The 72,089-nt window shown below is 46.1% G+C and overlaps 1 protein-coding gene and 1 pseudogene across 2 annotated transcripts in view; both read left to right on the top strand.

The window, feature by feature from the left end:
* PPP1R16B (protein phosphatase 1, regulatory subunit 16B) overlaps nt 1–22,589 on the top strand; it is an 84,401-nt gene extending 61,812 nt beyond the window's left edge. Inside the window, exons 2-10 of one of the 2 annotated variants that reach the window (XM_006876632.1) lie at nt 4,846–4,916; nt 9,953–10,098; nt 12,051–12,154; nt 13,810–13,934; nt 17,201–17,326; nt 17,834–17,909; nt 18,631–18,760; nt 18,852–19,020; nt 22,036–22,589. In XM_006876632.1, coding sequence (XP_006876694.1) covers nt 4,846–4,916; nt 9,953–10,098; nt 12,051–12,154; nt 13,810–13,934; nt 17,201–17,326; nt 17,834–17,909; nt 18,631–18,760; nt 18,852–19,020; nt 22,036–22,545 — 1,457 coding nt within the window. In that variant the 3' untranslated portion in view covers nt 22,546–22,589. The remainder of the gene's footprint in view (nt 1–4,845; nt 4,917–9,952; nt 10,099–12,050; nt 12,155–13,809; nt 13,935–17,200; nt 17,327–17,833; nt 17,910–18,630; nt 18,761–18,851; nt 19,021–22,035) is intronic. The other variant, XM_006876633.1, reaches the window with a different exon arrangement.
* Nucleotides 22,590–34,883: 12,294 nt separating this feature from the next.
* Nucleotides 34,884–65,494, top strand: LOC102839687 (annotated as a pseudogene).
* The last annotated feature ends 6,595 nt before the right edge of the window (nt 65,495–72,089 follow it).

The following is a 72,089-nucleotide window of genomic DNA, read 5'->3' as shown; positions in this document are numbered from 1 at the left end:
TCTTTATGGCCTGGTCAAAAGTTCTTGAGAGATGCAAGATGCTGTGACTTCATTATTATATCCCAAGCCTCCAGCACAGGATGGGGCCAGGAACTCAGTGAGTTGTTTTTAATTAATAAATGGTAATAATCACTCAAGTAATGTCTTAAACTCAATTCTCACAGCACCCATTTTGCAGATGTGCACATACAGAGTCATTTGCCTTAGGCTACAGTTAAGCAAATGTGCAATAACAGTTGGATCACTTTGACAAACTGATGATCAAGCCTGGGAGTTGGCACTTTGGGGGCAAGGGGTGGGTGTAAGCAAGCAGGGGAAATGGGGGCTCCTAACTGGAGGGAAGAGTGTGCCCTTCCTGGCTTTTTTGGATTAGGTTCTAGTCAGCTCCCTCCACTTTTGAAGGTGATTGGAGAGCAAAAGATGAACCTGGAAAAGTAAGCAAAGCTGCTGGGCACAGCTGAGCAGGCTGTGCACTGCACTCTCTCAGGGGACTTCATGATTCACATAGACCATGAAGACAGTGGTGTCCCCTGGAGTTATGTAAAGTGCTAGTTCTGTAGATGAGACCACATCATGCAGGAACTTGGAGACCAGGGATTGGCAGACCTTTTCTATGGATGTAGACATTCTGAGGGGATTATATGTCTTGGGCTTCCATGTAGCATGGAGAGCATTCAGTCATTACTACGCACAAACGCTGTGTTTGGAAACTGCTGCTTAGTCTTTGTTTCAAAGAGTGTCTCCTGGCCAGGAAGCCTGGTCTACAACCCATCCACAGGGAATTTGAATCCTTCCTCATGTAGGCAGAACTTTCCAGAAACATACTTTGGATGTTTCTGGAAGTAGCTGCTTCTACTGCCCAAAAGGCCACCTGGCGGGCCCAGAGCACCCACACTGGACCTCAGAAAGGATGGGCCTTGGTGATCAGTGATGTTGCTGTAATTAGTTCACATGTCCCAGATTCAGACTTGAGCTGTCCAGGGGTCAACATTGGAGGAGTGGTCCTCTTTGCTTAAAGATAGAGAGTCCTAGATGATACCTTAATTGTCCTTGGAAGGAAAACTTCATGGTGATGATTAAGTCACAGTCTTAGATGAGTTCTTAAGGCCCTCACGGGTGTGTCAGGCCAGGGTATAGAGGCCTAAGTAACAAGTTCTGCCCTCTTGGGGCTTATTCCCAGTGGGTAGACAGAATCAAAGCCCATAATTATCCAAATAGTCATATAGTTATCATTTCAATAAGACTATGAATGAGCTGATTATATCAGGGGTATGCCTTATTCTTGGACGTCCATAAAGACTTCCATGAGGAAAGGATATTTGAGCTGAGGCCTAAAGGATGAAGAATGGGGCAGATGTGCATGTTGAAGATAAATGTATGTGTGTGTTGAAGGTAGATGAGTGGATGAGTATCTGCATGGATGGATAGATGATTGACTCTTGCAGGTAGTGGGAACATGTTACACCTAAGCTGAGAGGCCGTAATACCATGTTTGTGCTTCTGTTCTCCTAGTTCCCTGTCCACAGTGCTTACAAGTGAACACCTAAGGCACGACATTTCGTTTCTATTCATCTGGAGAAACAGGAGAAAGAGAGGACCAGGAAGAGGAAAGTTGACCCTTGGAACAACTTCTTCCTTTGCCCTGAGACCAGATGATAACTGAAGTTTGTGATCAAAGATTCTATGGAAGAATCCTGATCAAAAGAAGGAAAATGCAGAACAGGAGCTCAAAGTCTCATAGAGTTCAGATTTTCTGGAGCCATGGAGGCTAGCTAAATCTCTGATACTTTTACCCTGAGATCATCTTTAAGTCTTAAACCAAAAATAATCCTTGAAGTCTTATTCAATAATAGTATAATTAGAAAGAATGTTTGTCTTGAGCATTGTGCCCTTTTAAGGACTATCTATACTGGATCAATTTGACAACACCAACTCGAAGAATTAGATAGGGAGTTTGGGAGGCAGTGAGTTGGTGTTAATGGTGGAGGAGCAATTTGGAAAACGAGGGTTGTGCGATTTGATAGAATGTAATCAGTGTTACGGAATGTAAACAATGTAGAAATTGTTGAGCTGGCGTGTGCTCTGCCCTGTATATTCTCCACAACAACAAGAACAATCTGAGAAACCTTCGGAAGCATGGTGGCTCTATAAGCCGGACAGAGACCACTGGAGGAATGTGTGAGAGTTGAGGAGGTGGGGCAGGCAGGACCACTGTGTGCTACTGAGCAGGATGCCCGTCTCTTCTCAGAGACCCCGATGTGAATGGTGACCCTTATACTGTGGCCTACAGACAGGGGTCACGTCTATCAAGACCTTGAATGCCACAGGAAGGGTTTCGGTTTTGTTCACAGGACAGTAGGGAGCCACGGAAGGGTTTAAGCAGTTATGAGACATTCATAATGTCCCAAAGCACCATTAGTGTGGCACTGTAGGATAAGCACTGGACCACAAGGTTGGTTTGAACTGCAAGGTCAGTGGTTCAAACTCACCAGCCGCTCCTCGGAAACCCAACTCAATGGCATTGAACAACAACAGCCAAACAGCTTTGCCCCATAGGACTTTCTGGGCGATGGGAATGTTTTATTTCTGCATCTTTCAACACAGCAGTCTGTTTTCTTTTCATTTGTTTTAACTTTTTTATTGTGAATTGAGTGAAGGTTAACAGACCAGATGATCAACTTTACCCTCAACCAATCATAGTAATTCCTTCATCTCAATGATTACACTCCCCTCCCTGCAACAACAGTTATCCTGCTTCCTCCCTGTGGCTTCCCTTTTACGTCTTATTTTTCACAAGTCAACAAAGCAAAAATATTTGATGAACACGTACAAAACAAAAAAATCTATATTCATTTAAATGTGCAAAGGGCACATTCTGCAAGCCTGCCTCCTGCCCACAGGCACACAGTCTTTCTCAGTCCATAGCTGCTGTCTCTCCATGCCTATGCCACTGTCTCTGCTGTTGCCGCTCCCCTAGGTAGGATCTCACACTCCACTCATGCTCTTCCTTCTTGATGGTCCTGGGATCCTCTTCAACACAGCAGTCTTATGTGATTACTTAAAATGTGACTAGAGCAACTGATGAAGGGAAGCTTCAGTTTGTATTAATGTATATTTAAATAGCCACTTGTGGCTAACTCAACTCTTCTCACTCCTTTTCCAAATGGTTCTTCATATTTACATAAACTCATTGTATGCAAAGCAGGAACAGCTCCCAAGAATCTGCTCTGATAGCTAACTGAGCCCTACATCAGAGCCTCAGAGCAGCAACACACCTGGGGCCAGTCCCCAGATACGCCCAGTCTGGCTGTGGGGCTGAGTGGAGGCCTCAACCTCTCTTCCAGCTGAAACCTGGGCCTAGTGAGGGTGGAGCTTAGGGATCACCTGAATCCCACTGCACCTGAGACCTTTTGGGTCCCCTTCCAGCAGAGTCATTACCACTGGTACCCCCTGGGGCTGCTGAATACCTGGGCAGCCTGTTCTTCCCATCCCTGGCTCTGGCCTGCACCACAGGGACCTCACATATGCCAGCTTGTGTGTCTATGCCTGTCCACTGGCCCCTGCAAATAGCCAGCCCTGGGGTGTGCCCAGAGTGTGTGGTCCACCCTGGAAGCTGGATGGGGAAGAGGCGTTGCAGGCAGGAAGGTAGGGATGTGGTCTAGAAGGGGAACCACCCCTCCCTAAATGGAGGTGCAGCTGAGGTCAGTCAGCCTGAGATAGTCTCTAAAGCTTGGGCCCCACAGGGATCCCAGGTGACAAGACTAGGAGGGAGCCCCAGGGCTAGGGGACTAGTGCCGCTTTTCCTTCCTCCTTTGCACATGTGTTCAGGGTGAGAACATGGCCTAAATGGAGGGTCACGATGGTATGAGGGATATCATCCTAAGCAGGAGGGATTTGAGGCTGTTTGACCTTACCACCTTGTATGTACACATACACACACCTCAACAAAAATTTAGGGATGGGGTGCGAAAAGCCTCTCCTGCTTCTCCCCACAACCTTACAAAGCATGGGATGGCTACGTTTGGGTTATCCCTATCAATCAGGTTGACCTGATTGCTCATGAAAATCCCAGTTTACCCATGTGCTAGACACTGTGCTGAGCCCCTCACATGACTGACCTTAATTAAGCCTCGCCTTGCTCTCCCCCAAGATTAGGGTAGCATCACCCCCATTTTACAGATGAGAAAACAAAGGCACAGAGAGGGAAAGTGTCTTGATCAAGGTCACACAGCCAATAAGAATGACACCCAAATTTGAACCCAAGCCATCTGACTCCAGCATGTGCTTCTAACAATAAGAATAGACTCTCCTTCCCTCTGGGCAACACAGATGAATCACTTAGCTCAGCGCCTGGCACACAGGAAGCATTCAATGATGTTAAATCCAAACACACTGCCACTGAGTCAACTCACAGTGACCTCATATCATTTCTGAGACTGTACAGGAGCAGACAGCCTTGTCTTTCTTCCAGGGAGTGGCTGGTGGGTTTGAACTACCGACCTTGTGGCTAGCAGTCCAGTGCGTATCCTATAGCACCATCAGGCCTCCTTTCAGTAATGGTAGTTGTCCTTATTATTATTCTATCCACAACAAGACAGGTGATGCCACCCACTTCTTGGAAATCCTGGACCAAAGACCTTTGATCTGTGCCTCAATTTCCTCATCTATAAAATGGGGAAGGTGTTAATTCTTACCTCCCGGGGCTAATGTGAGGAGTGAACAGGCAATTCATGTCAAAAGCTGGGGGAGAGAGGGTCTTACCTGGGCCCCTCCTCCCCCTCAGACACACACACCTGTATAGCCACCATGTGACATGAAGCTCACTCCTGTCCCCTCCTATTGCAGTGCGCTACTTCCTGAAGAATAAGGTCAGCCCTGATCTGAGCAACGAGGATGGACTCACAGCCTTGCACCAGGTAAGGCTGACTGGCTGGGTCCCCACCTGGATCCACTTTTACCAGGCATTGTCCTGCCCAGATGCTCCAGGATGAGGAGAGGGAGGGAAGGAGGGAGACCTCCACAGCTGCCCCATCTAAAAGACTCTTGTCTGCAACAGAGATGTGTGTGTGTCTGTTACAAACACTCCCACAGACACACACACACAAACACACACAGATGGAGGACAGGGAGGGAGTGCTTGTTCACTGCCCAGCAAAGGGCTGACACCATAATGCAAGTTTGTCTGGAACGTGACAGATTACAAAGTGTATTCACACCAACCAGGATAGCCCATCCACTCCCACAGCCAAAGCTGATTGGCAGGGATTGTGTGAGCTGGGGAGGACCTGCTCTGATTGACATCTCTCCCTTGGACTGTACAACAGCCTCCCAGCCCAGCCACTTGGTGACCACAGGACTGCTCAAACCAAAAACCTGCTCATCTCTCTCTCAAAGCCTCCTGGGACTTCCCACCACCCTGTGGGCAAAGAATCAAATCCTTACCACGCCCTATAAGGCCCACATGGCTTGACCTCCACCAAGCCCACAACCTCTGGGATCATGCTTTCTGACCTGATTCAGTGGTAACCCCAGTTCCCTCCTCCACCCGCCTGTTCTCCTCAGCAGCCCCTCCTTTGTAATCAGTAGCCCTCCAGGTGATGGTTTGGGGCTGGTCTCTCCCAGCCAGACTCAGAACTACTCGAGGGCAGAGCCCATGTCTCTCTTCCCTACTGGGGTATCCCAGCACCTTTTCCACGAGGGCACACCACAGGCACTCAGCATGTGCATGCCGAATTAATGAATAAGCATACAAGGCCTCCCTAGGTTTAGTCCTCGGTTTTGAGCAGATGGACTTGAGTGTCACTTGGCAGGGCAGAGGCTGGATGGAGGCTGGTCACTGCTGGGCTAGCCAGGGGCAGGTCCTCAACAGGGCTTTGAACTGTCTTATTCCAATTCAACCTCTTTCTAAGAATTTGCATTTCCACCCCAGATACACTGAATCCAAACCCACCATTTTAACGAGATCCCTAAGTGATTCTTATGTCTACATAAATTCTCAGTAGGAGGCCAAACTGAATGCACCAGTTTGGGCCCTGGTCCTCATACTGGGTCATGTGGTCCCAGTGGTTCTGTGTGTCCTCTTGGTTGGCTTCTTCTCTTGTCCCCAAGACCTCAGGCACCCACACCAGGGTATTGCCTCAATATCTCCTCTGGACTCCTCCCCAACTTCCAGCTTCATGCGCTCAAGGCTGCCTGAGGCTCCCCTGACCCATGTACTTTAGCTTGCCCTAGAATGGAACCCTGAATGGCAATTCCCAAGACCAGGCAGTGACCGCCAGCCATGGCCATGGGAAAACTTGGGCAGTTGTGGGTTGGGTCAGTCTTGAGACCTGACACCCGCCACTCACTATTTGTGTGGCCTTGTGCAAGTCTCTGTGCCTTATTACCTCATTTGTAAAAGAGGAATAACAAGTACTTACCTCACTGGGTTGTTTGAGGATTAAATGAATTTAGATCATTAAAAACCCTTCAAGCATCACTTGATGTTGGATAAATATTACTATTTTACCATTTGTCAAATCAGTTGGATTCCTCTATACCAAAAATGACAGTGTTGAAAAGGACATTAGGAAAGCAATACCATTTACAATAGCCACCCCAAGGATGAAATATCTAGGAATAAATGTAACCAGAGAAACAAAGGACTTATACAAAGAAAACTACAAAACACTACTACAAGAAACCAAAAGAGACATACAAAACTGGAAGACTTAACATTGTGAAAATGTCAGTACTGCCCAAAGCAATTTACACATATAATGCGATACCATTTGTCTTGTGTCCACACCTCTGGAGAGCATATTTCACTTCTATGTTTCATTTGATCCTCAGAACAGCTCTCTGAAATATTATCCCCATTTTACAGATACAGACACTGAGGCTCAGGGACTGTGCTGTGCCACAGAGCTTTCTACCATGATAGGATAGGATGTTCTATATCTGCACTGTCCTGGGTAGTGACCACTAAGCCACCCATAACTACTGACCACTTGAGGTGCCACCAAAGAGGTGAATTTTTCATTTAATGTTAGTGAAATTCAATAAATAATAATTCCCAGATAACACAGGGTCGTTGAGGGAGGTAAAGTCACTTTGCTCAAGAGAGTGGCTGAGTTGGGATTTGAAATAGGATCTCCCCTCAAGCGGCTGTCTTTGTTGCTGAGGTGACTTCTTGTCTGGCTCTCCCTAAAGTTCAAGTTTCCTGTCACCTGTGCCACACCTCACTTCTCCCTTATTGGTCAGCTTGATTCCCCAGGACCAGTTACTCCTGTGGGTTTCTGGGTCACCCAGCCAGGGCCTCATGGTCAGGGTCAGGTCAGAGGGAATTTGTCAGGCTGTGATCCGATGTTCTCTCTCGATCCCCCCACTCACCTTGGCCCCATTTGGGGAGCTTTCTCAGGGATATGTGCTCCTCACTTGCCCCTCTGGCCTGTGGACTCCAATTGGTTCCTCTAACAACATGTTGTACACCTGCTCCATGTCAGGTCCTCTGCTTGGGACAGAACCCCAGAAGTGAGCCAGGCAGGATCTTGGCTCTCTGAGTTCAGAGTGTAGTATGGTCCCAGACTCATAAATAATAGCAGTAGTGAGATAAACAGAGGGCATTGTGGGAGCTCAAAGCAGGTAACTGATGACTCAGAGGCAAACTAAGAAAGGCTTCCAAGAAGGGGCATTGGAGCTGGGTCTTGAAGGATGAGTAGGAGTTTTCCAGGTAGAAAAGTGTAAGAAAGAGCATTCAAGGCAGAGAATGGCATGCACAGAGTCATGAGAAAAGAGCTCAACATCTCAAGTGTCGACTCTGGAGAGTTAAGTAAGGCAGAGTGCATGGGTTTCTTGGGGCAGGAAGTATGACAGAACAACTTTTGGAGCTAAACTGCCTGGATTTGAACCCATCTCTGGAACATACTATATGCGTTCCTATGCATCAGTTCCCCCACCTGTAAAATGGGAGTGATAGAATCCTTGTAGTGCATGGCCAAAGCTTAGCCAGGCCCTCAGGAAGCCCTCCGAAAGCACTCTCTTGGTCATGTGGCTTCATTCACTGGGGCTGCTACAGTGGTAGGTAGCAGTGTCTTTGCTCCTGTTACTGCTGCTTCTGTACAACTTGCCAGGCACAGAGGCTGGATTTTCTTCTTGGCTACAGGGAGCTTCAGAAGTTTGTAGACGAGAGCAGCTTGGTTAGATGAACAAGGACACTCCCCATGGAGGGAATCTAAGACAGCTGAGAGCTCAGTTCAGGGACAGATGATGAGTCTCCACCAGGGTGGTGGGGGTGGGGGTGATTTAAGAGATGAATCCAAGCTGCTCCCTGGGTGGGGACAGGAGGTGGGAGGTTAGGCGGCAGGAGACGTCATCTTCAACTGTCAGGTGCCATTTCCCACCTTCTCCCCTCCTTCTTGCACACCCCTGCACTTAACCCCCACCTCACCCTTAGCTCAACCTGAGGTTCCCCCTTTTGTTTTCTGCAGAGGCTAAGAGTGGACCCATTTGCCCTGTGACCCCAGGAACTTGGTTCCCCCTCCTCCTGTGGTCAGAGGCTCCACAGACACAGGTCCCAGTGACCACCTTTCACTGCTGCCTCACTCCGATGCCTTGGATGCCCTCTGCCGGCCATGTCATGCCACTGCATGGTGTCCAGCTCCTGGGGCAATGGCCTCACAAGGCCCTACAGGGTCATCTTTTCAGTCTCATCTCCCCAGGCCCACCAAAGAGATGGCCTAGACCCAGCCAGTCCCAGACTGGCTGGCACAGAAAGAGAACCTGGGTCTCTGGCACCATCTGTGCAAACGGCTGCTCCCTTCCCACGTGTCCTCCTGGAGCCCAGCCCTGGCTGCGTTGGAGGCAAGGGTGGCGTGGGGGGAGTGTGGGTATGGGTTGTATTGCTGCCCCATCCCACACCCAACTTGGACCACAACTCACACAGGCTCCTTCTGCTGTATCCAGTCACTGTTCCTATCCCTACAGTCCCCTCTGCAGACCAGGTCACACACAAGTACACATACACAATGGGTTCTCCATATGCAATCAGAAGAGGCATTTTAAAAAGAAAGCAAGTCTGTGTCCTAGCACTTTACCTGGATGAACAGCAGAGCCCAAGGTCCCACTGTGCCTCTGCCACTTCTCCCAAAGGCACCTCTAGGGAAGTATCCATTCTGATGTCCTTCTTCCTCATAGTGTGAGGCCCTGTTGTCCCCTGGGGTCTATCACTTCCTGTCCCTGAAGTTTGGGAGACCCCATCACTGTCTGAGCCCTGGGTTCTTTCTGGGGATGGGCTACAGGATCCTGAGCTTCCTTCCTCTCCAGTGCTGGCCCACCAACAGCAGGGAGACAAACACAGAGACAGTTTCAGGTCCCCCCAGATCCCTCTCATGGAGTTGGGCTCTGTGTGTGTATGGGGGGGCGAGGGGTATGCATTGATTACTTGGGGCTTCCCCAAGAACTCAGCTCCTAGGTCAAATGTCCCTAAATCCAAAGTTTCAACCTATGATTTGCCTCCATAGTTTGCAGAGTGATTCTGGGAAGGGGAACCCACCCACCACACATACTTCTATATCAACCCCAACAATCTTACTTGAATCTCTTGTTCATGTATGTTCAGTTTTCATATGAGTCTGTTTGAAGAAATGCTTCTAGAATTTAAAAAAAAAAAAAAAGTTTGAAAACCTCATTCAAAATTTTGTCCCATCTGACTAGCACATGCTTTATAGCTAGCAGAGTGTTGCTTACCTTTGTGTTTTTATCTTGTATATGGTTTACATCACTTTCACTCATGAGACAATAGGGGCTCTGAGAGGTTAAGTGACTTGCCCATGGTCACACAGCACACAAGTGCCGGAGCTGGATGCAAACTCAAGCAGTCTAGCTCCCTCTGGCCTTTTCCAGGGAATACAACGTGTCCCCCCAGAGCCCTGGGACCCTGCCTTGAGCTGACTCTGCCCATGTCCCCTCACAGTGCTGCATCGACAACTTTGAGGAAATTGTTAAGCTGCTTCTTTCCCATGGTGCAAATGTGAATGCCAAGGACAACGAGCTGTGGACACCCCTGCATGCCGCGGCCACCTGCGGCCACATCAATCTGGTGAAGGTCCTCGTTCAGTAGTAGGTGTCCCTCCTTCCCCACCCAGGTCCCAGAATCAACCCCCTTCACCCAACGGGCAGGGCTCTCTCCTCTCCCCTCAGCCCCTCCAGCCTGCTGTCCTGTGGTCTGCCTGTCTCTCTCTCTCTCTGCCCCTCTTTCTCTGTCTTTCTTGATGCCTATTCTCTTTTTGTTCTCCCTGCATCTTCTCTCCTTCTCCATCTCCTGCTCTCTCTCTTTCTACCTTCCTCTTCCCCCCTCAGTGTGTCTTTTCCTCTTTTCCTTGGTCTCTGTCCCTCTTTGACTCTCTGTCCCTCTCCATCTTTTCCACTCATGGTCTCTTTCTCTTCATTCTCCTTCATGGTCTGTCTCCATGAGTCTACCCTCATCTCCTCTACTTTCTTTAAGTTGTTATCATTTTTATTTCCATTACTATAAAAAAGCAAAAACAAAAAAATCCCAGCAAGCATACATCCTTGATCTTGTCCCCCAAATCCTGCCCACATACTTTTTTGGGGCCCAGAACTAGCTTTGAAGGCACCATGCAACTGTCTCCTTTCCAGGGGGTAAAGCCACTTTGCTCCCAGTGCCTTTCCCCACCCTGAAATTCTTTCAGTATGCTCAGGTTCTATAAACACACTTTCAATGACAGGGGTGTTAAATGAATTTCGCCTAGTAACGGGGTCCCTATGCTAACTAGGCCTACACTCGAGCATAGGGCACACAGATGCACAAGTCCTGGTCCGCTGAGGAGACAGTCAGGAAATGAGGTGATGGTAGAACCAGAGCCCACACAGACAGAGACATAGATGGGGTCCAGGAAGTTGAGGGGAGAATTCTAGTGCAGAAGTCAGGATGGATGATCAAGAGGAGGTGAACCTGGCCCATGCTAAGGGCTCCACAGAGCAGCAGGAGCTCTTCAGGTGATTGACAGTTCTACTGCCTCAGCTCAGAAAGGTTGGCTAGCTTGCCCAAGAACACACAGGAGCTCAGAGAGGTCATGGTAACCAAAAGGCTGGATGGAGGCCCATCCCCATGCTTCTGATGATGACCTGGGTATAGGTAAGTTAGCCAGGAGCATGAAGTGGCCACAGTTAGATGAGTGATGGTACCCACAGCAAAGGGGTTGGGATCAGCCTGTCACAATGGGTCCTCACTGCTGATCTGTGTCAGAATTGCCTAGGGCATGGGTTTAAAATGCCTATTTCTAAATTCCAACCCCCAGAGACTTTCTGGGGGTGTGGAGTGAGCCCAAGAAGCTGCATTCCATTTCGGTGGTTCCCAGGTAATTCTTAGGACCATGCTTGGGAATCACTGGCCCAAAGGGTAAAATCTACCAGGGTGCTCCAGGGCTATACTTCCCCTGCCTTGGCCAACATTTGGGTAGGGACTTGGATGAGGTCAAGGGTAACCAAGGCTGGTTCTGCAAGTGGGTGAAGGTTGTCATACAACATGAAGGCATGAAAAAAGCATAGGCGAAACCAGTTTGAGTTTTAACCTACCGCATCCTAGGTTGGTGACCTTGAACAAGTGACCAAACCTCTCTGAGCCTCTGTTTCCTCTTGAGTGAGATGCAGCCAACAGAACCAACCCAGAGAACGATTAGGAGGATTAAATAGGTGGATGCGGGTAAAAGACCTGTATCTGGGCTGGCTCTGAGCAGGTGCCTGGCGGATGGTGCTGCTGCTAGTATTATTTTTATCATTATCACCAGGGAGAACTTTGTCATCTTTTTTCAAGGGCTGGTTCAGTAGAGCAGGACACTGGGGGAGATCTGTGGGGATCGCTCTCCTAGGACCCTTAGGATGCTGGGGCTACTATGCTCGCTCTGGCTTTGTGGTGGGCAGAGCTGAACATCACCATGCTGGGTGTTGGAATGCACCTAGAGATCATGAATAAGAGGCCAGAAGGCAGAGCCAGTTTGGACCAAGGCTAGCCTCACCTACTTGGTCCTCACCCTGTCCCTTCTCTGCAGTGGGGCCGACCTGCTTGCTGTCAACTCGGATGGGAACATGCCGTATGACCTCTGTGAGGATGAGCCCACGCTGGATGTCATCGAGACCTGCATGGCGTACCAGGGTAAGGGGGGGCCAGCATGCTGTAGGGGCTCAGCACAGTGTTGCAGTGAGCCTAACTCACAAGGACACAGGCACACTAGTTAGCTAACTACCTGCCTGCCCATGCTAAGCTCTCAACACATGGGGCAGGTCCCAGCCACTAATGCCTGCATGATCACCAAGAGAACCCTGGCAAAGTGTCCCATGCTCTGCAGAAGGAGGTATTGTTCTCAGCCCTGCCACCCACACATGCAGGCCGCCTCAGCTGGCCTTGTCTCCTCTTCGTCAGCTGTAACAATCTGATTCAGTAAACATTCACAATGAAGATATATTCTCATTTGGGAAAATAATACAAAATCAAGAACATTCGCGCTGCCTGCTCTGTGCCAGGCACCACGCTGACTGCCAGGGCCCAGATAAACAAGCTGTGGGTTGTTCACAGCTCCCAAATGAGAGTCAGAGAGGAAACAGTGTGGTAATCAGAGCAGCCTGCCTGTCCCCTCCACCTCACACCCTCTTCTGGACGCTGCTTCTCTGGGCTGCAGCCCCAATGTACTGGCTGAGCCCCACCCTTGGCTCCTCCCCAGGTCCCTGCAGTAACCACCCAGGTGGTCTCCCTGTTCCTGGCACCCCGACTTGTCCCTTCCCTCTTCTGCACAGGTTCTGAACGATTTTGTGTGTGTGCCAACCTGGCAAATCTGTGGACTCCTTCTCAGAGTAATGTTTGGAAATGCAGTTATAAAACCATAGAGTTAGAAAGGATGCCAAGTATATTCAAAGAGAACTACCAAAATGATTTTGAAATGGGTGATATGGAACTTTATTAATTCAGTAAATAACAAGATCACGTGATATGGGAATATCAGTGGTCTCTATTGGTGGCTGAACCACAGACCTGGCTAATGGAAGGGAATGGTAGATTTCATTTCAAGCTAAGTGAAAATACGTGAGTTTTAACCCCCCTTTGTTCCAGTTTACAGACCTCACCTGAATTCTGTCCAAAGTCCCCCGATTGAATGGGTCACTTCTCAGAGCAGGTTACGCCCCTTATTAAACACCATCAGTCCCTGCCAGTAGCACTTATACTTCTTGACCAGGGATTCAGGACTATCAGATGTCTTTCTGGGTCCCACTTCCTCCATCTACTCAACTCTTCACTTGAAAGTATTGCATTCATTAACCCAGTTGCTCCTGCAACAAAAGTGTATTGAACATGGCACCCAGTGCTGCAAACACACCGTTTTCAAACCTCATGGAGTTGACTCTGGAGTGGAAGCCAGCCAATCAGTCAACAGGAAACATCAGAGTTTGCACAGTGTAAAGGAGATCCTGGTGAGATCAGGTGGTCAGGGAAGGCCTGCTAGGGGCTGACCCCACCCGGGACCCAGAGGATGAGCAGGGCTTGCCATTTGAGCAAATGGATGGCAGGATTTCCAGTATGTCCCAAAATAACTGATATTGCTGTAGCACCCACTGGGTGCCATGCAGAATGGCCCTGTTCTGTGGGCCACATGTGGTGTTCATGTTCAGTGGACCTAGGGACACTGGATATGTCTGTCTGCTCCTTCAACTGGCAGACCCTGGGGACCAGGATCCAAGTCTCCCTCATCTGCCCTCCCTTCCCTACTTGGAACCTAGACCCAGGATGCTAAATAAATCCCCCTTTCTCCATCACAGGCATCACCCAAGAGAAAATCAATGAGATGCGGTCAGCACCTGAGCAACAGATGATTGGGGACATCCGCTGTATGATCGCAGCTGGCCAGGACCTGGACTGGATAGATGCCCAGGGGGCCACACTGGTGAGGAGATGCGTCAAGCTGCTTTAGATTAGGGCATCAGTACCAGAGCCATTTGTTGGGGACCAGACCTACGCGGTTGGAGCCTATCTTTGGCCTCAGACCTCCTCCAGATTCCCTTTAAGGCTGGAGTGGGCCTTGGATCAGGGTGGGTTAGTAAAGTGGAGATCAGTCTCTGTGAGAATCAGGCCACTCTTAGCTGGGGCTGGAATCAAGAACCCTGGGTGAAAAGAGACCTGACTCTTCTGGTTACCTGTTCCTTCTCCAAATTTCTCTTCAGATGCCAGTGAACTCCATTCCTGAGGTCACTACTTCCCTTTCCTCCAATCCAGCACTACAATGCAACCACTCACCCATGCCAGCTTGCTTTGCATTCCCATTTTCCTCACTGTCTTCTCTGCCTCGCTAGCTCACTCTGCCATTGCTTCAGCCTCACCTGACTCCAGAGTCCAGACACTCCTGTCATCCATCCACCCATCAGTCCATCTATCATTACATCGGTTCATCCATTCATTGGTGGGCCTCCTTTCTGGTAAACAAACATTTATTGAACACCCCTCTGTGCCACAAGAAGTCTCTGAAAAGTGGGTGGTTTGAATCTACCCAGAAGCACCTTGGAAGACAGGCCTGATGATCTGCTTTTGATAGGTCACACCTTGAAAACCACAATTCCACTCTGAAACACATGGGGCTGTCCTGACCTGGAATTAACTCAATGGCATCTGGTTTGGTTTTGTGTGTGTGTGCCATATGCTTTACTAGAAGAATGGAGCCACCTTCTCTGTCAAGTCTGCCTGCTTAGCTCTACTCACTGACTCTGGTCCTGTCAGCGACTCCGGAGACATTCCCTGAGCTTTCCTCATGGTTTCTTATAGCTCAATGCAGCCCCCTATTGGTGAGAGTCAGCACTGCAGCCTCTAAACTGAAAATAAGAGTATGGTTGTTGTTAGGTACCATGGAGTCGGTCCTGACTCATAGTGACCCTGCACAGGATTTCCAAGGCTGCAAATCTTTACGGGAGCAGGAAGCCTCATCTTTCTTCCACAGAACAGCTGGTAGTTTTGAACTGCCAACCGTGAGGTTAGCAGCCCGATTCGTAACCACTACACTACCAGAGCTCCTTAAGAGTATGGTAGGCAGGGTAAGTCGGCCCTGTGATGACTGGACCCTGGCCTAGGCTTGGGCTCCATGCTGAGATCATGGGAACTCAGGGTTCACAGTGGGGCTCACCACGAAGGGCTCACCAGGTTCTCCTCACTTTCCCTCAGCCAGCGTTGTTTTCCCATCTCATTCCTAAGCCCCGCCCTCTGCCTCATGCCCACTAACTGGGTCCTGGCTCAGAACACCTGGTAAGCCCAGCCCTCAGGACTGAAGCCAGATGGTGAAAGTCCAGGCCAGACTGTATCAGGGCATCACCCGCCCTGACTGGAACCCCACTGGGTCTATAGCTGGGCCCTCTAGACACAGGGCCTTCGTGTCCTGGACCAAGGTGGCCTCATGTGGCTCCACACACATAGTTCAGACACCTGCCAGGTCTCAGGGATTCTCAGGAAAGTGAAGATAATAACACCTTCTCCTCAGGGATTTGTGAAGATGAAATGAGATCCTCTATAGAGGTGCTTAGCAAAGCTCATAAACTTCCAGCAATGGTGATGGTGGTGAGGGTATGCCACCAAGTTGGTTTTGACTCATAGTGACCCTGTATAGGGTTTCCAAGGCAGTAAATCTTTATGGGATCAGAAAGCCTTGTTTTTTTTTCCCCCTGGAGCAGCTGGTAGATTCAAACTGCTGACCTTGAGGTTCAACGCGTTATCACCGTGCTACCAGGAGCCCTTAAACTTTCAGTGTTGGTGTGAAATGCCATCGAGTTGGTTCAGACTCATAGTGACCCTATATAGGGTTTCCAAGGAGTGACCACTGGTGAACATGAACCATTGACCTTGTGGTTCAAGCCAACCTTGGAATCCAGCACATTAACCCACCTCGCTACCACTATTATTATTATAAATATTCCAGTAATCTCTTTTCATCCTAGCTTAAGTACTGAAGCTGCAAAATTTAATATTGTCTTGCTGGCTGACCAGGTGCTATTTTCCATCAGCCATTTATAAATCAGATAATTACACTAAGTGTTATATGTGCCGATAGCAAATCAAAGTCTGGATTTCATCTGAAAGGGAGAGAGAAAGAAGAAAGAAAGGAACACCTTATAGCCCAGCAACCTTGACCCTGGATGATGTAGCCATGCTCTGAAGCTTCACCTCCTGAGGCCAGGCCTTCTCTGTCCCACTCAGTGTGCTGCCCCAGACCTCTGTCCCACTTGAGTTCTCTGGTCCCCTCACCTCCCAGCCAGTGGCTCTGCTGACCTACTTGGGCTCGCCTCTCTCTCTCCTATCTTACCTGGGCCACTAGTTTCTCTTTGCCGCACTTTTTTCTCCTTCCATCATCCACTCCCATGATGCTAAAGGTTTGACTGGGTTGAAGATAATCCGTTCCCAAGATGGCTAACTTACATGGCTGGCCAGTTGGTGCTGGTTGTTGGCAAAAGGTCTCAGTTTCTTTCCTCTTGAGAACCTCTCCTTTGGCTACTTGAGTGTTTTCACAACATAGTGATTGTCTTCTTACAGAATGAGTGATCCAAGAGCGTATAAGGCAGAAGCAGCAATGCCTTTTTATGACCCAGCCTCAGAAATCATGTCCTACCACTTCCACAATAGCCTATCTGATAGAAATATGCCTCTCAATTCAAGGGGAGAGTAATTAGACTCCATCTTTTAAAGGGAGGTCTATCAAAGAATTTGTAGATCTACTCAATGGCACTTAACAACAACAACAACATTGCACTTCTGGTGTGCAGTGGTGTGCTATGGATCAGCACTGGACTACGAATCACAAGGTCAGCAGTTCAAACCCACCAGCTGTTCCTCGGAAACCCTATACACAGGGCACTATGAGTTAGACCCAATTTGATGGCACTTAACAACAAACAACACAACATTGAATTTCTGAGACCCCTTCCTTCAGGTCTCAGTATATAGTAGGGGTTCAGTAAATGCTGTTGCCTTAACTGTGTGGGTTCTAAGACCAGCCACAAGAGAAAGGAGCTCACCTCCTAGCTCATAGTTTAGACTTAACGATTCTCTGGAATGTGGCTGGTACTGCCACCTCATTCTGCTCTGTTTTGTTGGCCCCAAGAATGTTCAAAGACTTTGGTAGGTGAGAGGGAACCAGCTTCCCCTAGAAACCTCTCCCCTCTCCCTATCCCGCAGCTGCACATAGCTGGGGCCAATGGATACCTGCGGGCAGCCGAGCTCCTCCTGGACCACGGAGTGCGCGTGGATGTGAAGGACTGGGATGGCTGGGAGCCTCTGCACGCAGCTGCCTTCTGGGGACAGGTAGGCTCACCCATAATGCTGTGGGGCAGGCCATGGCAGGATCAGCTTGCTGCCATCAAGTCATTTGGGTTGCCAGTAGGAAAAAACCCAGAAAGTTTGCAAAAACACTGGACAACTTATGTCTTAATCAAAGATGACAATCCAGCTTGTAAAACTAGAAAATCCCAGTGTTTCTGCATCAAGGAATTTCTCCATTTCTTTCCCAGATAATAAAACTCTTGATTGCAGCCTACCCATGTCCTCTTTTGACACCTGACAGATCTAGAGTGTCAGTCGACTCCTTTACCTGCCACTTGACTTGGCCTAAGTTCCCAGAGGAGCTGCCGAGCCCTGTGGCCCTTCCATCTGCTAGGACTCCCACCACAGCTCCAAGCTGCCGAACCTTCCCTGGTGAATGATCCCACCATTCTTTGGGATACTTCCTAAGAGGCCTTGACCACTTTCTCTACCTCCTAGACTCTCTGAGTCCTGAGCATGGGAGAACGTGGGCTTCATCTTGTGTTTCAGATGCAGATGGCAGAGTTATTGGTCTCCCATGGGGCCAGTCTCAGTGCTAGGACATCCATGGATGAGATGCCAATAGGTAAGCCCAGAACAAGACCTGATGCCTTGTCCATTTTTTGATTGCTGAGGAGATAAATGGATGAATAAATGGTGGGATAAATTAGTGGGTTGGTGTGATGAATAAATGAATGAAAGGCAGATGAGAAGATAGGTAGATAATAAATGTAAAGATAATGAATAGTTAAGTAAATAGATGGGTAAGTAGATGATTGGGTGGGTGGGTTGATAGGTATATGTGATGGCAGATGGATGGATGGATGGTGGATGGATGGATGGTGGATGGATGGATGGAAGGAACAAGTATAATCTATGGCTAGAAGACTGGGGTAGTATGTAGTATGAACAAAGAAATTAGGTAGGTTGAGTGGGTGGGAGTTGTGGATTTCTCAGCATCTTCCATTATTATTTACTGGACTTACCAGGGGTACCTTATTTTCTTTATACTTTTCTTATCATTGGGGAATTAATGACTTCTTTTGGAAATAGTCAAAGGTGTGAGAGTCCTTCAGTCATAACTGGGAACCTTAGTTGTGACTATGCATGGAACCTGGGTTTCCCATTCCTATACTCTTCTAAGGATTGAATTGTAACTAAGGCTGACATTGTTTCCTCATCTCCCTGCATAACTTCAGAGATGCTGCAATCATTTGGAAGAGCTTTCAATGGGTTAGGGTGGCAGGTCCTCTGATCTAGAGCACCTATCCTGCCCTCCTCCTCATACTGGCTCCTCTGCCTCTCAGACCTGTGTGAGGAAGAGGAGTTCAAGGTCCTGCTGTTGGAGCTGAAACACAAGCATGATGTCATCATGAAGTCACAGCTGAGACACAAGTCATCCTTAAGCCGGAGGACGTCCAGCGCGGGCAGCCGTGGGTGAGTCAAGGCAGGGAGACCAGGGCCCCCCAGGCTTGCTCTGCCTGTGGTGTCTGGGCGCAGCCATTCAGCATCCCCTCTGCCCTCTCAGGAAGGTGGTGCGTCGAGCTAGCCTGTCGGACAGGACCAACCTGTACAGGAAGGAGTACGAGGGAGAGGCCATACTGTGGCAGCAACGGAGTGCAGCTGAAGATCAGCGAACCTCAACCTACAATGGAGACATCAGGGAGAACAGGACGGACCAGGAAAACAAAGACCCTGTGAGTGGCCTTGAATCCTGCCCCACCACCGTCAGCCACGACCTTGGGAGGAAGACAGGGCCCCAGCCTGGTCTTGGCGCTTCATCTCAGAGCCATCAGAGGGAGATTAGTTGGGCAGTGCCCTTAGTCCACCTGGAACCAGCCTGATGACTGTGATTACCGAACTTCCTGAGGGCATCATAGATGTCAGAACCAAGGGCAAGGAGGAGTGGTCCACAAGTTAGGAGTTCACAACCTGGGGACTTCTTGGAGATTTTCATTGCTCTGTAGAATACCATTGTTTGACTATACTACAACTTAGATGTCCATTTTCCTGCTGATGGATACTTGGGTTGTTCCTAGTTTGGGGCTATTATGAAAACAGTGGCTGTGAAAATTCCTGCACATGTTGTTTGCTGGATATAAGCATTATTTTCTGTTAAGTGTGTCCTCAGGAATGCAATGTGGGTCATGGGGTCGGCATATTATTAGCTTTAGTAGATAGAGCCAAGCAGTTTTCCAAAGTGGTTGTACCATTTCCTTCTCCAATCAACAAGATATGGGAGTTTCTTGCTAACCCTTGCTGTAGTCGGTCCTTTTCACTGGTGCCATCCTGGTGGGGTGGTTGTGGTAGTTCACATTTTAAATTTGTGTTGGACACATTTTCAGGTGCTTATTGGCCATTGCTCTGTTGTGCAGCATCTGTTCGTCTTTTGCTGTTTTTTGTTTTTTTCTTGTTTTTGGTGTGTTCTTTTTCTTCTCCTTATTGGTTTGTGGAGAGTCCAAGATTTAAAGAAATCCTTGTGAGAGCAGCCTTGCCCCCTCCATGCCTGCTTTGTTCCTTGCGTTCGTTCAGATTGCATAGGCCCCAGGACTCTCCTCAAAGTGCTCCTTGATGTGGAGTCTCTTGAATCATGACACTGTAGGCCGTGGGGCCTACTGAAAACCACCCTTCATTAGATCTGATTTTTGCAGTTAATTTCTGGGACTTCCACTTTGGGCTGCAGTTTGTTTGGGGTTTGGTGAAGGCAAACAGATGGATTACTTTGCCTTTGAAGTTGGGTTTCAGGCCTGGGCAAGAGACGAGAGGGTACAGCAATGGCTGAGCTAGAAGCAGGCTGCCCTTCACCCCAGTTACTCAGTGTCCAGTCCTTGGGCACCTGTCAGGCACAGGTGCCCATCCTTGGAGGAAACAAGTTTAAAGGGAATTGCTGCTGAAAGCTCATCCCTTTTTCTCCCCTACCCTTTCCATGGCTTTCAGAGAATGCAACAATGTCATAGTTTATAGGTGGTGGTTGTTTTATGCCATCAAGTCAGTTTCGATTCATAGCCACCCTATATAGGGTTCCGAGGGCAGCTGGTGGGTTTGAACTGCCAACCTTGTGGTCACCAGTCCAGTGATTATCTTATAGCACCACACCAAGACCCAGTTCTCTAAGGTAGTGTGCTTCCCGGACCTGCAGCATCAGCATCACTTGGGCACTTGTTAGACATAAGATTCTCAGGTCCCACCTCAGACCACTGACTCAGAAACCCTGGGGCGGGAGCCCAGCAATATGTGTTTTAACAAGCTCTCCAGGTAATTCTGATGCGTACAAGAATGTGTGAACCACTTATTTACAGGCATGTTTGTTCAGCAGGCTCCCCAGGGCAGGTTTCTTCCAAGGTCTTCTAAGCCCCCAGATCTGGCTGTGGTACACCCTTTTGGCGAGAATTCCCTGGTTCTAGGCACACCAGGGATGAGATCTCATGGTTCTTAAAATTAACCACATAATAAAATGATCAGAGTAGGTCTTTTGTTTCGTTCTAATCCTGATAGCTAGGCTGCATTCTGAGCTGATTAAATCAGACGTTTGTGTTGAAACCCAGGCATCATACATACGAGCATATATTTTTAACTCCCCAGATGATCCCAGTGTGCAGCCAAAGCTTAGATCCTGCTACTCATAGCATTGACCAGACTAGTTTAGGATGCTGAGTCTCTGGCCCCAACCCAGACCTACTGGATCAGGATATGCATTTTAAAAGATCTCCATGAGATGTTTATTAAAGTTTGAAATGTGCTGACTTAAGCCACTAAGAATCTGCCTACCACACGTCATCAGTCTGCCTGCATAGTTCAGAAGGAGCCTTAAAACACACACACAAATAGAAAATGTCGCTCACCTTACCATATTGTAACCTAATTATATAATATTTCTTGGAGCTCTTCCCTTGTCAGCACATGCAGATTACTTGTGGGTTTTTTTTTGTTTTTTTTTTTCCTCCTCACCAGCTACAGAGTATTCCAACACCAGCACTTGCCGGAGTTTACCACGTGTCTAAAGACGATGTAGTTACTTTTAGGCTTTGCTCCCACAAGCAAGTATACCTGTGGAACAAAGTCCTAGAAATGGAGTTGCTGGTGCCCAATATCCATTCTTTCTCCTTCTTCCTATCCTCTCTTCCTCCCTCCCCCACCTTCCGTCTTTTCTTCCATCCTTCATCCCTTCTTCCCTCCTTGTCTCTCTCTTTCCTCCCTCCTTCCATCCTGCATAGATACATTAGTGTAGGTGGTCAGTGTACTGTGCTGCTAACTAAAAGGCTGAATGGTTTGAGTCCACCCAGAGGCACCTTGTGTGATGCTTTGGATTAATGTGCTAGACCGCAAGGTCCGTTTGAGCTGCAAGGTTGGCAGTTCAAGTTCAGCAACCGCTCCTCAGAAACCCTATACAGGGTCACTATGACTTGGAACTGGCTTGATGGCACTTATTAACAACAGAGGCACCTCAGAAGAAAATCTGGCAATCTGCTTCTGACAGAGCAATCACTGAAAACCCTATGGAGTACCGTTTTACTCTGACACACACGGGGTCTCCATGAGTTTAAGTTGGCTCTGTGGCAACTGTTCTGTTTTTTGTTTTTCTTGTTTTTGCTGTTCAGGAAGAGAAAACTGATGGAAACAGGCCCAAACAATAATGTCCTCAGCACAGGTGCAGGTGGGTAGTGGGTTCAGATCCTCTAACCAGCTGCTAACGTTGTTCTTCTCAATCTCAGAACCCCAGGCTGGAGAAACCCGTACTGCTCTCTGAATTTTCTACCAAGATCCCACGGGGTGAACTGGACATGCCTGTTGAGAATGGCCCCCGGGCTCCGGTCAGCACCTACCAGTATGCACTGTCCAACGGGGATGTCTGGAAGGTACATGAGGTACCTGACTACAGTGTGGCCTATGGCAACCCCAGCATGGTCGATGCTACCCCACCATGGAGTGGCTACAAGGAGCAGAGCCCCCAGACGCTTCTGGAGCTGAAGCGGCAGCGGGCTGCAGCCAAGCTGCTGAGCCACCCCTTCCTCAACACCCACCTGGGTGGCAGCATGGCCAGGATGGGTGAAGGCAGCAGCGAAGGCAAGGCCCCCTTGATCGGAGGCAGAACTTCCCCGTACAGCAGCAATGGGACCTCAGTGTACTACACGGTCACCAGCGGCGATCCCCCGCTCTTGAAGTTCAAGGCCCCCATGGAGGAGATGGAGGAGAAGGTGCATGGCTGCTGCCGTATCTCCTAGTCTCTGTGTGTCGGGGAGGAAGTGTACCTGGCAGGGCTTCCTGGCTGGGGAGGCACTGAGGCGGCTGCTGGGAGGTGGGCTCTGCTTTCTAGAGGACCGCTGACCCCACCTCTCAGCCAGCTGCCCATAACCTCACCACGCCCCCTGACCTGCTTCCTACTGCACTGTCTGCCACCCAAGACAAGGCCCACAAGTGGACTCCTGACTCATCCTGTTGTCAGAGTTTGGGAGGGTGGGCTTGCAATGACAGTTCTGTTTTTGGTAAAGACTTCTCTGGATCAGTACTCGCATGTCACGTACCAACACACACACATATACACAGTCAGCTTGTGCAGGAATGACATTCCTGAGCTCATGGGAAGCAGGCAGGGCTGAGTGAATTTGGGGGCTATTCCCAAAAGGATTGAGATTAAGACTCAGAGTCCCAGATCCTGAGGCCTTGTTAGGTTGCTAAGCTGATACCTGCAGTCCTGCTCCAACTTAGCAGTGTCTAGGCCACCATCTCCACCTGGCAGATCCAAGAAGTCCTCTCTGTGTTCTGTATTGGATGAGGTGGGCCTGGGCTTGCCCCACACTGCATTGCTGAGAGCAATCTTCCTGCTCAGGTCAGGAACCCGCTGTGTGACCACCCACCAGCCAAGGTGGAAGTGAAGGCTCTCTCATTACTGGAAGAATCCAAATCATATATTGCTTTTAAATGGAAGCAGCAAAAGGAAGGCCAAAAGGTTATATGATAAAACGAATTATTTTAGTTTGTAAAGCTCCAGGGAGAATACAACAAATGTGCTTTCTATCGGGAATAGTAGCATAGGTATTACTGGTTGGTGGTGAAAAAAATGAAGCTAAGACAAGAGTTTCAGTTGGAAGGATTTCTCCAGGAAGAGGGGTGAGTCCATGTTGTTAATTTCTGAAAACATCTCTAGTCATCTGAACAAAGCCCAGAGCCTGACCCATCCTTGTCAGACTGCTTCCTGCCAGCCTTCCTCAGACTGAGCCATCAGAATTACAGCTAGCTGGGAACTCACTCTTCTCAACTTCCACATCATTCATAGAGTACTTGTTCAGGGGCCTGGGCCCAGCTTTGCTTTTTGTAGAGTACAAGCAGTGGCTGATGTGCTGCCTGGCTCTCACCAGAGTGGCAGGGCCCTAAAGGCCACAATTCCAAGGGGCCCATGGCTGACAGCTGGCCCTGCCTTCAGTGCTGGGCCTGGCCCCACAATCTCATGGCCCCAGTTTCCCTGATGCTGGGAGGGAGGCCCCACAGGGATCCTATAATCTCTCATGAGCCCTTTGGGATTTGTCGCCCTTTAGTTGGGTGCAGTCCATAGGTTCAACTCAAATTTACTGGGGGTAACTTACACACTGCAGGTTGTTCTCTGCTTTGTGCGCCTTCTTTATTTGTCCTAGAACTACCTCCCTAGAACTCTGAGTCCTGGTATAATGCTGCAGGACCACAAGATCGGTTTGAACCCCAAGGTCAGCTGTTCAAATTTACCAGCTGTTCCTCAGAAACCCTATACAGGGTCACTAAGAGTCGTAACGGACTCGAGGGCACTTAACAACAACATGGAGTCCTAGTGTGGTGCTGTGGGATAATGCCCTGGGCCGCAAGGTCGGTTTGAACCACAAGGTCGGCTGTTCAAATTCACCAGCCACCCCTCGGAAACCCTATACAGGGTCACTATGTTGTTAATGGCCCTTAACAACAACAAAGCTCTGAAGGGCTCGAGTTTGGGGGACAAGTCTGGATTCCTTCTTTATGAGTCCAAGGGACTGGAAAGGCCATCCTTGTACCATACCCTTGTATTGGGGTTTGCCATATGCCGATCTCCATGGCCCCATAGCCCTAAGGGACCTGGGCTGTGTAGCCGATGGCTCTGGGGAGTCACTGGTGGCAGTGAGGGTCACAGCACCAGACTCTTGGGGCCTGGGCTGGTTTGGATCCCACCCCCAATTTCAACTCTAGGCCATACCCAGTCCAGAATGGAGAGACAGCTCAGGAGCCCACAGATAAGTGAGGTGTCGCCTTGAATGCCCTTGTGCTCTTGAGTGGACTCCCCATCATCTCAGCCTATGGCTAGAGCAGGGCAGGAATAACCCTAAACACACACACACCTTTAGCTTTAAATCAGTATTCAGCTTAGACTGACGCTGGCTTTGTTCTTGAGCTGCAAAGTGGGGAGTGCAGAGGGAAGCCATAGGAGACCAAGGGCATTTAGCGCCCTTCCTGAACCCTCAGGCCAGTCCTCCTCCCCCACTTGTCTCCTGCCTCCAGGGTTACCCTTCTCCCACCAGGAGGCTGGGAATCCCAGCTAACTCCCCAATAAAAGCCAACTCCAGACAAAGCAACTCTGGGCATCAGCATTTTTCAGTCAGGGAGAAGCCATCTCTCTGAGGACTCTGAGTCCCTGGGGAACTTTCCCTGGGAGTCTTCAGTGCAGCGAGGGACAAGCTGGGAAACATTCTTGGAGGCCTGGGCCATTCATTTACTTGTGTGATTTCTTGAGTAGCTGCGACCTGCCAAGCACTTAGGTTCTGGAGTTAGAGGATGAACAGAGTGAGGAGAACTGTTCTTCACAGTTTCATTCCTTGAGGCTCTCAGCATCGGCAGCCCCTTCAGTGACTGCATCCCACTTTCGGTTTACTGAAAGGCAGTGACTGCATCCCGCTTCAACATCCTTCTGTTTCCCGCTCCTCCAATTCCTTTAACTGGGAAGCATGCCACTAAGTGCAGATGCTGGATCTTGGGCTCCAGGCAGACTTTATCCCAAGTCTGTCTGGAAGATTCAGGGATAACTGCCTTTAGGCCAGCATCTTCAGGAAACCATCTAGTAGGAGTTTAAAGTGATGTCCACCTCAATCAGGAAGCTGGGATTTGCTGCCAGTCGCACCTCAGGTTCTTAAAACCATTGTTCCATTGGAATTACTCAATATATAGCCTTCCTCCCCCACCCCCTTTGAGAGGAATAGAGGTTCACCTTTGAACATGGAAGCCTTTCTTCTGGAGTCGGCCTCTCTCCCTGGCAGGTGTAGATCTGGGAGCTGGGTGAAGGCTTCTGTGCATCCCAGGTCTGGTAGCTGTTTCTAAAGCAGGTGTCACCTGGCTCACCTGGAGTGATTGCCTAGCTCTGGCCCCTGCTCTCACCCTATGCCCCAAGACAACTAAGAATCAGTGGTGGTTACCAGATTGTGAGCTTCTAGCCAGAAAGCAGTTCAGGAGACTAAACCCTTGGCCCAGGTGTACTGAAGACTTTGGATGTAATTCTCCATTGAATATGCATTGCTAATGAAACTGATCTGCCCTGTTGGACTCTTTTCTATGGACTTGAAAACATTAACAAGGCTGTGTCTGCTGTTGTGGCCACCAGAGCTTGCTGGCCTTATAGTAGGGAGATCTTTTGGGTTCTAGGTGTCAGACACCTTTTGATCTTGAGCTCTCTTTTCCTGCCTGCTCTCCCAGAGCAGAGACTGGGGTACTTTCCAGAAAAGCATTCCTTACAAGATGCCCAGATGAATTGTACTTAACTCTTCCTACTTGCAACCTGGAAACAACTTGGAAACAACCTCCCCTCCCCCCAGGGCACATGGTCAGGGATGGTCCTGAGGAAGTGGTCCCCCCTTGTCAGAAGTTGAGCCCTCTCTTTGACAGCAGTCTTCCCTCTCCTCAACAGAGGGTCTGCTTCTCATGGGCACATAAGTCCCACGGCGCAGGGCCGGGTTCTGCACATCCAGGAAATGTCTGCAGACCCCCAGCCCTCCGCGATAATTCACCAGACTAGAAGCCACTGATGTACACAGAACACTTAACAAAAATGTATTTTATGTTGTGGGGAGGGGGAAGAAAACTCTGTATACTGTATCAGCTTTGTGTAAAATGGCAATCAAGAGAGTCTAATATATTTCAAATGTTTTGTTGTTTTTTTTAAATCCTTGCGGATCTTTGATATTGTGTTGAAGTAACTTCCAGAGAGCTCCTTGCCATGCGGCAGTGGTGGACCTTGTGCTCCAGACCAGGTCCAGCCACATCCCAAAGGGGCTTGTCCCAGAGTTGCTTCCAGCTACCAAGGCCTAGGACAGAATTCACTGTTAAGAGTTTTTAATTAAAGATTATTAAATTCCTTTTAATAACACCTTCTGGTGTGGTGTGGTCACTGCTGTGAGCCCACTTGAACTGTGCTGGGACACGGGGTGGGCAAGGGCTCAGGGTTCTGTCCCCACCACCAAGGGATCTTCCAGAGGGAGTTCTAAGGTTCAGGCATGCTAGACTGGGACATGGTGAAACCTGATGAATTCAAGAAAAAGTGGGTGGTTGGAATAATGTTCAAATGTTCTCTTTGAAATATATATATTTGACTCCTGGTGTGGTGCTATAGGATCAGCACTGGACTGTGAGCTATAAGGTCAGCAATTCAAACCCACCAGCTGCTCCTCGGATACCCTATACAGGGTCACTATGAGTTGGAACTGACTCAACAGCAGTTAACAACAGTAACAATATATGCATATATATGAAATAGTATATATACATGGCGCCCTGGTGTGGCGCTATAGGATAAACACTGGATGTGAACCAAAGGTCTGCAGTTCAAACCTGCCAGCTGTTCCTTGGAAACCCTATACAGGATCATTCGACAGCACTAAACAACAGTATGCATATGCTATGGCTTGAACTGTGTCTACCAAGAATACCTGTTGTCAAGCCTGGCCTCTAGGCTTGTGGTTATAATCCCATTTGGGAATGGGTTGTCTTTGTTAATGAGACAGGATTAGTGTATGTTTTGAATAAGTCTTTTTTTGTTGCTGTTAAGTACCATTGAGTAGGTTCTGATTCATAGCAATCCTAGGTACAACAGAAAGAAACACAGCCTGGTCTGGCACCATCCTCGGAGCCTTTGCTAGGTGAGTGTATTGTTGCAGCCACTATATGAATCCATTTTATTGAGGGGCCTTCCTCTTTTTTGATGACCTGCTTTACTTGCCATGATGTCCCGCTCCTTTTCAGATATAAAGGAAATTAAACGAACAGGTTCAGAAGCAGAGGTGGGGAAGGTTGGCGCCATGCCACCTGGAGATCTCCAAGGAACCAGGATAAAGCTGAAGAGACCAGGACCTTTCCCCAGGGCTGACAGAGAAAGGTTTTCACTAGAGCTGGTGCTGTGAATTCAGACTTCTAGTCTCCTGGTAAATGCTGTCAAGTCGGTTCAAACCCATAGTTACTCTGTATAGGGTTTTTGACGAGTAGCTAGTGAGCTTGAACCACCGACCTTGCAGTTCAAACCAACTTTGTAGTCTAGCGCATTAACACAGCACCACACCAGGAGTCCTCTAGTCTCTTCAACTGAGAAGATAAATGCCTGTTTATTAAAGTTATCCACTGGTAGTGTTTCTGTTATAGCAGTCCTAGAGAACTAAGACTACACACACACACACACACAAGGGTAAGTCAAAACATATTGCTACTAGGGTTCTAGTTCATATATACCTAAATTTATTCCAGATAACATATGTCTAAACATGTCCCTGTGATCAGTGGGTGGCTGCAGACAAGTCCTCTCAGTAAGATGCTTAGTTTCATTCCACCAAACCAAGCTTTCCGGCATCAAGTCAATCCAACCCATAGTGACCTTATCTAGCCTCATCTTTCTCCCATGAACCACTGCCTAATGCCTAATCTTAGTCTCTTTGTTGTTGTATGCCGTCAAGTTGGTTCCTGCATAGGGTTTTCGAGGAACGGCTGGTGAGTTTGAGCCACCGACCTTGCAGTTAAAACTCACCTTGAGGTAGAGTGTTTACCCTATGGTACCATACCAGGACTTCCTTAATCTCTTTGGTGGTGGTGGTGGTGGTGGTTATGTGCCTTGGAGTTGGTTCTGACTCAAAACAACCCTAAACATGGTTTCCAAGGCTGTAAGTTTTTACTGGAGCAGAAAGCCTCATCTTTCTCCCATGGAAAGGCTGATAGTTTTGAACTGCTGACCCTGAGATTAGCAGCCCAACTCATAACCACTACACTACCAGAACTCCTTTAGTCTCTTCTGTGGTCGTGGTTGTGATGTGCTCCTGAGTTGGTTGTGATGTGCTCCTGAGTTGGTTCTGACTCCTAGCAACCTTGTACAGGGTTTCCAAGGATGTAATTCTTTACAGGAGGAGAAAGCCTCATCTCGCTCCTGTGGAACAGCTGGTAGTTTCGAACTGCTGACCTTGAGGTTCACAGCCTGATTCATAGCCACTACACTACCAGAGCTTTTAGTCTCTTTGTTGTTGTTGTGAAGTGCCATCGAGTCGGTTCCGGCCCATAGCGACCCTATACAGGGTTTCTGAGGAGTGATTAGAGAGCTTAAACCACCGACCTTGCAGTTCAAATAGCTTTGCAGTCTGGCGCATTAATCCACAGCTCCACACCAGGACTCCTTAGTCTCTTTGGTGGTGGCTGTGTGCCGTGGAGTCGGTTCCTATTCATAGCTACCCTGTACAGGGTTTCCAAGGCTGTAAATCTTTACGCGAGCAGATCGCCTCATCTTTCTACCGCGGAACAACTGGTTCTGGGACCATCCCCTGAAACTGCTTGGTCGGGTATTCTTTGTTGTTGTTGGCGGAGCTCTCTGCTATACGTCCACCCAGTCCGCCATCTTGTTTGTTCTCCCCCAAAGGGGTAATCTTGATAGAGATTCTGGTCCTAGTGTGGCACTGTGGGTAATATGCTGGAATACAAAGTTGTTTGAGCCACAACGTCGGTGGTTAACAACAACAACAATCTTCATAGAAGAAGCACCGTGGTTCTGTACAATAAACAACGACTGCAAACCACAAGGTTGGCAGTTGGAGCCCACCAGCCACTCCGTGGGAGAAAGATGAGGCTTCTGCTTCTGCACAGATGCACTGCCTCTGAGACCCCATAGGGTTTCTATGAGTTGGGTTCCTATGAGTTTGAATCAACTCAGTGGCACTTAACAACAATCTTGATAGATTTCCTCAAAGGACATAGGAGATCATGGAGGCTTCTTATGAAGGTTTTTAAGAATTGAAAGTCACATTGGTGAGAGGTGGTGTCAAGGATTTTTCCCATTACAGCAATGCACCGACTCACTCTTCAAAGGTAGCAAGGACTGTCCTTCAAGAATTTCATTAGGAAACCTTACCACATGCACCCTCCAGCCCTGATCTTGCCCTTTCAGACTTCTTTATGTTCCCCAAGTTAAAAAACGTTAGATTTGAGTTCCTTGAGGATACCAATGTGGTATATGTCAAAGAGTTCAGAACTCTTCAGGGAAGGGTTACAGAGCTGAAAACAGTACCTTCAGAAGTGTATAGACATAGATGGAGGATATATTAAAAAGTACTAGCTTTACGTTTTGATATTTTTATTTAATAAAGACTTTGATGATTTTGTAGCAATACCTTTTTTTTAAATATGTTTTATTGTGAATTACATGATAGTTTACATAGGAGAACATCAGCTTCACATTCATCCCATCGTATATCGTTTCATTGCCATGGTTACAATCCCCTCCATGAATCATCAACCAACCAAAGGGTATATATACCCTGCAAGCCTGCTCCCCAGTCGTCAGCACACAGCCCCTCTCCCTCTCTGGGTCTAGAGTCCCCAGCCGCTCCATCTCTGGTGTCACTGCTTCTCTGGGTAGGATTCCGCATTCCGCTCTTCTCCCTTGATGGTCCCGGGGGCCTCCGCTTTTGGACTGCAAAGTCAACCACTCCTCTCCTTTTAGTACAAAACATCTATTATTACGTCTCCAACCCTCACAGTCAGTCCTGATAGCAATTATTCACTATTGTGTCACATGAGTGCTATCCCTATCTCATTTCATCAGCCCCACCCAGACAGATTGGATACTACTCACTAGAGATTCTACCTTTCTCTGCACCCTCTGGATCTAGGCTCCCTCTTGAAAACTTGTAAGCCAGTCAGTCACTTCTTGCCTTTGTAGCCCCCCATTTTAGGTAGCCAATGTCCAAGTTGCCCATCCCTGTCTACCCTGTGTATGGAGGGGGTGGGAATGATCCTTGTTGTAAAGATTTGTTCCCACTTTTGAGCTACTGCATCCATACGTGTAGGTCAAGTTCATCAAATTGTATCAGATTACTCTTTTTTTCCTCTTCTTTCTTCTTCTAGTTGAGCTCTGATCCTCCAGTCATTGAAGCCAGGTCAAGTGGGTGTTATCTGCAACTGTGGATGTTCTTGTGCATATGCCCTCTCTTCTTATCAGCTGGACACTTCACTCTCCACTCTAGTCCTCTGTGGCTATGTCACTGACTCTGGGCCCAGGAGTTCCCAGGTCTTGCCATACTGCTAACCAACCAGTGTAGCAATACCTTTTGACTTAGCCATATAAAACACCAACTACCCATACATATGAAGTTCCGGTGTGGTGCTGTGGGTTAATGTGCTGGACTGCAAAGTTGGTTTGAACTGCAAGGTCAGTAGTTCAAGCTCACCGTCTGCTCCTCAGACACCCTATACAGGATTACTATGGGTTGGAACTGACTCAAAGGTAATTAACAACAACTACAATATATACATATATGTTGTTGTTGTTAAGTGCTGTCGAGTCGATTCCGACCCATAGCAACCCTGAACAGGGTTTCTGAGGCAGTAAATCTTTACGGGAGCAGGAAGCCTCATCGTTCTCCCGCGGAGCAGCTGGTAGTTTTGAGCTGCTGATCTTGAGGTCATATACATATATATATCCCACATAATTCAAAGATTTCTCTAGTGAGATACCTAAAGGATGCTGCTCACCCCTATTCTACTTTTGTAGTGTACTTGTCCTGTCCCCTTCCCCCATGCCTCTCCAGTCCTCTTCATATAATTTATACTGGTGAGGTAAAATACTATATGTTGTTAAGTGTCAACTCATAGCGACCCTGCACAGGGTTTCTGAGGCTGTAAGTTTTTACGGGAGCAGAAAGCCTCTTATTTTTCTCCCTGGAACCGCTGGTAGTTTGGAACTGCTGACCTTGCAGTTCACAGCCCGATTCGTAACCACTACACCACCAGAGCTCCTAAAATACTATATAGCTCTTCTTATTAAAACAGTTAAACAGGTAAGACCCTGGTTATTTTCATTTTTTATCTCAGGCAATAGAGGCACTGATAAGCAACATGGCTGCAAGTCCCCATACCACAGGCCTGTCTTTGTCATATACAAACAAATGTTTATTGGTGTTACAAAGAGGGCTGAAAGGGGGCTCTCTTCCACTCTTCTGGTCACTAGATTCCAGAGCAGGGACTCACAGAAGGCCCACACATGGGCCTAAAGAAATTCACAACCAGGTTGAGGGTGAGGAGAAACTGGAAAGAGAAGAAAATATGTCTTAGCCACCGCTGACATTCATTCATTGAAAAAGTTGATTGGCTCCTACTTAATGATGTTGGTTGTTGTTGGTGGTGGTGTGCCGTGAAGTTGGTTCCAACTCATAGTGACCCTGTATAGGGTTTCTGTGGCTGTAAGTCTTTATGAGAGCAGAAAGCCTCATCTTTCTCTTGCAAAATGGCTGGTAATTTCGAACTGTTGACCTTGAGGTTAGCAACCTGACTTGTAACCACTATGCTACCAGAGCTCCTTGATGATTGTTGTTGTTGTTAAGTACCGTGGTGGAGTCAGTTCTGACTCATAGTGACCCTGCACAGGGTTTCTGAAGCTGTAAATTTTTACGGGAGCAGAATGCCTCATCTTTCTTCAGTGGAACTGCTGGTAGTCTCAAACTGCCGACCTGGAGGTTAGCAGCCCAATTCATAACCACTGCGCTACCAGAGCTCCTTGATGGATGTTGTTTAGAGCTGTAAATTCGTTTTTGCTTCTTACGGCCCAGTATAGGATTTCTGAGGCTGTAAATCTTTGTGGGAGCATAAAACCTCATCTTTCTCCCACGGAGCATCTGGTGGGCTCGAACCACCAACCTTATGGTTTGAGTGCTTATCCCATAGACCCACCAGTTAATAATGAAAACCTCTCACATAAATGTGAAAACCACTTTCTAGGTTGACATATGCACTCATTTACACAAAGATGCTGTCCACAATTTGACTATTGGGTTGAGCAAGATCATTGTTGATGGTGACAACAGGTTTTGGTATAGAGTAGTAGGGAAAACAACTAACAACAATACAGGGACACAGACCAACTAGATTCAAATGAGGTAGAGGAGGAGAATTTTTGTTATTAAATGCTTTCAAGTCCGTTCTGACTCATAGTGACCCAGTATAGGGTTTCCAAGTAAATCTTTGCAGATACAGAAAACCCTATCTTTCTCCTGTGGAATGGCTGGTGGGCTCGAACTGCCAACCCTGTGTTTGCTGTCCAGTGCTTATTCTACAGATCCACCATACTTCCAAGGAGGAAAATGGGAGACTTCAAATATAGCCAACTCTTATAAGGCTTTCTGCCAAGAAGTGGGGAGGTAGCTGTAGGGGGATAAAGATTTAAGAGAGAGAATTATTTTAAGAGGAAAAATACTTGAGCTTATTTGTATGCTGATAGGAACGGCCCCATAAAGATGGGGAAAAGATCCAAGAGAGGAGAATTGCTGGAAGGAGATGAATGAGAAGTTGATGGGCTGGGAGCTAGTGTCCGGATGGAAAGGGTGGCCTTGGGCCCATGGGCCCATGGGCCATCATAGTAACAGGAAAGAAAGCATATTACGTGGACAGATATGCAGACAAGCAGTTAGATGTGGTGCGAGAGCATTTTCTTCTGACTGGTTCTATTTTCACAGTGAAACAGGAAGCAAGTGCTCATCTGAGAGTGAAAGGAGTGAAGAAAAGGTAGCGCTAGCGATAAAGAACTCTCAGGCTTGAAATAATCAAATCATGAATATAAAGAAGAACCAACATGGGAGCATGTTTTACTCCAGCCACACATGGCTGCCAGGGTGTGGATGGAAAGTAGTTGTTGTAGCGACATTATGCACAACAGACAAAACACTGCCTGGTCCTATGCCAACCTCACAATCGTTGCTATATTTGAGCCCATTGCTGCTATCAATGTGCCAACCCATCTCGTTGGGGAGTCTTCCTCTTTTTTGCTGACCCTCCACTTTACCAAGCATGATGTCCTTCTCTAGGGACTGGTTCCTCCTCATAATATGTCCAAAGTATGAGAGACGAAGTCTGGCCATTTTGCCTTCTAAGGAGCCTTCTGGATGTACTTCTCTCACACAGATTTGCTTGTTCATTTCGCAGTCTATGGTACTTTTAATATTCTCCTCCAACACCGTAACTCAAATGCATCAATTCTTCTGCAGTCTTCCTATTCATTGTCCAACTATTACATACAAATGAGGCTACTGAAAATACCACGGTTTGGGTCTGGCGCACCTTAGTCCTCAAACTGACATTTTTGCTCTTGAACACTTTAAAGAGGTCTTGTGCAGCAGATTTGCCTAAAGTAATATGTCGTTTGATTTCTTGACTGCTACTTCCATGAGTCTTTAATTTAACTAACCAGGGTTGGGAATTTTACAGGCAAAACAATAAAGTTAGAGAATAGCAAGGGAGCAGCACGGTCAACCCGCCAGTGGGAAGCAAGTGTCATAGTTCTTCTCTAGGCCTGACTGCCCCAAGCCTGGTAGAAACGCTCTGAGAGACGACCGGCAGGGGGCGCACTAGGATGGCAAGGGAACCTGCACTCCCGCCAAAGATTGGGTTCCTAGCGCCGCGCTGTGTCTAGTAAGAGTTGGTGACTGGTGAAAAGCCGTATGGCTTTTCAGGCCCATCACTCCAACAGTAACACAAAGTTCGGCTCCCCGCAGGGACTGCACAACAAACCCAAACAAACCCAAACCATTGATTCCAAGTTGATTCTGATTCACAGTGACCTTATAGGAAAGAGAACTAACCCATAGGGTTTGCAAGACTGTAAATCTTTAAGAAAACAGACTACCACATCTTTCTTCCGGGTTCCAACACTTCTTTCTCCTGTGCTTGTGGGTTACAACCTCAGATCTTCCCGGGTAGCTTAACTGCATCACCAAGGCTCCAAGGACACAGAACAAAGTAAAATCCAAACCCATTACCATCAAGTCGATTCCGACTCGTAGCGACTGTAAATCGTTACGGTCTTCCTCCGACTGAGCTACTGGTGGGTTTGAACCCCATTCTTTACGGTAGGCAGACCAACATCTAACCCACCAGTTTAAATCACCGGCAGCAACCCCTACAGCAAGAGTTTAGGCGTGGCAGCTACTGGTAGCCAAATCAAAATCGGATCGGGGGCGGATCTTCAGTGGCCAAGTCTGTCCCGACTTGGCGGTAGGGTGAGGAGAGGGGCGGGCCCTGAACACAGCCAATAGGAGAGTGGGGCGGGGCGGCGTGGCCAATGGCGCGCGCCTGTTTGATTCAAAGACGCTTATAAAGAAGCCGTACGCCTGGCACTCGCCGGAGCGTGGGCCTTTCAGACTCCAGATATGGCTGTGCTGTTCGAGGGCATGGATGAGTTGCCCGCTGCTTGCCTGTCGCCGTGCGGGCCGCCCAACCCGGCCGAGTTGTACAGCGAGGCGCATCGCCTGGCGCTCGAGGAGCTGGTGACTGGCGGTCCCGACGCCTTCGCTGCCTTCCTGCGCCGGGAGCGCCTGGGACACTTCCTGAACCCAGACGAGGTGCGCGCCATCCTGCGCGCCGCGGAGCGGCCCGGCGCGGAGGGCGCGGCGGCAGAGGCCGAGGACTCCTTTGGCTCTTCCCACGACTGCTCGTCCGGCACCTACTTCCCGGAGCAGTCGGACCTGGAGCCGCCGCTGCTCGAGCTCGGCTGGCCTGCCTTCTACCAGGGAGCCTACCGCGGCGCCACACGCGTCGAGGCGCACTTCCAGCCGCGAGATGTCGGCGCCGGCGGCCCCTACGGCTGCAAGGACGCGCTGCGCCAGCAGCTCCGCTCAGCGCGAGAGGTGAGCGGGCCGCCCCGGCCCCCAGACGGACGGACGGGAGACCCTCCCCAAGGATGGGCAACTGGTCTTCTGGGAGCTTAGTTCGAGGCCTTACGACCGCCACTGAGCCGTAACCCAATCACGGGCCAGGTGCTCCCGGGGTCCTTGACTCACTCTTCTGGTCACTCCGCGGAGCTCCTTGCTCACTCTTTGTGGCTGTAGAGAATGGGGGGAGCCTCGGTCCCCAGGAATGAGAATTGTGCCTGTCATCTGCACCTGCCTTGTGCTCCCTGGGTTCTAACTGCCAACATCCATATCCCCTGAGGGATATGTAAGTTCCAACTTACAAAGATAAAAGCAGACCTGATTGACAACTCCCCTGGCTGTCAGCCTGCACTAGATCTTACTTTCCCGAGTCTCTTACTAGACACTTAAGCAAAGGATTGCATTTCCTAGGGAAAAGTTCTTGAAAAATACACTGAACCAAGAGACAAGTATGGACCTTGTTTTGGGCCATGGTGTTGATGCTGACTCATAATAACCCTGTGTTATTGTTAAGTGCCGTGGAGTCGGTTCTGACTCATAGCCACCCTGTATAGGATTTCCAAGGAGAGGCTAGTGAGCTTGAACTGCTGACCTTGTGGTTCAAACCGACACTTTGGTCCAGTGCTTTATCCCACAGCGCCACACCAGGACTCCAGTAACCCTATAGGACAGAGTTAACTGCCCAGTACGGTTTCCAAGGAACACTGGTAGTGTATTGGGTTCTGCTTTGGGCTGCTAGCAGTTCCAATCCACCAGCTGCTCTGTGGGAGAAAGATAAGGCTTTCTGCTCCTGTAAAGATTTACAGCCTCCTATATAGGAGTCCTGAAGGAGCTCTGGTAGCATAGTGGTTACTAATCGGACTTTTACCTGGATTATCCCACTGAGCCCTCCTAACGCTGGGCAGATGCTACAGTGAAGAAGAGACCAGGCTCAGAGAGGCTAAGTGACTTGCCCAAGGTCAGGCAGTTAGTTATATATAAGGACCAAGCAGGGCTCAAGCCCAAGTCAGCCTGGCTGTGGAGCCCAGCTCTTAGTCACTGCTCCACACTACCTCCCTGCCAGCACTGTGGGCTGGAGGTTTTTAACAGTTTCTTCAGATTCAGTGTTTATATTACCACATTTCATACCCTATAAATAGGACAATGATGGCAACGCTAGCTCTGCCCTTTTCAGGGAGAAGACTGAGCTGGTCACTTTCCAGAGGAGGAGGCATCAACTGGGGGAAGGAAGGACTGTAAAGCCTGGAGGATATCTGGCCCCACCTGGGTTTGGGTTTCATAAATCAGGTTGCATTTTCCCCACCCTAGGAAAGGCACAGCCAGATTTGTTTCTGTGTCTGGATCAGAGGAGGTATGTCAAAATCTTTTGGTAGATAAACAAAGGACTTTTTTTTTATTAGTTGTTGTTAAATGCCATCAAGTCAGTTCCAACTCATAGTGACCCTGCAGAGGGTTTCCAAGGAACGGCTCATGGGTTTGAACCACCGACCTTGTGGTTCACAGTCTGGTGCTGATCCCACATACAGGATCATAAGTCATGAATGGTCCCAGAAGTTAGAGAGAGTCTGGGAGCACAAGTTCAGACCTAGGTGTTCACCAGATGCAGCTTTATTTGCCCTGACTGGAGGGATGTAGGGGAGCGTGGTGGCTCTGTAGAATAAGTACTGGACTGTGAGCCACGAGGTTAGCAGTTCAAGCTCACCAGCTGCTCTGCAGGAGAAAGATGAGACTTTTTGCTTCACAAAGATTTATAACCTCGGAAACATCAAACAGAGTCAGAGTCGCTGTGAGTCAGAAGTGAGTTGATGGCACTTAACAACAATCCTCTAAGGAGCTAAGATAGATAGCACAATGGTTAAGCACTCAGCTGCTAACTAAAATGTTGGTATTCAAACCCTCCCAGTCCCTCTGCTGACACTAGACTGGTCATCTCTTCCTGTAAACACTATGGGCAGTTCTACTCTGCCATATAGGGTTGCTGTGAGTCCAAAATCAACACAGTGGCACCTAAAAATAATAATTTTGGCTTTGCTGTTGTAAGTTGAAATGAATACAATAGTACCTAATAATAATGCTGGCTTTGCAGACCTTGAATGCATGGTTCTTGGGTAGGTTTCATCCAGTGTGTTTGCAGAGAATTTGGTGTCTATCCAGTATAGGTTTGCAGAACCTTTGGTATATAATAGATACTCAACAAATACTGTGGGGTTTTATTGCAGGCACTTCTGCTCTTAGGATTTTGGTTGAAAAGAAGATGAAGTAAGAAGAGAGAAAGAGGGAGAGGTAGGAAGAAGGAAAGACATAAACAAAATAGTTCAGTGATTATGCTTGCCTATTCACTTAGCAAATATCTTCCCAAAGTAGAGGGCAGGCAGCTAAGGAGCCCTAGTGGCACTATGGTTACTCAGCTGCTAATAAAAATGTCAGTGGTTCAAACCCGCCAGCTGTTCCCTGGAGACATGTGACAGTCTGCTTCCAGAAAGACTACAGCCTTGGAAACCCTATGGGGCAGCTCTACGCTGTCCTATAGGATCGCTATGAGTCGACCCAGTGGCAGCGGGTTTGGTTTTGTTTGGAGAGGTGAGCTGGGGGTGTGAATCCACCAGTTCCTCCTTTGGCTCGATTTCTGTATGTCTTTCAAAAGTGTGGGCATTCTGTCACACTGAATGAAAGCCAATGTTTATAAACCACACAAGTCTAGCATAACTTGTGAACAAAATCCTACTGCTTTAGACTTTCTGAGAGCCAGTCTGTTTCCGTTTTAAGGAATTTTTCAAATCATTTTGAACTCTACAGGTTACTTCCGTATACTCAAGAATCTGCCCCTACACCCTTAGATTTGTTGATGACTCCATCCAGTTGCCTCTGTTGCCTTGTGAATCAGTGTTTAATTGGCCTGTGGCTCCCACAAATCAGGTGGGAGTAGAGGCCTCACTTGAAAATGCTGCAAGAATTAGACCTCATCTGGGACTGCTTTCGATGGGACTCTCGGGCTATTCCCAGATTCTAAGTGAAGATTCCAATCTTCAGAGCCTTCATTTTTACCAACTGCCTATACCCTGGGAGTGCAATGCTTACAGGCTTGGCTGCTCACCAAAATCCACTCAGCAGCTCCACAAGAGGAAAGACCTGGTGATCTGCTCTCGATCACAGCCAAGGAAATCCTGTGAGGCAGTTTGAGCCACATGGGGTTACTATGAGTTGCGTTGGACTCACCTAACAACAGCATTTCCCATGTGCTTTTGTTCCAAAGAGGCCTTTTGCTCTGGCTTAAGCCTTGGGGTTCTTTGTTTTTTTTTTTTTAATTTAAGGTTTTTATTGTGGATTGAGTGAAAGTTTACAGGGCACATCATCAGTTTCGCATTCAACAATTCATATAACTTGTTTCATTACATTGATTATAATCCCCTCTATATACCATCAGTTAAAAGTATTTATCCACTTTAGCTTTTTTAAAAAAACACACAAACAAAAAAAAACCCACTCAAGCCTTGGGGTTCTTTTGATAACCTTTTAAAGCATTAGTGGACACAGTCATCACCTGCCTTCGGGAGGAGCAACTGTGAGGTGTCTGTCAGAGGTCCCAGGTGTGCATGTGGATGCACCGCACTGAGGTTCTCCTGGCACTGCCCTGCCAGAGAAGGATTCCTCAGCCATGGCAACATTGATAGTTTGAGCTAGGGAATTCTTTGTCCTGGGGGCTGTCCTGTGTTTTGTAGGCTGTTAGCATCCCTGTCCTCTCCTCTCAAGATGTCAGTACCCTATACTTATGTCTTCCTCTATACTTTCCCTACCCCAGTCATGACATTGAAAACTGTCTCCAGACATGGTCAGATGTCTCCCGGGGCCCCGAATTGGGCTTCTTGAATGATTAATGCCAGCGTGTCACTCACTACACTGAAGGGGGGCAGTTTATCGCTTCCTGGTGGTTCTACGTGTCATATTAAGGATTTTGACCCTTAACTATTTCATTTCTATCCTTTCACCCAGTCTGTGTGACAGTGTGGCACGCAAGGTCAGTGGTTCAAACCCACCTTGGAGACTCCATATGGGGCGCTATGAGTCAGAACTAACTTGACGGCACTTAACAACAATGACTAATCTTACAGTGCAGAAGCTGCAGGAGTGTTTTCTGATTTTTCCGTGGCTAGAGGATAAGTTCTCTGGTAGCGTAGTGGTTACGAATCGGGCTGCGAACCTTAAGGTCAGCAGTTCGAAACTACCAGCCGCTCCGCGGGAGAAAGATGAGGCTTTCTACTCCCGTAAAGATTTACACCCTTGGAAACCCTGTACAGGGTCGCTATGGGTCGGAACCGACTCGACGGCACTTCACAACAACAACAAGAGGATAAGTTCACTCAGGAAAAGAAAAGGTGTGGGTATTGTTAAGTGTTGTTGAGTCACATTCCAACTTATAGCAACCTCGTATAAAGTTTCCGAGAAGCAGCTGGTGGGTTTGAACTGCCAACCTTGTGGTTCACAGTACAGTGCTGATCCTACAGTGCCACACCAGTATAGTGGCTTTTTAAAAATCCTGATGCAGAAAGTGTATACTATCCTTTTAGGTAAATAACACACACAACTTCTTTGTTTGCCAACTGTCCCCTCCCCTACTCACTCCTCAACCTCCAGGAATTTTTGTAAGCATACCATGCAATGTGTAAAAAAAAAAAAAAAAAAATGGCATAGCTGTGCTTATGAAAATACCTCCTGGGGTGGGGGTGGGATGCCCAGTTCACTTGTCCTTCAGTAGGGAATTGGTGAGTGTCTTCGTTCTCTCATGATGCTATAATAAATACCACAGGCAGATAGCTCTAACCAACAGAAATGTGATCTATCACAGTTCAGGAGATTAGAAGGCTGTGTCAGGGGCAGCCTTTGCTTTCTCTCTCTGTCGGTTCTGGGGGAAGATCATTGCCTCTTTTCAATCTCTGTGTGTCTGGGCATCAGTCTTCCCCTGGGGCTTGGAGGTTCTAGTGCTGGGACCCTGGGTCCAAAAGGCACACTCCATTCCCAGCTCTTCATTCTTGGTAGTACTGAGGTCCCTTCTCTGCTTGCTTCTGTTTCTTTTGAGGTCTTGCTACTCCCCAGAGAGGCACCCTTATATCAGCTCAGAGCTGTGACCGGGGTAAAGGTGCAGCACCCACGCTCATTCCCTCAGAGCTGATTAGCTGATCATATCAGATCACTTCCTAAGGGAGGATTATGTTATTACCTAACTGCCAAATCACTGAGAATCCTGGCCCAGCCAAGTTGACATATTTCTGAGGGACAGAATCAATCCATGAGCGTGAGTAATTGGCACAGTGGATGAGAATGCTGCAGTTGTACAAACCCTGAGGACCAGCTCTCTGTTCTGTTGCTAAGGGCCTAGAACTACACTCACAAATGTAGCTAGTAGTCATATGTGGCCATTTAAATTTATAGCAATTTAAGTTAAATACTGGAGTCCTAGTATGGTACTGTGGGTTAATGCGTTGGACTGCATGGTTGGTTTGAGCCAAAAGGTTGACAGTTCAAGCTCACCAGTCACTCTTCGGAAACTCTATACAGGGTCGCTATGGGTTGAAACCGACTTGACGACAGGCACCTCACATCAACAGAAGTTAAGTAAATACAAGGACAAATTCAGTCAGTTGCATTGTCACAAGTGTTCAGTGTGGCGTGGCCAGTGCAGAAGGGAACACTTCCATCATCTAATATGGTCTGACCGACAGCACTAATCTAGAACAGAACCCTGGTGTGACAACCTAGGATAAATACCAGTCGCTTTCAGAAACGCACCAGCAACAAACAGCAATCAAGAACAATGTGTATATGCTCTTACTTTTTACCCAAGGGGTTGTCCGTTGCTCTCGGGTCTGTCCTGAGTCAAGGCTAGAACTACTCCATAGGGTTTTCCAGGCTGGGACCTTCAGAAGCAGATCACCAGTTACCTTAGTTCTCTAGTGCCGCTGTAGCAGAAATATCACAAGAGTAACAAAATTCTTTCTTCCAGCATAGGAAGCTAGAGCGACTTTCTGTCTCTTTCAGCTAGGGAGGGTAGGGAGGTCCTCATTGCTCTTCAGCTTCTATTTCTCTGTTTCTTCGTCATTTCCATGTGACTGGGCACCGAGTTTCCCCCATTTTTGCTTGCTTAATCTGCTCTTTTAATAACCACAAAGGTATTGATTTAATACACACCCTATACTAATGCTTGAAATACTTACTGATAAAGATCAAAGACCACAGCCTTCGAGGTATGAGTTGCATCTCAATGTAAAAAAAACAATCCTCATCACTGTACCAATAAATAACATCTGTATAAAATGGAGAAAAGATTGAAGTTGTCAAAGATATCAATTTGCTCGTATCAACCGTCAACACTCATGGAAGCAGCTGTCAAGAAGTCAAATGACGTATTTTAGGAAAATTTGCTGCACATGACCTCTTTAAAGTGTTGAAGAGTAAAGATGTCAGCTTGAGGACTAAGGTGCTCCTGACGTAAGCCATGGTATTTTCAATAACTTCATGCATGGACAAGTTGGACAGTGAATAAGGAAGACAGTAGAAGAATTGATGCATTGAGTTGTGGTGTTGGAGGAGAATATTGAAAGTGCCATGGGCTGCCAAAAGAACCAACAGATCTATGTTGAAAGAAGTACAGCCAGAGTGCTGCTTGGAAGCCAGGATGGCCAGATTTCATCTCTCATACTTAAGACATATCATCAGGAGGGACCAGTCACTAGAGAAGCGCATCATGTTTGGTAAAGTAGAGGGTTGAAGGAAAATGAGGAAGACCCCCAATGAGATGGATTGGCACATAGGCGCATATGGGCTCAGGCCTAGCAACAATTATGAGGTTGACCCAGGACCAGGCAGTGTTTCATTCTGTTGTGCATAGGATTGCTATGAGTCTGTACCGACTCAGATGGCACCTAACGACTACACTACTGCAACCTCATTAATATAACAAAGGAAACCCATTTCTAAATGGGGTACTAACCAGATAGGAAGGAGCTCTGGTAGTGTAGTGGTTACGAGTCAGGCTGCTAAACTCAAGGTCAACAGTTCAAACCTACCAGTTGTTCCACTGGAGAAAGATGAGGCTTTCTACTCCCATAAAGATTTACAGCCTCAGAAACCCTATGCAGGGTTGCTATGAGTAGGAATCGACTCCACGGCACACCACAACCAGCAACACCAGATATGGGAATTAAGATCTACAACACTTTTTTTCAGGGACACAATTCAATCTATAACATTTTCTTTGGGTGGGTTTGAACTGCCAACTTTTGTTGAAGCCTGCACCACCCAAGGGCTTCTTTTATGTTAGCGTATATGTTGTTGTTTTTGTTAAATACCGTGGAGTCAGTTCCGACTCATATTGACCCTGTGTATTAGGGGTGAGGGAACTAGACAGTCCATGGGCCATACATATAAGGTCCTCAAAATCATTTGGTCTGGCCCTTCCAAGGGAACTGCAGTTCCAGCCATCACATTATAGTTGATTGATAATTTTGTATGACCCTCAAGAGATGTTATGCATATCCAATGACCTTTGGCAGAAAACAGGTTCCCCACCCCTGCTGTATAGGATTTCCGAGGAGCAACTGGTAGGTTTGAATTGCTGACCTTGTGATTTGTAGTACAGTGCTTATCCTACAGCACCAGACCAAGAGTCCAAGGGATATATAAATGTGTGTGTGTATCTTCAAATGGAAAATTAAACTGAAACCAAATTGAAATTTTCATGAGAAGGGATGGGACAAGGATGGAAGCATGGCTTTTCTGAAAAGTACCTTGCTTAATAGGTTGGAGCTTGGAACCATGCAAATGCTTTGCATAATTATAAAATAAATAAACAGTCAAAATGATAACCCCCAAGTCCCTCTTGATGCATTTTCTTCTCCTTGTTAAAGCACCTGCATACTGCTTTCTGGAAGAATACAGAGAAAATGCAGGTGGGTGTATGTATGGCCCGTCTGCATAGACCCCAACCGCTGCCTTCCAGGAGAACACAGAAAATGCAGGTGTGCGTATGTATGGTCCGTCTCTGCACAGACCCCAGCCTCTGCCTTCCGGGAGAACCACTTAGCCCTCTTCAGACCCAGGCTACACCAGCGCTTGAAGAGGATGCTTGAGCCGATGAAACCCAGGGAAACAAGCAGATTTCAGCCTTGCTGTGGAAGTCAAATTTAACACCTTGAAGATGAATGTAGCTCTCAAGATAGTTGTTTAAAGATTTGTTTTTAAGAAATGCTAAGATAAGGAGATCCTTTCTGCTCTATTAAAGAATTTAATAGATGAGAATATCTGAATATCCCCCTTTCTCCAGAAGACTAAGTGACAAAAGAACTGGGACTCATTGTAGGAAGTGGAGTCTGGGGGCTGACTCCACAAGAGTCACGGGGGTCAGTGGGAGGCTTTGTTATTGACTGCTGGAGAGGCTTACATATCTCTGGTAGAATTCCAAGCATGTGGGATATTTGTCCTTGCTTTCTGGACTATGGGTGGGAAGGGAGGGAAACTGAGGCCCAGTAGGAAGGGCGCTTGGCATGAACTTCCTGTTTCATGCAATGGAGGAGCTGGAATAAGAATTGGAATGACTGACCCCTCCAGACTACCCAAGTGTGCCTTATCAGATCCCATACCCACCCAGCCAGTTGAGTGCCATGAAATCACAGACTTTTCAGAGCTGGAAGGGGCCCTGGGTCAGCTGATTCAGGCCCCTTGTTTTTCTCAGCTAAGGACAAGGAGACCCAGGAAGAATGATTTGCTCAGGCCTAGTAGCAGAATTGGGACTAAAATAATAAGAGTAACTGCCAAGTGTTTACGTGGATTTTCTCACTGAACCACCAAACATTATGGGTTAAGTAACATGGTCTGCATATTCCTGAAGCCAACAGAATGTTCATAACTCACTAGATGATGCGTTGTGTTGTACCCGAACACCAAGGAGCCTGGATTCAAGTCCAGGTCTAATTCTTCACCTGCTCACTTAACATCTGTGCTCCCAGGGTTCCCTGAGTTAGTCCAAACTGACTTTGCCAACAGTACTGCCTGCAGAGAGAAGGTGCCAGCTGTCCTTAGAGTTCAACAGTTCTTTTATGTCTGTCATTCAAAATTCTTTCATGCTGTTAGCAATTGCCCTGTTTGGTGGGCTTCATGCTGTATACTTTGTGGGTATTAATTCCAAACTCTCAGTCATTTGAAGCTTCAGCATTAGACTTGTTTAGAATAGTAACTTAGTCTAGCATTTTTCTTGTAGATGGTTTTGGAGTCAGTCAGACCTAGGTTGAAATTCCAGCCCCTGCCATTGCTTGGGTGTGCCACTTTGGACAAGTTACCTAATGACTCCAAGCTTTAGTGTTCTCACCTGTAAACTGGAGATGGCAGTTAACTGTTTCATGACTGAATTATTTTCTGCTTTGGATTTTTGTTGATCCCATGTGCTTTCAGTAATGGAAGACATGCGGAAATCAAAAGGAAAAGTTCTTTTGCGGTAATATGGGTTTGATACAGTTTTGTGGGGCACTAGGATTCCTGTAGTAGAATTGATGGGCTGAGGCCTATTGCTTCAGAGTCAAGTGGCCGTGCATACTACAACTGGGATAGCAGCTTCCCAAGAAATCTGAGAGGCTGAAAATATTGATGGGTGATATACCAGTATGATGTAAGGATCACAAAAGGGTTAGGAGGGGTTTGGAATCCCTAGATGTCTCTTTAGAGCATCAGTACTAGAAGATTCCAGTTCTCATGCACTATCTGACTTAGAGTACCGGGGCAGCTCTACTTTAACTTAACGACATGCACCACCGTGTCCCATGGTACAGTGGGCTGAGAACTGGGGTTTTACCATCTGAGATGACCACATGGGACTCGTCACAGCTGCTGCAGCTGCAGATGTGGCAGGGAAGTTCAGGAGCAGTGGGTACTGAAGGGCAGGCCAGCTGCCATACTTCAGACCACCTGGGCCTTTTCCTCCTACTCGCTAAGTGTCATTGAATCAGTTCCAACTCATAACAACCCTGTATACGGTTTCCGAAGAGTGGCTGGTGGGTTTGAACCACCAACTTTGCAGTTAGCAGTCCACCACACCAGGACCCCTTAAGTATTATATTACAGTGGAGTTGCTGTTGTGTGCTGTCAAGTCCATTCCACTTACAGTGACCCTGTATGACACAGGAGACTTGTCCCATAGGATTTTTTTCTAGGCTGTAATCTTTATGGGAAAGATTGCCAAGTCTTTTTCCTGCAGAATCACTGATTGGTTCAAACCATTGATTTCTCGGTTAGCAGCCAAGTACTTAATCATTGTGCCACCAGGACTCCTTTACAAACAGGCAAAGACCCTGGAATAGACTCACAAAGTTACCCCTTGCATAGCTGTCTGGCCCTAAGAGGGTGGGCTGGCTGTAGACAGCCTGCACTGGCAGAGGGCAGTGCCCACTGTAACTGACAGCACTTGATGGGCCTGGGATGCCACTCTGTCATCCATTGTCATGTCATGCCTTATGGAGTGGGAGTAATACTCAATTTCTGTGCCATCTCTCGAGTTTGGGTGTTCATTTAGGGCTCAGCTGTCTATTGTTGTTGTTGTTGCTGTTGTTAAGTGTTGTCAAGTCAGTTCTTACTTTCAGCAAAGCAACCCTATGTAGGGTTTCTGAGTAGTACCTGCTGAATATGAACTGGGGACCTTGTGGTTCAAACCAACTGTATGGCCGAGTGCTTACCCTATGGCCTACAGCTCCACACAAGGACTCACAGCTGTCTGTAGCATTGATGCAAATATCTGGATGTATCTGGCCTTCGGAAAGCAGAGGATCCAGCTCATAAAAGGAGCACACTCTTCATGAATGATGCTGTTTATTTTATGAACTAATCTGTTATGTTGTTGAAAGGTGGCCACCTGGAGCAGTTTCAGTTCTCAGAGCAACAGTCTTGGGGGTGTCGGGGTCTCTGCCAGTTCAGTAAGCTGGCCTTTTTCAAGAATTTGAGTTCTGTACTGTAATTTTCTCCCGTTCTATCAAGACCATTATTGTGGCCTCGATCAGAAAGGTCAGTCGTGGTTGTTGTTAAGTGCCATCGAGTCAATTCCAATCCATAGTGACCCTGTATAGGGTTTCTGAGGAGCAGCTGGTGAGCTTGAACTGCAGACCTTGCAGTTCAAATGGCTTTACAGTCTGGCGCATTAACCCACAGCGCCACACCAGGACTCCAATGGACACTATCTAGTTCGTCTGGTTTCTGAATAGGTGAAGTTGTAGATCATGTGGGTTGTTGGTCTTGTAGACTGGTTTCTTGAGTCTTTAATTCCCATTTTTTTCTCCAGGTGAGTAAGCACTGGACTGCTTACCACAAGGTTGGCAGTTCAAACCCATTAGTTGCATCTTAGATAGCTGCTCACAAGATTTTAAGACTACAGAATCTATTTACCAAACTAGGATGTAAGCATAGACTTTATAGACTACAAGGTGCCAATTGACTGAGATGTCCCACAAGACTATGGTCTGGCCCTTACTTAACCTTCAAACTCAGCAAAACAAACCTGTGCAGCATTTGGTTATGTCTGGGAGGTTTATGTTACTATGCCCTCTGTGTGCTTTATCATATATGTCAGTGTATGTGCAGTACTCACAAACATGTATATAAATATGCCTACAGATACACATAGATGCTCATTTATATATACACTCCTGGTGTGGCGCTGTAGGATAAGTATTGGACTGCGAACCAAAAGGTTGGCAGTTCAAACCCACCAACTGCTCCTTGGAAGTCCTGTGCAGGATAGGGTCGCTATGAGTCGGAACTATGAGTTGGAATCGACTCGACAGCGACTTGACAACAACATATATACACATATACATACATTTCCATGTAACCACACATGTATTTTTTTGCTTGTTACTGCTGTTACTGCTAACTGGTATATGTTATACCAAAACAACCCAAGAGTAGATTCTGACTCATAGCTACTATATGTAGGGTTTCTGAGGCTGTAAATCTTTACAGGAGCAGAAAGCTTCCTCTTTTTCCCGTGGAGCAGCTTGGTGGATTCAAACTGTTGACCTTGTGGTTATGACCAGCGCATAACCGACCAGGACTCCTTGTATATGTAAAGCATTAACCAGTAATGTTCAATAAAATTTGTGAACCTAAATACTGTAGGCAGTTTAAGCACATGGCTTTATGTTGGAGGAGGTGTACCAGATCTCCAACCTACACTGGCTTTTCTTGCAGCATTGGTTTTTTCTGCTCAGTTCATCATTTTGAACTCACTGGTGAGTGGCGTGCCACTGAGTCAGTTCCAACTCATAGCGACCCTGTATAGGGTTTCTGAGGCTGTAAATCTTTATGGGAGCAGAAAGCTTCATCTTTCTCCCATGGAGCGGCTGGTAGTTTCAAATTGCTGACCTTGTAGTTAGCAGCTGTTGGTAACCCACCAAGCTACCAGAGCTCCTTTTTAACTCAGTCCTTTACAAAAAAAACAAAACAAAAAACCTCTACTACATTTCCAACTAATGTTGCTTCCTTAGTCGGCATTCAAGGCCTGCTACGACCATGCTCATTCACTACCCTTCCCATTCTTGTCCTATTACTTCCTTTCCTGCAAACTCTACCTTCCAGCCAAACTGGTCCATACCCATCATTTCCTACCTCCACCTCTGCAGCCAAGTGAGTTCCTGCCTGGCTGCCTTCCCTTTCACAACCCCCTTGTCTTCGTGCTCAAATTGTGTGATTCAGCTCAAATGTCTCCTTCAGGAACCTTCGCTGCTCTTACATGGTAAACATTTGAGTGCCTGTAGTGTTTCCACTGTGGAGTCCTGGTGTGGCACTGTGGGCTAATGCAGCAGACTGCAAAGTCGTTTGAACTGCAAGGTCAGTGGTTCAAGCTCACCAGTGGCTCCTCGGAAACCCTATACTATGAGTTGGAATTGACTCCACGGCACTTAACAACAACAACAAGTGTTTCCAATCACTGCAAAGGAGAGGCTGCTGCACGCCACCCCTGGGCCCTCCCTGATGAACTGCCTTTTATAGTCTGTGCCGTTTTGTTCCCCTGAATTCTGTGTTCTTTCCTTGAGCGTAAATTGGACTTAATATCCAACTCCTTTTAACTGTCGGTTCTGCCTTGTAATGTTCAACCCCTGGTAGAGTCTGAAAAGGTGCCATGCCCTGAGCTAAGTCCTTTCCATGCTTCCTCTCATTTAATCCTCACAATAGCCCTTTGACACAAATGCTATTGTTACACAGAGGAGGAAACTGAGGTTCCGAATGACTAAGCAACTTGCCCAGGGTCAAATAGCTTGTAAGTAGCAGAGCCAAGAACCATGCCCAGGCCTTTCTGCCTTTTAACCACTGTGTTAAATGACCTGGACTTCTTACCACAATGTTGGCAGTTTCCAATCCTTGGAAATCCAGGACTGCTGTGAGCTGGGACCAACTCAATGTCATTTAACAACAATAACATAATATAAAAACCCCACAGTCCCTTAAACAAATAATAAATAAGGGGGAATCTGATGTAGACCGTGCAGACCCGGTCAGGAGTTCAAGTCCCTGTGGGCCCAAGTGTTGCTGACCGTCCAAACCATAGACTCTGAGGATCAGACTCTAGCCACCTAGCAGACATAGCAAAATGTCCCTTATCTGATTATTCTGTTAACTGATGGTATGTGGAGGGGATTATACTCAATGTAATGAAACAAGGTATATGAATGTTTGAATGTGAAACCGATGATGTTCCCTGAAAACTTTCACTCAATCCACAATAAAAACCTTAAAAAAAAAAAAAACCCACAGGAGGACATAAACGTCCAAAGATACCACCAATTCAGGAAGAATCCTTACTTTTAAAATACTGTGTCCGGTAACTGTTACTCTATCAGTAAAAGTCTTCAGTTACTACCTCCTCCATCTTGAGATCAGAAGAACTAGCTGGGGCCCAACTACCACCTACTGAACTTTCTGATCAAGAATACCAGTGTTGTTGTTGTTGCTATTGTTAGGTGCCATCGAATAAGCCTTCCTATTCACTGTACAACTTTCACATGCATATAAGGTTATTGAAAATACCATGACTTGGGTCAGGTACACCTTAGTCCTCGAACTGAAATCTTTGCTCTTTAAAGAGGTCTTGTGCAGCAGATTTGCCCAATGCAATACGTCGTTTGATTTCTTGACTGCTGCTTCCATGAGTGTTGATGGTTGATCCCAGAAAAATGAAGTCATTTACAACTTCAATCTTTTCTCCATTTATATGGATGTTGTTCATTGGTCCAGTGGTAAGGATTGCACCTCAATGTAAAGAAAACAAAAATCATCACTGTTGTTGCTGCTGCTGTTTTAGGTGCCATTGAGTCAGTACTAACTCATAGCGACCCTGTGCACAACAGAATGAGACACTGCTGGGTCCTGTACCACCTCACTTTGCCAATGCCTTCAATGCACCTTGGACTTTTTCCTATAGAATTGTTTATTCTTGATTATATGCTACCTCTTGAAATGGTTGAACATTGATTGCGTCTTTTTGATACAGTGATTCTGTGTATTCCTTCCATCTTCTTTTGATGCTTTCTGTCTCATTCAGTATTGGCCCGTAGACTCCTTCAATACTGCAAGTTGATGCTTGAAGTTTTTCTTCACTTCCTCAGCTTGAGAAATGCTGAGTGTGTGTTCTTCCCTTTTGGTTTTCTAACTCCAGGTCTTTGCACATTTCGTTAAAATATTTGACTTTGTCTTCTCGAGTTGCCTTTTCAAATTTTATGTTCAGCTCTTGTATCTCCTCACTTCTTTCATTTGCTTTAGCATCTCTACGCTGGCAAACAAGATTCAGAGTCTTTTCTGACATCCATTTTGGTCTTTTCCTTCTTTCTTGTCTTCTTAATGACCTTTGGCTTTCTTGTATGATGCTCTTCATGTCATCCCACAACTGTTCAAGTCTTCGGTCATTAGTATCTACTGCATCAAATCTGTTCTTGAGAGATCTCTAAATTCAGGTGGGATATATTCAAGGCGATATTTTGGCTCTTGTGGACTTGTTTTAATTTTCATCAGCTTCAGTCTGAACTCGCATGTGAGCGATTGATGGTCTTTTCTACAGTCTGCCTCTGGTCTTGATTTGGCTGATGATATGGAGTTTTTCCACCAAATTACCGTAGGCAATTTGATTTTTGTGTGTTCCATCTGATGAGGTCCATGTATAGTCGCCTTTTATGTGTTTCAAGAAGTTATTTACAATGAATAAGTCATTGGTCTTACAAAATTATATAATGCAATCTCCAGTATTGTTTTTGTCACCAAGGCCATATTTTCTAACTACTGACCCTACCTCTTTGTTTTCCAACCTTTGCATTCCAATCACCAGTAATTAATTATAATACATCTTGATTGCATGTTTGATCAATTTCAGACTGAAGAAGTTGTTGGTGGTGGTGGTTATGTGCTGTGGAGTCGGTCCGAAGAAGTTGGTAGAATTCTTCAGTTTCACCAGCACTGGCTGGTAGTTATTGATGTGTAAATTTGAATAATAGTGGTATTAACTTTTCTTCCTTGTAAGCATATGGATCTTATCCTATTGCAGACAGTGTTGTATGTCAGGACGGATCTTGATGTTTTCTTTTTGATGATGATGCAACACCATTCCTCTTCAATTTGTCATTCCTGGCATAGTAAACCATGTGATTGTCAGATCAGAATGGCCAATACCGTTCCATTTCATTTTTGACAGTTTCCAATTTTCTTAGATTCATACTTAGTACATTCCATGTTCTGATTATTAATGGATGTTTACAGCTGTTTTTTTTCATTTTGAGTTGTGCCCCATCCAGCAACGTAGGTCCCGAGGGCTTCACTCCATTCGCATCATGACGGTCCAGTCTACTTTGAAGAGGCAACTCTTCCCCAGTCTCATTTTGAGTACCTTCCAACCTGAGGGGCTCATCTTCCAGCTCTGTATCTGACAATATTCTGGTGCCCTTCAATGCCCAGTATTATGGTGCTGACAGTATTCCACTGCTATTCATAAGGTTTTCAGTGACTAAAAATTCAGAAGTAATTGTCGCTCCTTCCTAGTCTGTCTTGTCGGGAAGCTCAGCTGAATCCTGTCCACTGTGGGTGATGCTGCTGGTATTTAAAATACCTCTGGCATAGCTTCCAGAATCACAGCAACACACAAGCCGCCACAGTACGACACACTGACAGCCAAGTGTGTCAGGGAGCTTTTGTACCTTGCGCTTTCAGTAACCAGTATCACTGGTCATTATGTCTAGAAACTGTGGCATAGGATAGGACTTGGTTTACAGTGTATATTTTCACACACACACACACACACACACACACACACACGATTGAGGAGGTAGAAGGCAGTCAGGGAGTTAAAACCATCTACCCAGGCTCACTTACAGCTGTGGCTTCCTGGGAGCTGGTGTTTCAGGATTCTCATCGTGGTAGAAGATTTTCTTGTGGCAACGTTGCCTCTTTGTGTCTGCGTTTGTTCTTTAACCCCCAACACTTAAGGAATAGGAGTCCTGGTGCAGCGCTTGCAGGTTTATGCGCTGGACTACAAAGTCAGTTTGAACCACAATGTCAATGGGTCAAGCTCACCAGCTGTTCCTTGGAAACCCTATGCAGGGTCACTATGAGTCGAAATCAACTCGAGGTTACTTAATATCAACAACAATGGGAAGGACTGTGAATCGATCTCCTTTAAGGGGCTCTCTCTGGTCCATGAGGAGAGGTGAGACCTGTGAATAAATCACCTTACCAGTTGTCTTTGAGTCAGTTTCAACTCAGAGGGTTGTCAATGGCTTTGACCTTTTGGAAACAAATCGCCAGACTTTTCTGAGGTGCCCCTCAGTGAATTCTAGCTGTAACCTTAAAGCACAGAAAAGCATTAGATGTAATCTGAGAAGATTTAGAGAATTATTACTGAAGTAAATCCCAAGAGATTTACTATTGAAGTTGGGAAGAGGGAGAGGACCTTTTAGACTGCAAAGAGCTCTCAACTTTGACTTCAAGGAGTGCTTCCTCCAAACGGAACACCTCCAAGTTCTGACTCCATTTGCAGAACTTGTTTCCAAGTCTGGATGTTTTTGACAGCCCACGGCCCTGCCTGGAGCTCGCTGAGGGCCACAATCTTAAACCTACACAGGGTGTGATTACAGGCTTTGTGACTAGAACATGTGTCCTTTGCACAGAGAGCTGGGAGCTGTGTGGACAGTTCGGACTCTGCACTGGTTACATGAACAGGAACAAATACTCAGGGAGCTTTTGTACCTTGCGCTTTCAGTCATTTAGTTCCCCCTCAAAACCAATTTTGCTGCTACGGAAACACATTCGAAACACCCACAACGACACAGGGTGAAGAGACAGCTCTTAATTGTAGCCTAATGCTGGGTGTGGAAAATCAGTGTTGGGGAGAGGAAGGGCTGGTCTGAGCTTAAGAACAGAATCCTTAGGAAATACGTCCGTGTTCCTGTTGCGGGCTTGCACTGTACAGGTGTCCCTTTGTAGGAAAGACAGATGCTATGGGTGTCGTTGGGTTGGTCACCAGACAGCTGATAGGGATGACTAGTGGAGGGAGTCAGGGAGTATTGGTGATTCATTGGTAGAATTCTCACCCTTCTTACAGGAAATCCATATTTAATTCCTTGTCCGGCATAGTTGCCCATCCTCTGTTAGTGAGGCTTACATGCTAGGATGTTGAGTAGGTTTCAACAGAGCTTCCAGACAATGATGGAGTAGGAAGAAAGGCCTGTTGATCTAATTCTGAAAACTAGCCCAACAGAAATCCAATGGCTCGTGAAGACCCTATTTGTAACCAATCATGGGGATGGCACAGGACTGGGCAGTGATTCATTCTCTGGTGCATGGGGTCACCATGAGCTAATAACAATAGTGGGGGATGTACAACAGGTAAGAGACGTGCAGTGCTAGCGAGCAAGGTGGGAGATGCTGGTTGCCTGCTTTGATCTATTTCAGTCCATGAATTTGGGGGTGGGTGGGATGGTCCTTTCTAGATTATAGTACAAAATCAGAGATTATGATTTGAAGTCAGACAATAATCCAAACCATAGACTTGGAAGATGTTACAACCAGGAGGGGCCTAAGAGATAATCTACAGTTTTATTTACTTGTTTTGCAGATGTAGAGAACTGAAGCCCAGGAAGGAAAGCACCATGTTCGTTAGCCACAGAACCAACACGTGTGCTCTGAGTTGAGCCTACAAGATAAAGGGGTTTTAGTAAAGGAAATGAAGCTGAATGGCCTGGGCCAGGCAGTGCAGTAATCGATATTTCTTGAAGAATTTGCCAGTGTGGAGAAGGAGAGTGGCAGGAAAGGGGTTGGAGGACTAGGCCAAGTCAGGATTTGTAGGGTACAGTGAGTTGGGAGTCTTCAGAGCTGGAAAAGTGTCCTAGGTAGGGGGAACCAGAGAAGAAGAAGGAGAAATAACTAGGCGGGATCCTTGCTCTTCCCTGTGCCTTGCGTAGGTGATTGCTGTGGTCATGGATGTGTTCACGGACATCGACATCTTCAGAGACCTGCAGGACATCTGTAGGAAGCAGGGAGTTGCTGTGTACATCCTCCTGGATCAGGCTCTGCTCTCACAGTTTTTGGATATGTGCCTGGACCTGAAAGTTCATCCTGAACAGGAAAAGGTTTGTGTCCTTCTGTTTCACACATCACCACAGTCAGTCAGCATTATGGAGCAGTTAGGATGTTAAAGGGAGTTGGCGATGTTGTTCCCTTTTATAAGGGAGGGAACAGAGGCCCTGAGCAAAGTCATTTAACCAAAGTCTCACAGAAAAGAAGCGATGGAGTCTCAGGATTCCAGACCTTGGCCTCTCCCCTGCACCATGCTGCCTCCTAACAGAGCTTGAACCGCTTTACTGTGGAGGCCTCTGGGCTGCCTCAAAAGCTGCTGCTTTTGACTGCGGCTCTAGTAGGTTTCAGTTGTAGTCACGATGACCACACTCAGTGAACTGCTGCTCTGTCCTTGGCACTGTCCTAGGCTCTTGATGGATGTAAAGTCGCTTAATCCTCGCAGCAGCCCTGTCAGGTCAGTGGCATGATCCTTGTTTAAACCAGAAAGTGGTAACACAGAGAGCCCCGTGTGCGCAGCCAGAATGTGGTGGGACTAGGCTTTGGCTCCAGTCCATCTGCCTCCAGCTCCTGTGTTGGTAGTCATGATCACATGCTGCTTTCATTTCTATCAGTATCAAATGAGACTTTTCATGTCCTTTTTCTGATCCTGAAAGTAATTTGTGTTTAAGTTTTAAAATGTAATAAATGGCATAGGGGCAGCGTCTGACCTTCTCTGACTCACAATGGGGAGGGGAGTCAAACTCCACATCAATCTAGTGCTGATTCCTGTGAGGCAGACATCAAACATGCTTCCACACTCTTTCCTCCTTTGCCAGTTTTAACACCAGCTGACCCTCCCACCACACTCTGTACTTCTCAGCAGGGATCCATAATTCATCACACTGGCCATAGAGAACACACTAACCATACTCATGATTATGACTGTGTTAGGGACATTAACAGGTTAAAATTCAGGATCAGAAATGCTCAAGACACAGTTCTTCAGTTAGGACATTGGGTTGCTAATCTCACAGTCAGCAGTTCGAAACTACAAGCTGTTCTGTGGGAGAAAGATGAGGCTTTCTGCTCCCATCAAGATTTGCGGCCTCAGAAATCCTGTGCAGGGTCACTATGAGTCGGAACCGATTCCACGGCACATAACAACAACAACCCAGAGGTCTTTGGCCTCTCAGTCACATGACTACTTGCCCTCTGCCCAGCTCAGGAAATGTTACAAAGTTCCTTTAGGAGGGCTGATAAATGCTCAAAGGGCACTCCACTCCTATAAGCTTCAACCCGAAGCACTGGGCTCTAGCACTATGGGTCAACAAAGCTAACTCCCCAGTTAAATGCCTGGAGGTACACCACCCCTCAGGTGAGCCTCTTTCCCAAAGGTGGTTGTAGCTTGTTAAGTACCACTGAGTCAGTTCTGACTCACAGCGACCATGTTAGGGTTTCCAAGGAGTGGGTATAAACTGCCAACCTTGCAGTTCAAACTGACCTTGTGGTCCAGTGCTTATCATACAGCACCACACGAAGGCACTCAGCTTTATTTGCTCCATGGACTGGGAAACCCACCACTCTGTCTCTTGCTCTGGTTCTTGATTCTGCTACTGCTGCGCCTTTGCCACTCCTCTGCTGCTTCCCAGGGATCCACGTTTTCTGTCCCTGGATTGAGGAGGTGCTATGTGCAGGGAACTTAGGGTCCAAAGGACACTCTCCACTCCTGGTTCTTCTTTCTTGATGGTGGTGAGATTGCCCACTTCTGCTGCTGAGATGGTTTATTTTACACCCAGCAGGATGACAAAATTGACCAATCCCTTCATTTGATTTCCAAGATTTTTAAAATTATGGTTGTGTTGTTGTTGTGAAGTGCCATCGAGTTGGTTCTGACTCAGTCACCCTGTATAGGGTTTCCTAGGAGTGGCTGGTGAGCTTGAACCACTGACCTTGTGGTTCAAACTGAACCTGCAGTCCAGCGCATTAACCCATAATGCCACATCAGGACTCCCAATTATGGTTAGCCCTGCTAATAACCACTCATAAATGAATTATATAATCCTATAAGCATCTTTTTTCACTCACTCTGACCCAGACACATCAGGAAAAGAGTACATAGACCCAATCCACGTGGTTCGATCCAGTCACTTCATGAGAGTTACTAAGACAATAGCTAGAAGAGCCAAATCAAGTAATTCGTTGAACCACTAATGCAAAGCTATACAACTTACCTAGCTTAACGTCATTAGTACAAGATGGCAAGAAAATCGTCATATGTATTCCACAGCTCATTTTTTAAGTGAATACACTTAACCCGGAAGTTTTGGACTGTACTCAAGTGTTAGAGCACCTGCAATGAGCTGGACATGGTCTGGGGAATAGTGATAAAGCAACTGAGCAGAAAAAGCAAAGAATTTGGGCTGTGAAACTACAGGTGCTGTGCTGCACACAGGGACACAAACGTACCACCTTGTTATTACCAAGCAATTGGCTTGCAAAAGTTTGATTATGTAACTTCTCCCACAGAGTGCTTGCTGGGTTTTTTTCCCCCATGAGGAAACCGAATATGGCGTGTAAGGCAAATGCATACTTAAACTAGAATTGGAACTTAGAGACTGAATTAAAGGAGACAAGCCCGTGACCCAACAGTCAATTAAAAGCTGAGATCAGTGGACCCATGGAAAATACAAATCAGACCTGGGAAGGAGGATTATCATCGAACCAAGTATTCAGCCTCCGACGGCTCTCATAGGGAGCTGGCTGTGAGAAATTGAAGATGTGGGTGCTTATTTTCCAGGTGCTTTTTCTATAATTGAGAGATAGCGTGCAAGCAGCAGTAAAAAGAGTTCTGGCTACAACTTTGATCAAAATGAATAGTTCTGATTCACCTACTGGGCAGAAATCTAGTTGCCACTGTTGGTTGCTACCTTTGCAGGTGTCCACATGCTCCATGGCACAGGTCCAAAGGAGATCTGCATCTCTGGCCTCCCCATTTAGCAGTTCATTCCTGCCCAGCAGAGCACTGGCTTCCCTGGTGGTGTCTGGGTCCTCACAGGGTCGGGGTGAGGGTGGGTGTGGTGGGTGGGGATGACTGGCTCTGCACTGGTTCAGGCATTGGGTGTCCTGTCTTCAGGGACTTGGTCACACACACACACACACACACACACACACACACTTTTGAAGTACTCAAAAGTGCTTCAGCTACAGTCACAACATGTAGACATAGGCCAAAGGCAAGACCTGAAACCACACCTAACCTGCCCAGAGTGGTATTTCCATGCTGGTTATTGTCTGTTGGTTCTGTAAGATCAGGCTTCCTCTAGGAAGCCCTCCCACCACCTCCATGTGTAACTCAAGAAATTATAAGGCTTACAAGGAAGTTTCAAAGTAGCATAAGGAATTCCCATATGGTAGTCTTCACCCAAATTCTCCAATTATTAGTATTTTACAAAACTAAAGAAATACAGAACCAAATATCAGGAAATTAACCTTGATTTAATACTATTATTTAATCTACACAGACTTTGTAAATGTCACCAGTTGTCCTACTAACGTCCTTTTTCTGGCGCAGAATCAAGGCCAGGGCCACACCTTAACCAAACTCAACCCAACCCACTGCCCTCGAGTTGATTCCAAATCACAATGACCTTACAGGGCAGAGACAAGCTGCTCCACAGGGTCTTTGAGGCTGAAGGTGGAAGGAATACATAGTCACTGTACCAAAAAGACTGGTCGATTTCAAGAAGTAGCCTATGACCAAGAGCCCGTGATACTGAAGGAAGAAGTCCAAGGTGCACTGAAGGCATGAGCAAAGAACAAGGCTCTGGGAATTGATGGGAATACACATTGAAATCTATCAACAAACTGATGCAGCACTGGAGGCATCTATGCCAAGGAATTTGGAGTATAGCTACATGGCCAGCTCATTGGAAGAAGCCCATATTTGTGCCCATTCCAAAGAGAGGTGGCCCAACAGAGTGTGGAAATCATCTGACGATGTCATTAATATCACATGCAAGTAAAATTTTGCTAAAGATAATTAATTATCAATAGATAGGGAACTTCCAGATATTAAAGCTGTAGTCAGACAAGGACATGGAACAACGGATGTATCATTGCTGACATCAGACGGATCTTGGCTGAAGGCAGAGAATACTAGGAAGATGTCTACCTGTTTTTACTGACTATGCAGTCTTTTGATTGTGTGGATCATTATAAACTGTGGACAACATTGTGGAGAACGAGTATTCTGAAACACTTAATTGTGCTCATGAGAACCTGTACACAGACCAAGAGGCAGTTGTTTGAACAGAACAAGGAAACACTGAACTGAAATCAGGAAAGGTGTGCATCTGCGTTGTATTATTTCATCATACTTATTCATTCTGCGTGCTGAGCAAATAATCTGAGAATCTGAATTGTTTGAAGAACATGGCATCAGGATTGGAATAAGGCTTATTAGCAACTTGCGATATGCAGATGATACAACTTTGCTGAAATCGAATAGGACTTAAAATACTTAACTGATGAATATCAAAGACCACAGTCTTCTGTGTAAAGAAAACAAAAATCCTCGTAACTGGACTAGTAGATAATATCATGATAAATGGAGAAAAGACTTCATTTTGCTTGGATCCACTATCAACCCTCATGGAATCAGGCTGCTAAACTGAAGGTCGGCAGTTCAAAACTACCAGCTGTTCTGCGGGAGAAAGATGAGGCTTGCTGCTTCCATAAAAATTTACAGCCTCAGAAACCCTGTGCAGGGTGACTATGGGTTGGAACTGACTCCATGGTACTTAACAACAACAACAACATATAATGCCAGAAGAACAAACAAATCTGTGGGAAAGAGTACACCCAGAATGCTCCTTAGAAGCCAGGATGGCCAAACATCATCTCTCATGCTTTGGACATATTATCAGAAGAGACCAGTCCCCGGAGAAGGATATTATGTTTGGTGGAAGGAAGGAGACCACCCCCCCCACCCCCCACAAGATGGATTGGCACAGCAGCAGCAACAGTGGGCTCAAATGTAGCAGCGATTGAGGATGGTACAGGACTGGGCGGTTTTTCATTCTGCTGTACATAGGGTCGCTTTGAGTCAGACCCAACTCAACGGCACTTAACAACAAAATCTTTACAGGAGCAGACAGCCTCATTTTGATCCCAAAAAGCAACTGGTGAGTTTGAACTGTTGACTTTCAGTTTGCAGCCCAGTGCTTACCCCACTATGCCACCCAGAATCCACTCCAGGAAATGGATCCAATCCACCTTATCTTTAGTCACCGTAACTCCTTCATTTCCTTTAATCTGGAACCATTCCTCCATCTTCCTTTGTCTTGTAGGACTGGAACACTTTTGAAGAATAAGTAGAATTTGGGTTTGTCTGATGTTTTCTTGTGCTTAAATTCATGGTATTAATTTGGTAAGAATACCACAGAAGTGAGGTTATATATTGTCATAGTTTTTATTTGTTCTGTTTTTTTGTTTCAAACTTTGTGCTTTGAAATAACAATAGATTCACAGTTCGTTTCAAAGACAGTACAGAGTGCTTCCATGTACCCTTCACCTAGTTTCCCCATGTAATGACCTGGGTACAGGGCCTGCCTCCAGTTCTATGCCGTTTTACCATCTGGGCAGATTCCTATAGCCGCCACTGCCATCAATATACAGATCTGTTCCACCCCACAAAGGTGTCCCTCATTTTCTCCCTCCAGTCACCCTCCGCCCCCTGGCCATCCGTAACTCCTGGCGACCACTAATCTGTTGTCTGTTTCAGTAATGTCATTTATAGACAGACTCACACTGTGTGACCTTTTGACATTGGCTTTTTTCACTCAGCACAATGCCCTGGAGGCCCATCCAGGTTGTTTTGTGCATCAATAATTTGTTTCTTTTTATTGCTGAGTAGTATTCCATGGGATGGATGTAACAGTTTATTTAACCATTTACCTTTTAAAGGGCATTTGGATAGTTTTCATTTTTTTACTATTATAAATAAAGCTGCTATGAATCTTCGTGTTCAGGTTTTTGTTTCTCTGAATGATGTGTCTTGTCATAGATTTTAATCATCTAGTTACTTTTCCTCTTATCTGGTCCTTGAGAGGAGCCCTGGTCATGTAGGGAGTTGTGAGTTGGGCTCTGCTAACCTCAAGGTCAAGCTGCTCTACAGGAGAAAGCTAAGGCTTTCTGCTCCCATAATGATTTACAGCCTCAGAAATCCTATACAGGGTCACTCTGAGTCAAAAATGACTCCACAGCACGCAGCCACCACCACTACCACTAGTTCTAACCTTTGACCACAAGAAGCATGACTTATAGCTCTTTTACCTCAGGGCTTGACACTCAGCAGGGCTCTGTGTGTTTAAGGAGTCACACAAAAATCTTAAACATTTACTTTGAATGTGTAAGATTTCTAAAAATATGTAGCAATTGTTCTGAACCAACTAATGCAGATTGTTGAGGGAGTTTGCAACTAATGTCATGAAATGGAATGTGTGTAAGTTGCTGAAAGGAACTCTCATTTGCTCTGTAAACTTCACTCAAACCACACACACAAGGGAATACAGACTGTTTTAGTATTTTGCATACCATTGTGCATACATTTATGTATGTCATTTTACATCACAAACTGTGCATGCACATACAGTGTGTAATCCCAGTGTGCGACCTTTTGGTAACTGTACTTGTAGGTGAGACATTCCTGACTGAACCACATGGGGGTGAGTGCTTATACCTCAGAAACCCTGTGTTCCAGAAGGCTTGTCCTGTGTCTTGATTATGGTTTGGGGACAGATGAAGATGGAATTTTATTCATTAGTAATGCCACTAAATAGAGGAGCAGGAGATTATCAGTCTAGCTCCATTCAAACAAAACCAAAACCAAACCCGTTGCCATGGAGCCGACTCTGAATGATAGCGTTTATTGAGGCTGTGAGCGTTTACCGAAGCAGGAAGCCTCATCTTTCTCCCACAGAGCAGCTGGCAGGCTTGTACGGCGGTTAGCAGCCCAGGCTTATCTTTGTTGTTGTTAAGTGCCATTGAGTTGGTTCTGACCCATAGCTACCCTGGATAGGGTTTCCGAGGAGCGGCTGGTGAGCTTGAACCAGCAACCTTGCAGTGCAAACAGCTTTGCAGTCTGGCACATTAACCCACAGTGCCACACCAGGGCTTATCTTACAGCACCACTATTTCTCCTCCCTTAAAGGTTTACAGCCTGGGAACTGACTCCGCAGCATGTAGCAGCAATGTTTATGACTAGTGATAAGATCACTTCCTTGGTGATCTTATCCCCCATGTTTCTGTTGTCTGGTATGCCCAAAAGGTGATTCTTCTTTTCAAGCGCGTTTACATGTGAATTAAGAATCTCAAAAATAAATACAAGAAAAGGCTACCTGAGAAGATGGGCTAAATGCAAAAAAGTAGCATTTGCAGGGCATACCTGTACTTGAGTCTCAAGAATCATTGGACTAGTACCTCATAAGTGTTAGTACTCACTGATGACCGTAAGCCGTTCATCTGCATGACGCTTACTTGTTTAGGAATGTAGCTCAAGTCCTCTGGTCCTAATGATTACTCACTGGAAGCATGGCACTAGATTTTTCATGTCTCTGTCTCCCACTCTCTCAATAGCTGATGACAGTTCGGACAATTACGGGAAACATCTACTACGCACGGTCAGGAACAAAAATTGTTGGGAAGGTTCATGAAAAGTTCACATTAATTGATGGCATTCGAGTGGCAACAGGGTCTTACAGGTAAGTTTCTAATGTGCTCATTGTATATTAATTTAAACTTTTTAGAAGATGCATGTTATGTAACACTAAAAGTGTATTTTTTCCTCCTCAAGAAAGCCATTATGTCGAAGCTCTCCTCATGAGGGCGTCAGTGAGTGTACATTGGTTCATCAACAGCCTTTCACATCTCTATCCTCCTTACTGTGATCATTTTAATAACCTCTCAGCTGCTCCCCTGTCCCCAGTCTACTTTATACATACCAGTAGATTCATCTTACTAAAGCACAGCTCTGACCATGTACCTCATGTATGTGCTCTATCTCCCCTACCAGACTGTGTGAGCATGGTCTGTGTCTGAGTCATCATTGGATCTCCCATTGTTGTTGTTAAGTGCCTTCAAGTCAGTTCTGACTCATAGCAATCCTACATAGCATTTCCAAGACTTTAAATCTTTGGGGAGCAGAAAGCCTCATCTTTCTCCCACAGAGTGGTTGGTGGGCTTGAACCATTCACCTTGTGATTCTCAGTCTAGTGCTTATCTTCTGGAGCCATCGCCCTCCCATCTTGAATGAAAAACAAATGAAGAAGAAGATAGGATAAGCACTCGACTGCTAACCACAAGGTAAGCAATTCAAAACAGCCATTCCTTGGAAACACTCTATATAGGGTTACTATGAGTTGGAACTGATTTGATGGTACTTAACAACAAGAAGAAGCATGTTTTATATCAAAGCATGCCTGGGCTGCCCCTCCACTTCTTTGGGCTATTGATTCCTCTGGAGTCGGGCTGAGGTTTGTTGAAGAATAAAAGGATGGTTTGGAGGGGCCACCAGTAGAGACAGAGCTGTCTATGGCTGTTCCTAGAGGAAGCGGAAATCAAGTTACCGTCCTCTGGTGTCTCACCTGGGTATGTTTGAACTACAGTGTTGGAGGCAGAACAGAAGCTGTCACCTTCAGACTTAAATCCTTCACTTTGCTTCCAGCCTTGTCATTTAGCGCTTCAGTCTAGAACATACTGACCCAGGTTTCTGACCCCACCTCTGCAGTCTTCCTTTGGCAATAGCATCTTAAGGTTGAAAGCACAGGGAAGTTGACTAGAGGGTGGGGATAATGAGGGGTTAACACTAATCTTCAGAAGTTCAGATGGGCCATTTTTACTGATGTGGCTGCCATGGTGGTGTAGTTAGGATGTCTGATGGCATGCATGAGGTGTGTCTGTAGAGCTCAAAACAAAACCCACATTTTTGAAGAAATGCACATTCCAGAGTGATAATTATGTGTCAGCCCTGGGTAAAGGTGGGGATGTGGAGTTTGTGAAAGACAAGGCACTAGGGTTATGAAACTCCTGATGCCTTTCTTTTCAAACAATACCAGCAGTGCTCAAAACAAAATTCCAACTCATTCTTGAGACTTGTTGTTGTTGGTAAGTGCCATCGAGTCGGTTCTAACTCATAGCAACCCTGTGTAGGGTTTCTGAGGAGCGATCTTTTGGTCAAGTGCTTATACTGCAGCACCACACCAGGACTCCCTTTTGAGACTTACTGCATAAGAAGTTTACTAATATTAGGAGGGAACTAGCTTTTGACCCAAAGTAGGACTGATCTATATGAAACAAACCAAGTTCCACATGGTTTCAAGTTTTGAAGGCAGTTCTCATAAAGTACAATCTACATCAGCCTGGAGTCTTGTTTGTAAGAGATAAGAGTTGGTACTGTGTTTTTTTGATCTCTCATTTAAAAAATCCTATTCCTGGCACACATTTTGTGTACCGTTGGGGTGGTTGCAAGAGTCAGAACGTGAACTCAAAAAACTTTATGTAAAATGAAATGACTGATTCACACAGTGTGGATGTATAGAAAGATATCATTGGTTTCCAACTCCATTGACCAAGGGGCGGTAACATTGATCAGAACTCTGCCTCGGTGTCTTGCTATTCTCTCATTGATCTTTAGTCACAGACAGACTCCCTATCCGAAAACAAAGATCTGAGCTTCGGCCTTTAGCAATGACTTCCCAATGAGAGCAACTCCCTATCAGTTTCTGAAAAGTGATTGGCTCCCATTGGTTTACATGCCTGCCCAAGATGAGTCTCTATATCCAAGGGGGTAGGAACCTCTGACCCGCCTGGGTTTCATGCCACACCTGTAGTGAGTGGAGAGGGTGCATAAAGGCACGTCTTCTCATCTTCTCATGTGAGGGGTGGTGGTGGTGGTTACATATCAGTTGTTACCAGAGGAAGGGAAAGGGATGTAGACAGATAGGGACAGATGATCACACCTCAGCTCTAAATGTATTTTGGGCAATGGTATCATTACTAGAATAGCAATATTGTCTCCTTTTGTGAAAATGTCAGCACTAGAGGGGGAAGGAAGCAAGGAACCCTATGGTAGCAACTCATTCATAAGAAGGGAGCCTGACTGAGGTTCTCACACAGCATCCTGGGATGATGTCACCAGCCGGTTGCCTTCCTGGACTAAATAGCTTTCTAGTTTATAAAAATCCTGAGGTTGGGATGTATAGGCTTTCACAGATGGTTAAACACTTACCTTTTTACTTTTATGTGGACACATATGTACATGTTAAGGCTAGTTGAATTCTCAACTAAATGGTAGGGGTAATATCACCAAAGATCTGACTCTCGTATCATTCGATACCTGAGCTTTACTTTGTAGATGACAATAAGTAAACCAAAATTGCTTACCAGTTTCTATCTGTTTTATTCCTGAAGTTTTACATGGACGGATGGCAAGTTAAATAGCAGTAACTTGGTAATCCTTTCCGGCCAAGTGGTTGAACACTTTGATTTGGAGTTCCGAATCCTTTATGCACAGTCAAAGCCCATCAGCTCCAAACTCCTGTCCAACTTCCGGATCAGCAGCAAATTTGACCATCTAGTTGACCAAAAGCCACCATCCAAGGAACTCACACTGGGCAACCTGCTGAGGCTGCGGCTGGCCAGACTGTCGAGTACTCCCAAGAAGCCTGACTTGGAACCAGTGGTGTCCACCGAGGGCAGGGTGGAGACCAAGCACCACGACTCTGTGTCCTCTACCATCAGTGACGAAGACTACCTAAACAGCCATAAGGACGAACTCGAGAGCAGAAAGGCAACTGATGTTGCCACCCAAACAGAGCCAGGAGAAGAGCTCCCAACAGTGCATGTAAGTGACATGGGGACACAGACCAGGGTCAGCACAGCGTGCTCTGGGACCCAAACCACTGTCGCCACCAGGGTAGCCAGCTCTCAGACCGTGATTTGGTCCAAGTCAACCACCACCCAGACAGATGTGGATGAGAGTATCCTCCTTTCTCAGGGAGTGCAGTCTAAGGAAGGGTCACCAGTGTCAAAAATGTCTGTGTCAAGATCATCCAGTCTGAGGTCTTCCTCATCTTTGTCTTCCCAAGGCTCGGTGGCAAGCTCCATTGGCTCCCAGACATCCATGAGAGCCACTGACTTCCACAACCCTGGCTACCCAAAGTACCTGGGCACCCCCCAGTTAGATCTGTGCCTAAGAGACTCGTTCAGAAACTTGAATAAAGAGAGACAGCTTCACTTTGCTGGGATCCGGTCCCGGCTCAACCACATGCTGGCCATGCTCTCCAGAAGAACATTCTTTACAGAAAACTACCTCGGCTTTTCTTCAGGACCCTTTAACAGATCACCAGTTAACTTGCTTACTATCCGAGACATAGCCCTTTACCCCTCCTATCAGTGATTGCTCAGTGGTCAGGGACTCGAGTCTCAGCAGAGTTTCCTGTTGTTGTGGAAAAGGTCTCGTGTCCCGCATTGCTTTCTTTTACCTCTAAAGTCACCTTGACTTTTAGATATTTCTTTGAGTTCTATAAATGGTATATTGCTATTGTTTTATTTTTGTCATGCCTAAATCAGGTATCGGAGTCCCTGGGTGGTGCAAATAGTTAACACTCTTGGCAGTTAACCAGAAGGTTGAAGGTCTGAGTCCACTCAGAGGTGCCTTGGAAGAAAGGCCTGGCAACTCTCTTTTTATTTTAAATCGGCCTTTGAAAACCCTATGGAGCAGTTTTACTCTGACACACATAGAGTAGCCACGAGTCAGAGCTGACTCGATAGAAGCTTTAAAAAAACAAACACATCAGGTGTTGGTTTTATAGTTTAAACAATAGAGGTACAGTTTTTTGCAAAATTTCAACACCCATATTTCTGAAAGAAATATGTGTGGTCTAAGGTGAGGGCTAATATACGTTCTACATTTTTCTTGAGTCGTGTATGCTTCTGTTTTACAGGTTGGAATCACTAGTTTTGTGGGGTTTTTAAGCCAAAATCCTATTTACCTCTCTTTCCTAATAATTTGTCTCTTCTTTATAATGTATGTGTTCTCAGCACAAAATAAATATTTGCATGTACAACTCTGGTCTGGTGGTTGCCTTTTCTCTGCTTGCTGGTAGTTTTCTCTTAATGTCAGGACTATGTCACAAATACACACACCAAATAGGTATTTATGCCTTTTTTTAAAATAATAGTGTTGGGGTGGGAGAAGAAGACAATTCAAATTATAAGAGTTAAAATAACTACGTTATAGTTAGAAGACATAAAGCTAGCCTCAGGGTCATATCTTCCTTGCTGTTGTTGTTAAGTGCCATCGAGTTGGTTCCAACTCATAACGACCCTGTATAGGGTTTCTGAGGAGCAGCGGGTGGGTTTGAACTGCCAACTTTGCAGTCCAGTGCTTATCCTACAGTGCCATACCAGGACTCCATATCTTCCTTAGCAATGTAAATATCAATGTTATCTTTATATTTGAGAAACAAAACTTACCAAAGCAGCAAGCTTTTGCCTATACTCTAGTTTTTCTTTCTTTTTTTTTTCCCCCAAAGAAAAAGCTTGAGCATTTTAGACCAGGCTTCAGTTCTCTGCTTCCCTGCAATTGGAGGCTTCAGTGTATTTCCTAGATTCGTGCCTGGAACTCACCATAGTGGCCTCCCGGGCCTAATTTCATCAGAGGGGTGGATTTGTCAACAATTTAGCAATCGAATAGACTGGAGGAACTAAGAGGACACTGGCAATTATCCCAGATTCCTAGTTCAGTGGTAGGCAATGTAACTGGTTTCTACACCAGCTCTTCAGGACTGGCATGGCTGCAGAATCCTGTTGTTGTCTAGTCTAATTCTCATGGACAGACAAAAGGAAGAGAGTTTAGCGAGGGCTTCCTTCTCTTGACTTGGCTACAGCAAAAGAGATCTATAATAGGCGAGGGTGTTGTCCATGTAGGATGCTGATGGAGGGCTTCATACGTACACCAGGACTCTACCTGTTGGCCTGGTTTGTGGCTCTGAAGCACATGTAAGAAAACTGATCTGGGCCTGGTTGTAAACAATGCCAGCCAAGCTTAGAATAAACATTGTATTTGAATCCATCTTATACATTTAGATCACTTGCATATGGGCTATGTTTGATCTTCACAATAATATAACGGAGATCTTACTAGGTCAAACAGCTATTATTCCTAATTTTCAGAGGAGGAAACTGAGGCTCAGATTAGGTAGCATATTCAAGGTCACGTGGCTGGCAAATGGTGACACAGGATTTAAATAGTTTTGGGTCCTATGTTGAGTACTGTCGTGAGACTCTTTCTAAATGGAGTCTGAGGACCTTTGAGGCTGAGCCTGGAGAAATGGCTGTTGATACAATGGTGAATTGTAAACATAAGAACTTAGCCTCAGTAATACACTTAGGTACAAAGCCTTAGACATCTGTGATAAAGTGTATGAAAAACATTTTGAAATCTTAACTCAATGACATGAGGAAAAAAGGTTCTGTGTCCAGCTTGAGACACACTGGACCAAGTCAATTTAAACAGGATTCTTCACTGCAGGACTGCTCAGACCTTGGAAGGAGGTACTGATAGCAGCGAGTTAAAGGAAATCTAAGGTAGTGTAAGTGTAAATGAAGAGTTAGTTATTCGGCAGAAACGAGTCCGGCCTGAGGATGACTTCCACATCCACCTGGGGTAGGCCTCTCATTTAACTTTATACTTTCCAGTAGCCAAAACAGAGAGATACCTGGTCAGATATACCATTCACATCTGCAAGATTCAAACAAATCCAGGTACCACAAGAACAATTATTCTTGGAAGTAAGATGAGGTAACAATTTCTTACAAAGATCCTCTCACAAAAATGATATTGTGCAGAATTCTGATAAACACATCATGATAATAAACACGATGAAATGATGCTGAGATGTGCCCAATCACTGGGCTCCATAAGGACAGTTGTTGAAAGCTGTAAGTGAGCTGAATGTATTCAGATGCATTCTACAAGCATGGGACATGTACCTTATATTGTACATGTTCAGATAAGTATTGTTAGGCTCAATTTCACTGGTCTCACTTTGCCTGGCAGAGTACCGGTTTATTCGCTAACCCTCTCACAAATGTCCCAGTTTGAGCAATAAAACATGGTCAACCTATCTAGAAAGTCCTTTAAATACCCATGGAGACGCCCGGAACTTGTCCAACTCCAGACTTGTATGTTCCTCAGGTCAACATGATAGAAGTTCTTCTGGTTGCCAAGTCCCCTTCCCAGTGGATCTCTCTGCACCTTTACCCATATCCTTAAGATGAAGTACGTGTTGCTTCTTTTGCTAACATGTGTGAACTTGATCGTGTGTTTGCAAGCCACCAAACCATGGTTTTCGTGTTACAACAAGTTGCAGAGTGCTGCGTCTTAGTAAAATAACCAGTATATTGTGAGTCAGTAAAAGCGATTCTGCGACGACATAAAAACTGTTATGTGTTCAGTCTGAGACATGCTGGGTCAAATCAGTTTTGACCAGGACTTGCAGGACTGCTCATCACTTGGAAGGAAGATTTGGAGAAGACCCAAAGGCATCGTCAAGACTTTTCTTAGGAAGCTAACGGTTTTGGCACCTGAATATGTGGATGGTTGTAATGAGCATCTGTTATTTTTGCTGCATTCATTCATTCACTTATCCTTCTGATAATCTTGCATAGCTTGCCCCCTAGGAACCATCTCTCAGACGACTTGGGCCTGGTGAAGCTGACTCCACCTCTGATTCTGAGGGTGGAGCATGTGTCCTGGGCTCCAGCCAGTCAGCACATTATATTCCCTGGCCTTAGTGATTGATTTATGGAGGCTGTGGTGGTTCAATTCTTGCCAATGCACCTCATGCTTAGGTGCCATCTGTCACTGGAGACTGGTTGAACAGGCTTTCACCAGTATTTTATTCTGTTGTGCATGGGTCCCCATGAATAAAAGGCTAGCTTGATGCCAGCCAATAATAGTGATAGATTCAGATGGGATTCACGGCCAGTCAGAGATACTTTGGTCTAGGATTTTCAGAAAGAAGTTTGAGAGGACATGATGACGAGCTCACATAACCATCTTGTTGCTACATGACATGTGTGTCAGGAGAAGACCAAATGATATGCTCAGAAGAGAGTCCTTATTACATATACACAGATATAGCTGTGTCTCAAGTCAGACGTTTTAGTTTACGTGAACCTATTGTACTTACGTGAGGTTAAGTTGGGTTTTTGATCACTTGTATCCAAAAATGTCTTCACTGTACAAAGATGAAAATACCTAAATCCTATGCCTCCTACAACATGGCCAAGATGATTGGGCTAAAAATATTTCAAAGCAAAAGTAGCAATTGCCTACCATACACACAGAAAACTTTTACAATATACCCATAAAACATGATTTGGACGAACATTATCTTTCTGGTAAACCAAGAAAGTTAAAAAAATGTACCTCCTTGTAACAAAACAATCAAACTTTTATGGAATTGTTGGCCGTGAACTAAATAGATTCTCAAAGTCATCTCAAGAAATAATAGTTTTAATAATAAGAGTAAGTTATTTTTAACCATTCTTTATGAAAATAGTTAATTAGGAAGACCTAAGAGTCTATTGAGACTACCCCTAGTTTGTGACAATGAAACCATTGCTTAGGTCTTTAATAGAAGTCAGTGTGAGCAAAACAACCCATCAGGGACAGTTGGGCTTTGAGAACTTTCTGAGGCAGACAAATGAATTTCACCTGGGAGTGCTTAGCATTAATGGTTTTAAATAGTCCAATTGGTTGAAAAAGCAGTGGCCTGGAAATTAGAAAGTCTGCGTTCTAGTTTCAGAATTAAATTGGCTCACAGGTTTTCCCTGCATCATAATGTCCTTGGGCCTCCATTTTCTCATCTCTAAAGGAATTTTTAGCTAATGCTGACTAGAGTCTCCTCTAGCTTCAAGATTATTATTTAGGGATAGCCAATTTACTTTCTTGTTGTAAAGAGGAAGATTTTTTCATAGAAGTCATAAATAAGTGCTTTATAAAATATGGGAAAGATTTAAAAAGTGACATTAATATTCCATTGTATTCATGTATTAACTTTGTATTCTATACTTGGGCCATTAGTGACAATATGACAAAACAGGGATCATGTCAAAGAGCTTTAAGTATAAAGCATAGTATTCACATTTATATCACACAATTAAGTGCTGTTGAGTTGGTTCCAATTCACAGCAACCTCATGCACAACAGAATGAAAGCCTGTCCAGTCCTGCGCCAGCCCTCACAATTGTTACGCTTCAGCCCATTGCTGCTGCCACTGTGCCAATCGATCTCCTCGGGAATCTTCTTCTTTTTCGCTGACTGTTTACTTTACCAACCATGATATCCCTTCTCCAGGGACTAGGCCCTCCTAATAACAAATCCAAAGTATAAGAGACACAATCTTTTCTCTACTTACCATGTTATTTATTGGCCCAATGGTGAGGATTTCTCTTTTCATTGAGGTACAATCTGTACTGAAGACTGGCACACACTTTTCTTGATTTTAAGCCATTCAGTATCCCCTTATTCTAACATTTACAGTATGGGCTCCTCATGAGTGCAGTTGAGTTTTCTGGAATTCCTGTTCTTTTCAGGATTTGTTATGATTCATTCAGTTGAATGCCTTTGCATAGTCAATACAACACAAGTAAACATTTTTCTGGTATTCTCTGCTTTCAGCAAAGATCCTAAGGAGCCCCTTGGTGGTAGTGGTGCTTATGTGCTGTGGAGTCGGTTCTGACTCAGCAACCCCGCATTGGATTTCCGAGACTGTAAATCTTTACGGGAGCAGAAAGCCTCATCTTTCTTCCATGGAATCGCTGGTAGTTTAGAACTACTGACCAGGAGATTAGCAGGCTGACTTATAACCACTATGCTACCAGAGCACCTAAGGAGCTCCTTAGCTCAACTAAATAAATGTTGCCACAAAGGTGAGCATGCAGAATCTGAGTCTACAGAGATTGAATGCTTAAGTCTGAGAGAGAATTTTGCAAAGTCTTCTTAGAGTTGGTCCTTAGAGGTGTTTGAAGATATTTTAAAGGATGGATGGGGAATTAACATGAATTTAATGTTATTTTCATTGTTATCAAAATAAGTCAAAGGAAGTCATTGAAAAATGAGTATACACATATAAATTTAGATATTTTTCTGGAAAATTTTTTCTAGTAAATTAAGATAATGAGGGCTACCTTTGAGTGCTTGTTAGCTTTTGCACTGTTAGTAATCTCATTAAGTACAACCATTTTACACCTCACTTTACAACTGATATTAAAGACAGATTGTTGTTAGGTGCTGTTGAATTACTTGACTCATAATCACAGTGATTTTGTGTACTGCAGAACCAAACAGTGCCCTCTCCCTTGTCATCTGCACAATCATTGCTAAGCTTGAGCCTTTCAAAATGTCACTGACCCTTTCTCCCACAGTCCTCTGTACTTCTCAGCTGGGTTCCATCCTTCATTGCAGTGGCCACACAGAACTCAGACACCATACTCACAGCTACTCACAGTTACAGGGTTTATTAGGGAAGTGAACAGGATCAGGAAATGCTTAGAGCACACTTGTTCCAGAAAGGATATCCTCTCCTCAACCGTGCCTACAAGCAGGTCTCACTAGACCATATCAGTGTTATAAAGCTCATTTGTTGTTGTTGTTAGGTGCCATGGACTCAGTACTGACTCATAGCGACCCTGTGCACAACAGAATGAAACACTGCCAGGTCCTGGGCCTACTTCACAACTGTTGCCACACTTGAGCCTGCATATCATCAGCAAATCCTGTTAACCACTCACAACTGAATTGTATTATCTATAAGCATTTTCCCACCTTCTTACCCAGACAGGTCAGGAAACAGTCATTTGGTGGGAGTTATAAACACTGTGACTAGAAGAGACATTAAATAATTTACTATACATCAGAGCCCATTATTATTTGAGTGCTTCCAACTGAAGGGACTCATCTTCTCTGGCACTACATAAAACAA

Source organism: Chrysochloris asiatica, unplaced genomic scaffold (assembly GCF_000296735.1).
Source record: "Chrysochloris asiatica unplaced genomic scaffold, ChrAsi1.0 scaffold00403, whole genome shotgun sequence".
In the NCBI taxonomy this organism is placed as follows: Eukaryota; Metazoa; Chordata; class Mammalia; order Afrosoricida; family Chrysochloridae; genus Chrysochloris; species Chrysochloris asiatica.
This window is presented reverse-complemented; position numbering and strand designations above follow the sequence as displayed.